The sequence below is a fragment of the Homarus americanus genome, unplaced genomic scaffold (genome assembly GCF_018991925.1).
Source record: "Homarus americanus isolate GMGI-L3 unplaced genomic scaffold, GMGI_Hamer_2.0 scaffold17213, whole genome shotgun sequence".
NCBI lineage: Eukaryota > Metazoa > Arthropoda > Malacostraca > Decapoda > Nephropidae > Homarus > Homarus americanus.
In genome coordinates, this window is record NW_024727384.1 from 1 (window position 1) to 65,720 (window position 65,720).

General features: G+C 45.2%; 1 protein-coding gene across 1 annotated transcript; it reads left to right on the plus strand.

Annotated features, from left to right (window-relative positions):
* Positions 1-5,226: 5,226 nt before the first annotated feature.
* Positions 5,227-42,012, plus strand: LOC121865830 (irregular chiasm C-roughest protein-like; the record flags this gene model as incomplete). Its single annotated transcript, XM_042365383.1, has 7 exons — positions 5,227-5,453; positions 18,737-18,924; positions 20,695-20,823; positions 28,665-28,764; positions 37,213-37,392; positions 37,640-37,753; positions 41,766-42,012. Coding segments are annotated over 7 exons (1,130 nt in total), but the record flags the coding sequence as incomplete, so codon positions are not given.
* Positions 42,013-65,720: the final 23,708 nt, after the last annotated feature.

Genomic DNA, 65,720 nt, shown 5'->3' on the forward strand with positions numbered 1-65,720 from the left:
GCTCTTTATTGTGTTATTATTTAATTAAATTAAATTCTTAAAGGTTTACTTTATTTATTTTTATTCCCTTTTGATTTACTTCACTTTTTTTTTTGGTTACGCCTAGAGCCTGGATATTAAAGTGAATTAAGAGACGGCGTAACAACGTCCATAGATGTTGCACGTGTGGAGCATTTTTCCGGCTCTGGCAATTGTCTACCTCAGTATGAAGTCGGGCTAAATTGAGAGTATTGAGATCTTTTCGTGTGGTGCTCCACCAAGTGTTACAGTATGGAGTGCTCGTCTCCCAGGTTACAGGGTCGATTTAGCACTTTTCAGGTTTGTCTTAAGATTATACTTATACCTCTTCTGTTATTCGCCAGTGTTACTTTTACTAGGTGACTGTAAAGTAGCTTTAGCGATCTACTGTCGTCCATCCATGCGGGTAGCATGGCCAGACCAACGCAGTTGTTATGTATAATGGTAGCCTTGATGCTCCTACAGTTGGTGTCAGCGAGAATACTGGCATTTGTTCTCTTGTCTTCCCAACAAACTTTGAGGATGGAAAGTACACTACGTCGGTGAAAGTTTTCAAGTGCTTTGACGTGCCTCCTGTATGTTACCCATACCTCACTGCCATAAAGTATTACAGCAAGGTGGGTATGACCACTGCTCAATCTGCATGTAACTTTGTAGATAATTTCAGCTCCCTACAGCTGAAGACACGGGTACGGAGTCTGCCAAAGGCTTGGGGTGCACATCTGATCCGATGTTGAATCTCTTCATCAATTTCCGCAGTGATGGACAGGTGGGAGCCAAGGTACTGGAAGTGGGTAGCATTAGAGAAGGCAGTACCGTTAAATTAGATGGGTGGTGGTGTGGTTGAACCAGGGGCAGACAGAAAAAAATCTGAGTCTTACATGAAATCACCTCAAGATCGAAGTGTGCATACGCATCTGCGTAGGTGTTCAGGATCTCCTGTCAGTCGCGCTCAGTGTGAGCGATGAAGGAAAGGTCGTCTGCATGATTAGTGTGTAAGCGGTCAACACCTATGTTCCTGCCTCGAGTCGTTATATTGAAAATTCCCTACATCCGATACTGGATGTCCACCCTGCCAGCTAAGTTGGCACTGTCACGAGTATGTAAGCCAGCAAAGAAAATAAAACAAAAATAGATTTGTTTTACCCTGTTTGGGAGGAAAAGAGCTCAGACTGAGTGCCATTGTGCAGGACACTGTCGTTCATGCCATCGTGGTTGCCTCAAAATAGCAATGAATTTTGGTGGGCAGCCAAGACGAAGGAGGGTCTGCCAGAGGGCTTTCCTGTTGACTAAGTCGAGTGTCTTAGTAAGGTTAATGAAGACCATGTACAAGTCACGGCACTGTTCTCTGCACTTTTCCTGTATCTTGCGGGCAGCAAAGATCATGTGAGTGGTGCCACGTGATGGCCTAAAACCATATTGAGATTCTGGGGGGAAGGTTTCCGCCTCAGGAAGAAGCCTGTTAAAGAGGACTCGGGCGATAATCTCTCCAGCTATGGACAGCAGTGAGATACCACGGTAGTTGCCACAGTCTGACCAGTTTCCCTTGTTCTTATAAATATTAAGATCTTTGGAGATTTCCTCCTTCTCCCATATATTCCTTAGGAGAGAGTGGAGACGGCTGTTAAGCAGAGGTGCTCCTGCTTTATACACCTCGGCTGGAAATTCATCAGGCCCTGTGGCTTTCTTATTTTTCATCGGCAGTAGCTACCTCATCCGTGGATAGAGGATATCTGAAGTAGGTCAGCTCTGGGTGCTGAGGAACCTGCTGGGTAGTCAGGACATCTACATCGGTGTTTCAATTGAGCAGCAAATGGTAGTGTTCTTTACAGTGCTGACAAATGCCTTCTTTTTTTTAATTAAGTATTTACCGTCGAATGAGCGAAGGGGGGGCTAAGCCATGAGTTGTTAGGCCATATATTGCTTTAGCGGAACTGAAAAATTTGCACATCTGGTATTGATCAATATTTTTTTTGCATTTCACACCCTATATTTTTCCATAAATCGTTCATTAGTTTGCGTAGTTTTGCTGGACTGCTGGCTTCTTCTCGTGGAAGGGAACAGCTTTGGTCTGAGACTTAGGGTTGTTCTGCCCATCAGTGAGAGCAGCTCATTTGCTATTGATGAGTACTTTGATTTCCAGATAGTTTTCATCAAACGAACCCTGGTGTTTTCTTTGGATCTGGCTGAGGGTCTCGTTGCATATTTTGTGATGACAGCTTTGATGGGATTTTTCTTGTTTATTTTTGGGTTTTTCATCAGCAACCTCATTGAGCTGCTTTCTGATAGCATGTGCCACCACTGGATCTTCCAGTCACTTGTTGCCTTGGCCGTTTTGGGGCGACGTGAAGGGAGAGTTTGGCTCTGACGAGCCGATAAAATCTATGTCAACGTGGTCTAAGCTGCATATGGCGAAGGTGATGAGGACGTCTCGGTGATATCTTTCTCTGACAATGATGCAGTAAATGATGTGCCAATGTTTGGATCGTGGGTGTTGCCAAGAACCCTGGAACTTCTCTGCCTACCCAAACAAGGCGTTGGTGATAGTGGGGTTGTGTTCAGCACACTTGCTGAGGAGCTGTAGGATATTGGTATTACAATAGCCTCCTCCGTTTCTGTTGATGGTTCTTTGCCAGATGTCAGCGTGTCTGCCAACTCTGATATTGAAGTCAGCTAGGAGCACAACCTTATCTTCTCTGGGGATTGAGGTTAATACTCTGTCAAGGTCGACATAAAAGGTCTCCTTCATGTCACTAGTCAGTAAAGGCTAGTGCTACTTGTGAAAAGGGCTGTGCCCTTCTGAGGGCAGAGTTAGAGAGGACCAAGGAAGAAAACTTGAAACTAAAGGAAGAGACAGCGAGGATGAAGGAGGAAACGAGACAAGGAAAGCCTGTGTCTGACGAAAACTCAGGCGAATAGAAGGTTGTGAGGAGAGGGACGACCTTACTGGTGGTGAAAAAACCCACCAAGGATACGACAACAACAGCTAAGTGTACCAACCCTTTCAGTCCTTTGATAGACGAATTGGACATTAGTATAGGCAGGGACAAGGCTGACAAGGAAGGTAAGAAAACCTTAATTGTTGGCGACTCCCACGTACGGTACCTGGAAAGAGTTTTTTGTGGTATAAGATAAAAATAGGATGAGGGTGTGTTTGCCAGGAGCTGAGTTGAGCCATATAGTTGACAGGATGGACAATATCTTGTCTGGTAATGGGAACAAATCCAATGATATTGGCTGGTGTAGGAGTGAGGAGCGTATTAAGTCGAAAGGAGGGATCCCTATCATATGTGGTGTCCTGCCTAGAAGGCGAATTGGCAATGAATGGTTGTCAAGGGCAGTTGGTGTCAACGCCAGTGTTGACAGATATTGCAAGTCAATATCAGTCCCATTCATTGACAACTGGGACAACTTTTACAGCAGAAGGAACCTTTATGCTAGGGATGGGGTGTATCTTGCACGGACGGCACTAATGGCTGCTATACCGATGTTATACCTAGCCAGCTCTTTTGCCACAAGGGCGGTTCTTCTTTTAGGATGCTCAGTTGTACCAGTATCCAGAAGGGTCCTGCCATTCCATGCACTGACCATAAGAGGTTGCACTGTTTGTTTTTGTTTTGATATGTGATTATGATTGTGTTTTCGACTGCATAAAGATGACCTTACTGGGTGTGGTTGTCCAGTCAAGTTGGTTCTTTAAGCAGGCTATGTTTAAGGCACCTTTCCTATCCTCCTCCCCATGTGGGGTGAGCAGAGTGGCTCCTCGAAAGGGTTGCTCAGTCGCACTGTTGCCTAGATCCCAGTGCATTAACGACCATCTGATCTGTTCCGCCCATGTGAGTAGAGACTCCCGGCAGTCATCATTGCCTGTCCCCATCGCCACTCGTCCGTCGGCATAGGACTTTTGGGGGTATAGGGGTTTTGATGATGAGGAGTATGATAAGCTGGATGATGGCTGTGCGTGAGTTGATTTATGTGGTGAGGCAGGAGCGCAGGCTGCAACCACACATCTTGGCTCTCCCTTTTCCTGATTCAGTGGTGTAAGTGTTGTAACGACTTAGGAGAGCGAGAGTTGGAATGGACTGCCGATAGCCCAGTTTGTTGGGTTTCGCCTTAGTAGCCTATCCATCACGCATTGCCTTTGTCCTCCGGAGTCGTCGTTGGGTTCCCATGTTGGTCACCTCTTCCTCCTATACCGCCGTTGGGGCCTTGTGGAGCTCTGTAAGTACAGTATGTCTACTGCAGATTTTTCGTTCAGGGTTTACTCCCGTAGCCTTATACCTTCCAAGGTTAATCTGCAAGGCAGCGGGGCAATGGTTGGTAGGCGCCAGGCTGTGTCCGCATGCCAGTGGGCCTTTGCTCCGTCCCTCTGGGGCTAACTGCTGCTCGAGATCCCATTCTGGTCTAGCCTGGGCCCACGGGGCACCCAGGTATCGTGTTTTGCCACAAGGAGGCACAGCAGGAATCTTGGTGAAGAGGCTGTGTCCTGGTAGGAAAAGACCTGTGCAAGCTGCTTCCTGTTCGCCACGATGGCTACCCAGCGGCGGTAGCTGAAAGTGAGAGGAAACAAGCAGTGCTTGCACCTTAACACTAACATAATGCTGTCATACTAGACGCATTACACCACCCTGTGCACACACACACACACCACACACACACACACACACACACACACACCCACACACTGATCTCGCCAGATTATGGATACATGATCCCATTCTAACCGCACAAGAACGACTGAGCCAAATATTACATATCTTACCTTATCTCCCGCCCACAGTTAACTATCTCTCACTTTGTCTCTCCCGCCCACAGTTTACTATCTCTTCCGCCCACAGTCAAATATATCCCGTCCGCAGTTAACTATCTCTCCCGCCCATAGTTATCTTCCCCGCCCACGGTTAACTATCTCCCCAGCCCACAGTTAACTATCTCCCCCGCCCACAGTTAACTATCTCTCGCCCTATCTCTCCCGCCCATAGTTAACTATCTCTCACCCTATCTGTCCCGCCCACAGTTAACTATCTCTCCCGCCCACAGTTAACTATCTCTCCCTATCTCTCCCGCCCACAATTAACTATCTCACCCTATCTCTCCCGCCCACAGTTAACTATCTCATCCTATCTCTCCCGACCACAGTTAACTATATCTCCCGCCCACAGTTAACTATCTCTCCCGCCCACAGTTAACTATCTCTCCCGCCCACAGGAGACTTCAGCCTCAGGATCCAGCCAGTATTGCTGGACGATGACGCGTTATACCAGTGCCAAGTTAGTGCCAGTGACGGGGTGCCAGGCATCAGGTCTCACACGGCGCGCCTCACCGTCTATGTGCCCCCTGACCACCCCAGGGTTAAGCCCCCCGTGTTGAGGACCACCGCGGGGATGACCGTCACGCTGGAGTGTGAGAGTAGTGGAGGACGACCCCAGCCTGAGGTGAGTGATGAGCACGAGGTTGAGGTTCTTCTCTCTCTCTCTCTCTGTGTCTGTCTGTCTGTGTGTCTGTCTGTCTGTTTCTTTCTCTCTCTGTATGTGTCATGTGTCACTTTTTCTCTCACTGTCTCTTTGTGTCTGTCTTTCTCTCTTTGTTACTCAAGCTTTCTCACTGTCTATCTGTCAATGTCTGTCTGTCTGTCTGTCTGTCAAACCGTGACACGAGTACACTATTTATACCAGGTTATAAGTCACACACCCGAGGCTGCCTGCTGAGAGCGTTGTGCAATTATGAATTTATTTAATTTTTGTTTTAGTAAGTAAACGAGGATATTGTATTTCATGTGTAGACGAAGTGAAGGGAAAAATGTGGTAATTTGGTGCAGAACAAATTAAACACACACACACACACACCTACACACACACACACACACACACACACACACACACACACACACACACACAGACACACACACACACACCCACACACACACACACACACACACACATACACACACACACACACACACACACACACACACACACACACACCCACACACACACACAGACACACAGACACACACACACACACCCACACACAGACACACACACACACCTACACACACACACACACACCACACACACACACACACACACACACACACACACACACAGACACACACACACACCTACACACACAAACACACACACACACACACACACACACACACACACACACACACACACACACACCTACACACACACACACATACGCCTACACACACACACTGCTACAAATTTAATTGCAGTACTCAGAAAAAAGGATCTTATTTGAAATATGATATACAGCTGTGGCAGACAACGTACAGAATTAATATTTACAGATATATAAAATTGTCAGCTTAGTTACCTGACCCGTCTTTCGTGCAGGGAACAGGTTATAGTGCAAGGAAATCCCCTAGGCCACCCGCACCTCCCTACCAAATTTCAGCTCTATCCTCAAAACTGTGGAAATGCTTAAAGAACACACACATGCACACACACTCCTACTACTTACTACTTTGTTGTCACTCGGAATCGAGTATGACGATCATCCAGCTATGATACAATGATATGAGGTATTAGGGATGTCACCTAGGTTAGTGAGTTTTGAGGTGACTAAAGAGCCCGATACGGGACCCGCAGCGTCGTTCACATTCGTTGCGCATGTGGAGGGCTCAATCTACTGCGGGAGGGGCGGTGGCAGCGTCTTTCCGGCGTTAGCGCTTGTCTGCCTCGGTCAGCAGTCGAGCTAACTTGACAGTATTGACACCTTCTCGTGTGGTGCTCCTCCAAGAGTTACGATGTGGAGTAATCGACTCCCAGGTGAAGGAGTCGATTTGGCACTTTTTCAGGTTTATCTTAAGACTATCCTTGTATCTTTTCAATTGCCCGCCGGCGTTACGTTTACTATTCGTTAGGTGACTGTAAAGTAGCTGGTTTGGTAGTCTACTGTCGTCCTTGTGAGTAACATGGCCAGTCCAGCGTAGTTGTTCATGGTTATTGGTAGCCTCGATGCTCCTACAGTTGGTATCAGCAAGAACACACACACACACACACACACACACACACACACACACACACACACACACACACACATACACATACAGAGAGCTAGAATTTTATGGTGTGGGGTGAGACGGAGGGAGACTGTGAGATTAAACGTTGTCATTGTGTCCTTTGTCAGTAAGTCAATCAGAAAAGGCATTCATAGAGCTACCATACGCAGCTAAAGAAGTAAGATATGCATGTAACTTAAGCGTTAAGGTGTCGGGTATTGAAAGTTTGTAGATGTATGGGTGTAAATTATGTGTATATTTTAAATAATACTTGTTAAAATTGTCCTATCATGCTACACAGGTACCCTCACTGCACCTCCCGGCCCTATCATGCTACAGGTATCCTCACTGCACCTCCCGGCCCTATCATGCTACAGGTACCCTCACTGCACCTCCCGGCCCTATCATGCTACAGGTACCCTCACTGCACCTCCCGGCCCTATCATGCTACAGGTACCCTCACTGCACCTCCCGGCCCTATCATGCTACAGGTACCCCACTGCATATCATGTTATTGCCCCTACTGCACCTCCTGGCCCTATCATAACAGGTGTCCCATTGCACCCCCGGCCCTACATAACAGGTACCCTCACTGCACCCCCCGGCCCTATCATGTAACAGGTGGCCCATTGCACCCTCCGGCCCTATCATGCCACAGGTACCCTCACTGCACCCCCGGCCCTATCATGTAACAGATTAAAAACAGAAAAACAGTGTTAACTCTTAATTCCCCACTGCAGATTTTAGAACTTAAATCCGTTCCAGGGCTTGATAATTGTTCATTAGATTTTTATTCTACGATAACCAACCTGAGGTCTGTCTGTCGTGACCTGACTGAACGATAAAATGATATTCCACCGAGGGATGAGTTTATTCCCCCCTACACACAGCCGCACTAACACAGCTATGGCCAAAACAATAAAGAAATTGATGTGAAATGAAGAGTAAGTGGAATTGAGAAAGGAGAGAGAGAGAGAGATAAGAGATAAACACACACACATACATATATACACACACACACACACACACACACGAGAAAATTTCATTACAAAAAATATTGAAAAAGAATATGATGTGCAGGAAAGAGAGAGTCATAGAGAGAAAGAATAAAATTTAATTGAAAACCGAAAATTCACCTCGCGAAATAAGCCATTACAATTGACCTGATTCACGCCTATCATATTGTGTGTGTGTGTGCGCGCGCTGTGTGTGTGTGTGTGTGTGTGTGTGTGTGTGTGTGTGTGTGTGTGTGTGTGTGTGTGTGTGTGTGTGTGTGTGTGTTTTACCAGTCACCTACAATGTCATCAACTTTACATGTCTCCCCAACACTTCTACTGCTGCGGTCAATCAGTTCTTTACACGTACAGACAAGTCGAAGCCTCACTATCATGCCCTGTATTTCAGTACATCAAACGAAGCTGTATTATATGACTCCTAACATTAACGATACGAGGTGCTTGTACAGAAAGAGAGAGAGAGAGAGACTCGGTTTCTGACAAGGAGTGACATATTATACAAGGATAACGGCGTATCCATGGTTTTGTTTGGCCGCAGTGGGGGAAAAATGAACCCCTCGGGAGAAATATATCCATCAGTCAGGTCAGGAAAGGCGAGAATTAATCAGGTCAACTAAACAAACACACAGCCAAACACCCGCATTCATATTTATTAGTTTTCAATATACGTAACATTAAAAGTAATTGACATTTACCATGTTCATGAAACCTGCAGTAATATAAAGCTGAAAAAAAATATTACACTAAAATAAATGGACTTTTTTGTGGCAATGTGTCAAGGTTTGGTAGGTCAGTCGCCATTATTCCTAGTTGGGGTAAGTCTCTGGTGCTGGATATAACAAACTCACTGTCTATGACGGCCACTGCGATAGTTATTAGATATTAATGATGAAAGCTTTAATACTTAGCCGTCAGTGCAGATTTATTTCATGTTGCAATAAAAAATATATGATGTACCATGAATTTACAGTGTATAATGGCCGGTAATGTAAAATATCTGTGAAAAGCGTAAATACTCACATGTATATTTGAAGGGAATATTTACAGTAATGCCGACTCTCTGATCACACCAACAACACTCTGGCCTAAACGGTGCCTGATAATGTAAACCGCCTGTAACGTAGTGTTGGTTTATAACACTCGCTCTATAGACGAGTAATAACACAACATTATTATTATAGCGTCATGTATATTATAGAAAAAAACATATAAACAGGAATAATAAGCTGGAGCCGTGTTATTAAGCACTGGGCACTACCCTCTACCGTCCTGCTGGTAACCTGTTGATTGTTCACAGTATTCTGAACACGTCTGAACATTTCCAGAATAATCAAGGAAGCAATTAGTGTGTTTGTAGTGACGGGGAGAGACACAACCCGCTGGCAAGGTTTACATTCCTAAGGAGATGTGTATAATATATTCACCCTTAAGAGGTACGGTACATAGTCTTCCACAGTGGTAATTAATTTACAGTTAAGACCCGAGGCACCTTAATGTGTACAGCGTGTGTTTATACAAAGAGGAATTGGTTATACAACTTAATATCCATGGTTTGGTAGTAATAACATCTGAAGATAATTTACAACTTCTTACTAATACGGTAACATTTGATGATAATTTACAACCTCTTAAGTTAAAACATTTACAAAAAGTTTAGAATTCAGGAAAAGTTTTAATCCAGATCCCGTGCCTTCAGATGACACATGATCATTAAGAATGGTTAATACTTCACGGTGAGTACGAATACAATCTAAATACCATTTGTAAGTCAACAGAATCCCTACAAGCACGACACTGGTTCAGAGGCCCGGGGTTGTTGTAGTGGGGGACTGTGATACGTAGGATATATATATAGTTGTATCGGAAGTGTGTGGGGCCCTGGGGAGGTATGTGAGGCCCCGGGGAGGTGTGTGGGGCCCTGGGGAGGTGTGTGGGCCCTGGAGGAGGTGTGTGGGGCCATGGGGAGGTGTGTGGCGTCTTGGGGAGGTATGTGGCGTCCTAGGGAGGTGTGTGGGGCCCCGGGGAGGTATGTGGTTCCCTGAGGAAGGTGTGTGGCGCCCTGGGGAGGTGTGTGGTTCACTGGGAAAGGTGTGTGGCACCCTGGGAGAGGTGTGTGGCGCCCTGGGAGAGGTGTGCGGTTCCCTGGGAAAGGTGTGTGTGGTGTACTGGGGGGTGGCGGTTCCTGGGGAGGTGTGGGGCCTGGGGAGGTGTGTGGGCCCTGGCAGGGTGTGGTTCCCTGGGAAAGCTGTGTGGGGCCCTGGGGAGGTGTGGAGCCCTGGGGAGGTGTGTGGTTCCCTGGGAATGGTGTGTGGGGGCCCTGGGGAGGTGTGTGGCGCCCTGGGAGAGGTGTGTGGCACCCTGGGGGTGTGTGGTTCCCTGGGGAGGTGTGTGACGCCCTGGGAAGTGTGTGGCACCCTGGGGAGGTGTGTGGCGCCCTGAGAGAGTGTGTGGGGCCCTGGAGGAGGTGTGTGGGCCCTGGGAGGTGTGTGGCCCTGGGGAAAGGTGTGTGGCGCCCTGGGGAGAGGTGTGTGTGGCGCCCCTGGGGAGGTGTGCGGCCTGGGGCCCTGTAGGTGTGTGGCACCCTGGGAGAGGTGTGCGGTTTCCTGGGGGGGTGTGTGTGGGGCCCTGGGGAGAGGTGTGTGGTTCCCTGGGGAAAGGTGTGTGGTTCCCTCCCTGGGGAGGTGTGTGGCACCCTGGGGAGGTGTGTGGGTTCCTGGGGAGGTGGTGGGGCCCTGGGTGGTGTGTGGCACCCTGGGGAGAGGTGGGGGGTGTGTGGGGCCCTGGGGGAGGTGTGGCGCCCTGAGGTGTGTGGGCCCTGGGGTGTGTGGTTCCTGGGGGGTGTGGAGGTGGGGAGGTGTGTGTGCCCCTGGGGAGGTGTGTGGTTCCCTGGGAAAGGTGTGTGGGGCCCTGGGAAGGTGTGTGGCGCCCTGGGAGAGTGTGTGGCACCCTGGGGAGTGTGTGGTTCCTGGGGGTGTGTGACGCCCTGGGAAGTGTGGCACCCTCGGGGAGGTGTGTGGCACCCTGGGGAAGTGTGGTGCCCCTGGGGAGGTGTGTGGCGCCCTGGGGGGAGGTGTGTGGTTCCTGCGCCCGGGGAGGTAACGGCAGGGGGCCGTCGCCTGTGCCCCTGATGAGGCCAATAATCCTCAGAGAGTCGTGGCTGTCGAGGAGCTCTTTAATATGCTCGGCAGTTCTGAAGCCTCGGGAAGGAATCTGGTCACACAGACAAGATTAGATTGAGTAATTAGGATAGGTCCCCTTAAAGGTGCAAGGAGACCACTAGATTCTCCATAAAGGTGCAGGATGATAGCCCAAGGAGACCACTAGATTCTCCATAAAGGTGTAGGATGATAGCCCAAGGAGACCACTAGATTCTCCATAAAGGTGCAGGATGATAGCCCAAGGAGACCACTAGATCCTCCATAAAGGTGTAGGATGATAGCCCAAGGAGACCACTAGATTCTCCATAAAGGTGTAGGATGATAGCCCAAGGAGACCACTAGATCCTCCATAAAGGTGTAGGATGATAGTCCAAGGAGGAAGACTCAGAAATCCTGGAAGATTCTTGAGTTTTGTTGTAATTCCTAACCTAACCTAACCTAACCTTACCTAATATGGACAAAAATCCAGCCATAGGAGTAAGACAAGAGGAAACAGTGAATCTCCATATAGCGGACTTCTCTCTCCATATAGCGGACTTCTCTCTCCATGTAGCGGACTTCTCTCTCCATGTAGCGGACTTCTCTCTCCATATAGCAGACTTCTCTCTCCATGTAGCGGACTTCTCTCTCCATGTAGCTGACTTCTCTCTCCAGAAGCGGACTTTCTCCATATATAGCAGACTTCTCTCTCCATATAGCGGACTTCTCCATATGTAGTTGACTTCTCCATATAGCGGACCTTCTCTCTCCATATAGCGGACTTCTCTCTCCATGAAGTGGACTTTCTCCATATAGCGGACTTCTTCTCTCCATATAGCAGACTTCTCTCTCTCCATGGAAGTGACTTCTCTCTCCATGTAGCTGACTTTCTCTCCATATAGCGGACTTTCTCCACAGTAGCGGACTTCTTTCTCCATGTAGCGGACTTCTCTTCTCCATATATGGACTTTCTCTCATATAGGCAGACTTCTCTCCATGTAGCGGACTTCTCTCTCCATGTAGCTGACTTCTCTCTCCATATAGCGGACTTCTCTCTCCATATAGCGGACTTCTCTCTCCATGTAGCGGACTTCTCTCTCCATATAGCGGACTTCTCTCTCCATATAGCGGAATTCTCTCTCCATATAGCGGACTTCTCTCTCCATATAGCGGACTTCTCTCTCCATATAATCCGTTAGTCGGGGGTTTCACAAATAACGGATCCTACATATAACGAAGTGTCCTCTGCCTAGTTCGTTAAATTGAGGTTTCATATCTAACGGACCCTTGATATAACGGATTTTCCTCTGTATAGTTCGTTAGATGTTTCATATCTAACGGACCCTTGATATAACGGATTTTCCTTTGTATAGTTCGTTAAAAGAGGTTTCACTGTAATGTAGGAAGGTGAGAGGGAGGAGAGGGGTAATGTAGGAAGGTGAGAGGGAGGAGAGGGGTAATGTAGGAAGGTGAGAGGGAGGAGAGGGGTAATGTAGGAAGGTGAAAGGGAGGAGAGGGGTAATGTAGGAAGGTGAGAGGGAGGAGAGTCTCGAAGGACCTCACGCAGGAGATGCAGACAGGTAGTGTCCTACAGGGATAATGGTCTCTATGGACGTGAGAAGAGTGTGTCCTATAATCATTAGTGGTAGTTATAGTCCCTAGTGGAGGGTTAGAACAGTATAGTCCCTAGTGGAGGGTTATAGTGCAGTTATAGTCCCTAGTGGAGGGTTGTAGTGAGTTATAGCCCTAGTGGAGGGTTATAGTGGATATTGTCCCTAGTGAGGGTTATAGTGGTTATAGTCCCTAGTGTGGTTATAGGTTATTGTCCCTAGTGGAGGGTGAAGTATAGTCCCTAGTGGAGGGTTATAGTGGAGTTATAGTCCCTAGTGGAGGGTTGTAGGAGTTATAGTCCCTAGTGGAGGGTTATAGTGGTTATTGTCCCTAGTGAGGTTATAGGGTTATAGTCCCTAGTGGAGGGTTATAGTGGTTATTGTCCTAGTGGAGGGTCATAGTGGTTATTGTCCCTAGTGAGGGTTATAGTGGTTATTGTCCCTAGTGGAGGGTCATAGTGGTTATGTCCCTAGTGGAATGGTCATAGTTCAGTTATAGTCCCTAGTGGAGGTTAGGGAGTTATAGTCCCTAGTGGAGGGTCATAGTGCAGTTATAGTCCCTAGTGGAGGTTATAGTGCAGTTATATTCTAGGTGAGGGTCATAGTGTTATAGTCCCTAGTGGAGGGTCATAGTGCAGTTATAGTCCCTAGTGGAGGGTTATAGTGGTTATAGTCCCTAGTGGAGGGTTATAGTGAGTTATAGTCCCTAGTGGAGGGTCATAGTGGTTATTGTCCCTAGTGAGGTCATATGCAGTTATAGTCCCTAGTGGAGGGTATAGGTTTATAGTCCCTAGTGGAGGGTTATAGTGGTTATTGTCCCTAGTGGAGGGTTATAGCATATAGTCCCTAGTGGAGGTTATAGCGGTTATAGTCCCAGTGGAGGGTTATAGCGGTTATAGTCCCTAGTGGAGGTTATAGTGGTTATTTTCCTAGTGGAGGGTTATAGTGGTTATTGTCCCTAGTGGAGGGTTATAGCGGTTATAGTCCCTAGTGGAGGTTTTAGTGGTTATAGTCCCTAGTGGAAGGTTATAGTGTTATAGTCCCTAGTGGAGGGTTATAGTGGTTATAGTCCCTAGTGGAGGGTTTTAGTGGTTATTGTCCCTAGTGGAGGGTTATAGTGTTATTGTCCCTAGTGGAGGTTATAGTGGTTATAGTCCCTAGTGGAGGGTTATAGTGTTATTGTCCTAGTGGAGGGTTATAGTGGTTATTGTCCCTAGTGGAGGTTATAGGGGTTATAGTCCCTAGTGGAGGGTTATAGTGGTTATTGTCCCTAGTGGAGGGTTGTAATGGAGTTATAGTCCCTAGTGGAGGGTTATAGTGAGTTATTGTCCTTGAGGTTATAGTGGTTATTGTCCCTAGTGGAGGGTTATAGCGGTTATAGTCCTAGTGGAGGTTATAGTGGTTATTGTCCCTAGTGGAGGGTTATAGCGGTTATAGTCCCTAGTGGAGGGTTATAGTGGTTATTGTCCTAGTGGAGGGCATAGTGGAGTTATAGTCCCTAGTGGAGGGTTATAGGAGTTATTGTCCCTAGTGGAGGGTTGTAGTGAGTTGTCCCTAGTGGAGGGTTGTATGGAGTTATAGTCCTAGTGGAGGTTATAGTGGTTGTCCCTAGTGGAGGGTTATAGTGCAGTTATAGTCCCTAGTGGAGGTTATAGCGGTTATAGTCCCTAGTGGAGGTTATGGTTATTGTCCTAGTGGAGGGTTATAGCATATAGTCCCTAGTGGAGGGTTATAGTGGTTATTGTCCCTAGTGAGGGTCATAGTTATAGTCCCTAGTGGAGGGTTATAGCAGTTATTGTCCCTAGTGGAGGGTCAGGCAGTTATAGTCCCTAGTGGAGGGTTATAGTGCAGTTATTGTCCCTAGTGGAGGGTTGTAGGAGTTATTGTCCCTAGTGGAGGTTATAGTGGTTATTGTCCCTAGTGGAGGGTCATAGTGCAGTTATAGTCCCTAGTGGAGGGTTAAGTGGAGTTATTGTCCTAGTGGAGGGGTAGTGGAGTTATTGTCCCTAGTGGAGGGTTATAGTGGTTATTGTCCCTAGTGGAGGGTTATAGTGCAGTTATAGTCCCTAGTGGAGGGTTATAGTGGAGTTATTGTCCCTAGTGGAGGGTTGTAGTGGAGTTATTGTCCCTAGTGGAGGGTTATAGTGGTTATTGTCCCTAGTGGAGGGTTATAGTGGTTATAGTCCTAGTGGAGGGTTATAGTGTGGTTGGTCCCTAGTGGAGGGTCATAGTGGTTATTGTCCCTAGTGGAGGGTTATAGTGGTTATTGTCCCTAGTGGAGGTCATAGTGCAGTTATAGTCCCTAGTGGAGGGTTGTAGTGGTTATTGTCCTAGTGGAGGGTCATAGTGCAGTTATAGTCCCTAGTGGAGGGTTATAGTGCAGTTATAGTCCCTAGTGGAGGGTTACAGGAGTTATTGTCTCAGTGGAGGGTTGTAGGAGTTATTGTCCTAGTGGAGGGTTGTAGTGGAGTTATTGTCCCTAGTGGAGGGTTGTAGTGGAGTTATTGTCCCTAGTGGAGGGTTATAGTGGTTATTGTCCCAGTGGAGGTCATAGTGCAGTTATAGTCCCTAGTGAAGGTTACAGTGGAGTTATTGTCCCTAGTGGAGGGTTGTAGTGGAGTTATTGTCCCTAGTGGAGGGTTGTAGTGGAGTTATTGTCCCTAGTGGAGGTTATAGTGGAGTTATAGTTCCTAGTGGAGGGTTATAGTGGTTTTGTCCCTAGTGGAGGGTTATAGTGGTTATTGTCCCTAGTGGAGGGTCATAGTGCAGTTATAGTCCTAGTGGAGGTTATAGTGGTTATTGTCCTAGTGGATGGTCATAGTTCAGTTATAGTCCCTAGTGGAGGGTTATAGTGGAGTTATAGTTCCTAGTGGAAGGTTATAGTGGTTATTGTCCCTAGTGGATGGTCATAGTGCAGTTATAGTTCCTTGAGTGGAGGGTTATAGTGGTTATAGTCCCTAGTGGAGGGTTATAGGTTATTGTCCTAGTGGAGGTCATAGCAGTTATAGTTCCTAGTGGAGGTTATAGTGGTTATTGTCCCTAGTGGATGGTCATAGTTCAGTTATAGTTCCTAGTGGAGGTTATAGTGCAGTTATAGTCCCTAGTGGAAGGTAGTGCAGTTATAGTCCCAGTGGAGGGTTATAGTGGAGTTATTGTCCCTAGTGAGGGTTATAGTGGTTATAGTCCCTAGTGGAGGGTTGTAGTGGAGTTATTGTCCCTAGTGGAGGGTTATAGTGGTTATAGTCCCTAGTGGAGGTTATAGTGGTTATTGTCCCTAGTGAGGGGCTAGTGCAGTTATAGTTCCTAGTGGAGGGTTATAGTGGTTATTGTCCCTAGTGGAGGTCATAGTGCAGTTATAGTTCCTAGTGGAGGGTTATAGTGCAGTTATAGTCCCTAGTGGAGGGTCATAGTGCAGTTATAGTCCTAGTGAGGGTTATAGGTTATAGTCCCTAGTGGAGGGTTATAGTGGTTATTGTCCCTAGTGAGAGGTCATAGTGCAGTTATAGTTCCTAGTGGAGGGTTATAGTGGTTATTGTCCCTAGTGGAGGGTCATAGTGCAGTTATAGTTCCTAGTGGAGGGTTATAGTGCAGTTATAGTCCCTAGTGGAGGGTTATAGTGGTTATAGTCCCTAGTGGAGGGTCATAGTGCAGTTATAGTCCCTAGTGGAGGTTATAGTGCAGTTATAGTCCCTAGTGAGGGTTATAGTGCAGTTATAGTCCTAGTGGAGGTTATAGTGGAGTTATATCCCTAGTGGAGGTTATAGTGAGTTATAGTCCCTGTGGAGGTCATAGTGCAGTTATAGTCCCTAGTGGAGGGTTATAGTGGAGTTATAGTCCCTAGTGGAGGTCATAGTGAGTTATAGTCCCTAGTGGAGGGTTATAGTGGTTATAGTCCCTAGTGGAGGTTATAGTGGTTATAGTCCCTAGTGGAGGGTTATAGTGGAGTTATAGTCCCTAGTGGAGGGTTATAGTGGAGTTGTAGAAGGAAGAGATAAATGCAGGAGAAACGTAGAGAAAATGTTGATAAAAACAAAAGGAAAGAGACGAAATAGTGACATAAAAGAGAATAAAGTGTAACAGGAGTAGACGAGAGAAAGAGACCCGGAGAGAGAGAAGAGAAGAGGAATTGACAGAGAAATAAGTAAAAAAAAATAGAATAAGATACATGAAGAATTAAAAAGAAGAAAAAAATAGAACATGAAGAGAAAATAAATATGAAAATTTATGAAAATTTAACAACTAAAAAAAATGAATTAAAGAAAAAGAAAAGAAGAGGAAAAATATATGAAAAAACAAGTAAACGGATATAAATACCACAACAATGGGATGAAAGAGAAGTAGAGGAAGGAAAATAAAGAGGAGGAATAGGAGAGACAGATAAAGTTGGGGTCAGAAGAGAGGATGATGGATGGAACGAAAAAGAATGGGAGTAACAAGTGTGATAAGAATTATGGATGGCTGAGGGAGAGGGGAAGTGAGAGATGGGTGAGAGGGGAGGCGAGAGGGGAGGCGAGAGATGGGTGAGAGGGGAAGTGAGAAATGGATGAGAGGGGAAGTGAGAGGGAGGCGAGAGATGAGGAGAGGGGAGCAGAGTGGAGAGGGGAAGGCAGAGGGGAGGCGAGATGAGGGAGAGATGAGTGAGAGGGAAGTGAGAGGGGAGGCGAGAGATGAGGAGAGATGGGTGAGAGGGGAGGCGAGAGATGGGTGAGAGGGGAAATGAGAGATGGGTGAGAGGGGAAGTGAGAAATGGATGAGAGGGGAAGTGAGAGATGGGTGAGAGGGGTTGATGGTAGGTCAGATAAAAAGAAGTGTGTGGAATCATATTTACAGGTGGGGAAGAAAAAAGAGAGAGAGAGAGAGAGAGAGAGAGAGAGAGATTAAGAATAAACTAATATCTAGGGTGAGAGTGATGACCAAATGAGAATAGGAAGTAGAGGTAAGCCAATAAAAGCAGGAATAAGTGGGGTGAGAGGGAGAGAGGGAGAGGAGAAGGTCGAGGATAAAAAGACTTCCGCAAATAGATTGGAAAGTTACAAGATTTGGGGAGAGACAGATTAAGTGATAAGAGGGGAGATGAAGAGGGGATAAAATGGGTGTGACATAGGGTGTGATGATTGAAGGGGAAAAGGACTAGAAGATAGGAGAGAGAGATCTGGGACGGTCATGAAGGCAGCACAGTACTGAGGTGTTATGTGCCAGCCGAAAATATTGAACAGCTGGTGGCATCCTGTTATGTTTAGAACACAAGCAACTTTATTCGCTGTTTCTCGAGTTTTCTGTCTGTTTTATCTGTTTTTCTCTTTTTTCTGTCTGTCACTCTCTGTTTTTCTCTCTTCTGTCTGTGTTCACTCTATATTATTCTCATTCTTTTTCTCTATTTTATCTTGTACTTTTCTGTCTATGTTCGGTTTTTTTCTTCTCTTTTCTGTCAATCTATTTCTCTTTATATTTGTTTGTCAATATCTTTCTTATTTTTCTGTCTCCTGGTGCTGTATTACTTCTGATCGTTGGAAAGAAACTAAGAGAAAACAATTGGAAAAGTTTGGAGGGAATGGCAGTCAGTCTGATAGGTCTTAACGCCCAGGTAAACGTCATTATGTTATGTCAGGAGACTTTATAGTATCAATGATAATGACTAAATAACTCTTAGGTGTATTGCACAGAATATTACAAGGAATTAGGTCAAATAAGTAGGAATTTGACCTGTTTTTGTGTCAGGTAAAAATAATAAGAAGAACATTACTAACGTAGTTTTAATAACTTTGATCATCTTGTTAATTATTTGTCAGTTTTAGGTAAAAGGAAATGAAAACGCGGCATTAACGCAGCAATGTTTTGTTGGTCACTCTTATTTATACTTGTATAAGAATAGGTTACGTCTTAATTGTCCTTAATAACAAGCTACTCCTTCACGGCCTCCTGCAGATCCAGTGGGTGGACGACAGCCGGCGGGAGACCATCAGGACCGGGTCTCTCCTGGCGACAGAGACCATGTCTGACGGGAAGCGCGTCACGGTCCGCTCTCGCCTCTCCTTCACCCCCCGCCGCTCTCATCACAATTCTTCCCTCACCTGCCTCACCTCCAACCAGGCCCTCAGCTCACCCCTCTCCAGGTGGGTATAACTGGCCCTCAGTTCACCCCTCACCAGGTGGGTATAACTGGCCCTCAGCTCACCCCTCTCCGGGTGGGCATTACTGGCCCTCAGCTCACCCCCTCCAGGTAGGTATAACTGGCCCTCAGCTCACCCCTCTCCAGGTGGCATTACTGGCCCTCAGCTCACCCCTCTCCAGGTGGGTATTACTGGCCCTCAGCTCACCCTCTCCAGGTGGGTACACGGCCTCAGCTCACCCCTCCAGGTGGGTATAACTGGCCCTCAGCTCACCCCTCCAGGTGGGTATTACTGGCCTCAGCTCACCTCCAGGTGGGTATTACTGGCCCTCAGCTCACCCCTCTCCAGGTGGGTATAACTGGCCCTCAGCTCACCCCTCTCCAGGTGGGTATAACTGACCTCAGCTCACCCCTCTCCAGGTGGGTATAACTGGCTCTCAGATCACCCCTCCAGGTGGGTAACTGACCCTCAGCTCACCCTCTCCAGGTGGGTATAACTGACCCTCAGCTCACCCCTCCAGGTGGGTATAACTGACCCTCAGCTCACCCTCTCCAGGTGGGTATAACTGGCCCTCAGCTCACCCCTTCCAGGTGGGTATAAATGGCCCCTCAGCCACCCCCTCCAGGTGGGTATAACTGGCCCTCAGCTCACCCCTCTCCAGGTGGATATAACTGGCCCTCAGCTCACCCCTCTCCAGGTGAGTATAACTGACCCTCATCTACCACCTCCACCCCAGCTAGGTCATTGGTTAGGACAGGTCAGCCGTGATGGTCAGCCAGTGTAATGTAGGAACTTAACCTTTTGGACACACTTTATACCCACATATTACATTATAACCCAGTGCTATGTGGGGTCCTCTACACCCATGATGACCTAAAGTGTAAGTATTTGTCACCTACACATGAGAGAGAGAGAGAGAGAGAGAGAGAGAGAGAGAGACAGAGATGTGTAACAAGGCCTGTTATAGGCTGTTATCCCCACACATGTTATTATATGCTCCAACCACGTCAATGTACACAGGCGGTAGTGTGTGTGTGTGTCTGTCTGTTGTTCCTATTTTGTATTTCATGAGTTACTGCTTTGTTCTCCACCCTCCTTTATCTCATTACTTCCAATTCTCTCGCCCCCTCGCTCTTCATTTTCCTCATTTCCTATTCATCTACTCTTATTTTTTTGTCATTCCTTATTCACTTCTTCCATTCAATATATTCAAATTTTACTCCGAAATTCTTCTTGTTATTCATTATCCTTCTCCGTGTCTATTCTTCTCATCGTTATTATGTCATTGTTTTTTTCCACCAATTATCACCGTGTGTCCCATATTCACGTCGACCATTCTTCGGCACAGCATTCCTTATTTATTTATTTATTTTTCCCTTTCAGTTCTCTCTCTTCTTTCTATCTCCTTCCTCCTTGACTCACCCTTCTCATTAATTCTCCTTTCGCTTTGATATTTATTCACATTCATCAATTCTCCTTAGTTGTTGGTCTTCTTCTTCTCGTCTTTCTTAGTACTCTTCCTCAAGCACCTCTCACTTTTCTTTTCTCTCTCCATTCACCTCTCACCTTCGTCCTTCATGTCACCCTTTCGTCCCTCTCCACTTGTCTTCTTCCTCTTCTTCTTTCCCTTTTACCAGCCCTCTCACCCACTTCTCAAAATCGCCTTTTCTCTTATCCACATCTTTACTCTCTCTCTCACCTTCATCCCGCTCATCTCCTTCCTCTCCTTAACTAACACTTCTTAACCCTCTCCTCTCACCCCTCTCCCCGCAGTTCGATCCAGCTGAGTGTTCTCTTCCCGCCGGAGGTCTGTCTACACGTCCGCCCCCAGCAGTTGGTCGAAGGTGACGACGCCAACTTCGTCTGTAGCGCCCAGGCCAACCCCAGCGTCATAACCTACAGGTGAGTCCTCGTCTACAGGTGCAATTATCACCAACAGGTAAGTCATCTACTACAAGTAAAAACCAGAGTCATCACCCACAGGTAGGGTCAGAGGTCGAGTCATCATCCACAGGTAAGGTCAGAGGTCAAGTCATCACACACAGGTAAGGTCAGAGGTCAAGTCATCATCCACAGGTAAGGTCAGAGGTCAAGTCATCATCCACAGGTAAGGTCAAGGCAAGTCATCATCCACAGGTAGTCAACCAGGACAGAGGTCAAGTCATCACACACAGGTAAGGTCAGAGGTCAAGTCATCACACAGGGACAGAGGTCAAGTCATCACTCAGGTAAGGAGAGAGGTCGTCATCACCCACAGGTAAGGTCAAAGGTCAAGTCATCACCAAGTTAGGACAGAGGTCAAGTCATCACTCAGGTAAGGAGAGAGGTCAAGTCATCACCCACAGGTAAGGTCAAAGGTCAAGTCATCACCCACAGGCACAGGTAGTTAACGCTCACTGAGGTATGATTTGATTTCGTGTTCAATCTTGTTTTATAACTGATAACTCACACAGGTTAGGCTTCACTGTGTGTGTGTGTGTGTGTGTGTGTGTGTGTGTGTGTGTGTGTGTGTGTGTGTGTGTGTGTGTGTTTATTGTACCTGTGTATTTGTCAGTGCATGAGTGAGTGTATATGTATTTGTGTAAGAGTTTATTTGTGTTACGGGTGTATTTGTGTACGAGTGTACAGTATATATAACAAACAGTATTTTGGAACAGTTGGTGAAGCGGAATATTCAATGTTGAATGGGTTTTTTATCGTGTGTGTGTGTGTGTGTGTGTGTGTGTGTGTGTGTGTGTGTGTGTGTGTGTGTGTGTAAAAGATTAGATACACAAAGGCAGTAGAGAGATCACACAGTTACAGTGAGATGAAATTTAAAAAGAGAATCTCCTACGAAGTGGAAACCTTTGATAGATTCTCATAGAAGTATATATTTTTTTTTTTTTTTACGGGGATTAGCCCACCAGGCACAGGTCGAACGACCCACAACGGGGCCTGGGCAAAAAAAATAAGAACAAAGAAATTAAAATAGGAAGAAAAAGGTTATATATGTACTGTGTTAATCTACACCACGAAGATGCCGGCAAACCAGCTTTATAAAGTCATCAGATTGTATAGGTATGGAGACACAGAAGGCAGAGCATTCCACAGTTTGGCTGTGTGAGGAAAGAAGGAGGTACTATAACGGGTTATTCTAGTGTGACCGACACAGGATGCCAAATCCACCGAACATTGCCCGTTAAAGTACCTGAAAAGAGAGAGAAGCAACATTGCGGCGAAGAGAAAGGGAAGAAAGATTGTCAACTAAAGGAGGAGTTAATAAGACGAAATGCCTTTGATTCCACCCTATCTAACAGTTGACAGAAGAAGAAGAGCCACCCCAGATATGAGAGCAGTACTCCAAGTTAGGACGAATGAATCCCTTATATACTTGAAGCAACTGCTCAGGAGTGAAGTAACTACGGCATCTGTATAGCATTCCCAGCTTTCGGGAGGCAGCTTTAACTCTTTTAAGGATGTGTGATTTCCATGACATATTGGAGGAAATGGTGAGGCCTAGCATATCTATTTTAGAATTTGGCAGAATGATAGCGTCCTGAAATGAACACAAGAAGAACTGTCAAATACCATCTTTTTTATTTGGCAATTATCTTCTACCCCACTGCCCACACCCTCAAACTACCCCCCCCCCAACACTCCAAACCTTCAAATTCTCCCACTGTTCCTCTCATTCTCACTCTCCCTCCCACACTCTCCACAACCCCTCCACACACTCCACCACCCCTCCCCACACCTCCACCACCCTCCCCACACTCCACCACCCCTCCCCACACCTCCACCACCCCTCCCACACTCCACCACCCCTCCCACCTCTCCACCACCCCTCCCACTTCCACCACCCTCCCACACACTCCACCACCCCCTCCCCACACACTCCACCACCCCTCCCACACACTCCACCACCCCACACACTCCACCACCCCTCCCACACACTTCACCACCCCTCCCACACATCAGTCTCCTTCACTGGTTGCTTTCCCTCACTCATCCCCATTTCTAATTTCCCAGACCCACGTGTCACTTCCCAGACCCACGTGTCACTTTCCAAACCCACGTGTCACTTCCCAGACTTCTCTCTCTCATTCAATACTTAACCTCCATTTTAAGGTGAATGATGTCCTATGGGCACTGTATAATGTTGTCTCCAGCGGTGAGCAGCTGCCTTCACATGGTGTGTATTCATCTGCCTGACATCCGTGGTGGCGGTGAAGAGGTTCCATAACTTGGCCGCCCTGACGGTGAAGGTCCTGGTGCTGGCTGGTACGTGACCCAGGTACCGTCCTCGTGTTCCGCTGTATAGGATTGAGATGTAGTCGAGGAGTGGGACGACTACTCCGCAGATAAACACTGTTTAATTTAACTGCCGTAGCAGCAGGGGAGCAAGATATTACCATCACCCGCTGCTCTGTCTACAGCAACCACGAGGGTATCTAATCCGTCGTCCAAGACTTATTACCATTCCTTTGAGAGGGGGAGGAGGTCATCAGTGGATCGTGATGGGCGGAAACCAAACTGTTTGTTGGACAGTAGAGAGTACCTGTCAAGGTGGCCACAAATTTCATCAGGAATCACTCTTTCAAGTAGTTTGCTTACTGTAGAAAGCAAGAAAATGGGGTGGTAGTTTTAGGAACCCGACCTTGACTTCCTTTTGTAGACCGGAACTACCCTCGTCTGCCTCCAGACGGTGGGCCGGGTGTTCTCTTGTATACAGTCAGTGAAGACGTGTGTTAGTTCGGCGACACACTTGTGTAGAACATGAGGACTCGCCTCGTCAGGACCAACTGCCTTTCTAACATTGATGTGTTGTAACAGATTCTTTATTTTCTCTTGGCTGATTTGTACTCGTATGTGATTTAGTTGACTTTCACACAGAGGCAGCTGAGGTGGGGTTCTGTCAGGACGGGGAAGTCACTGAACATTCTCCCTAAAAGTTCTGCCTTTTGGGGGTTACTAGAGGCAACTGTTCCATCTAGTTTATAATGAGATGGAACTCTTATCTTGCTTCATAATTCCATGTTTATCTTTCACCAAGTTTTGCTCCCTACTCCAGGGTGTTGCGAGTGTCTGTTTCATGGCCCATTTGGTGGTAGTCGCCATCTGTTTGTATGTTCTCCGTTAGAGGCTCTTGTTGTACCGAGTGGGGTTACGTTTGCACCTTTTCCACGATCTGTATTTCTCGTCACCTACCGGAACCAACGCTGGTGTCCGGGTCTAATCTGATATTCTCGCTTAGGAACATAAACGATCTTGGCAATTAAGGCTACAGTTGTTGTTTTTTTTGAGGCATTACCGAGAAGAATGTTGTCCCAATCCGTGGAGATTAGGTCCCTGCTCATCAATGTCCAATGTGCTCACTCACAGCCCTGTTCTCTCTATTAAATACATGACAGGAATATAGCAGGTGACTCTCTCGCAGAAGAACGAGTATAAAGCAGTAGGTGATCGCTCCGGTGCAGATCAAGCGGGCTTCAGCTCCCTTTAGCCTCCTGTTGCTAAATTGACTGGGGCTGTGAGGTGCTCTGGCAGGATTTACAAATATTCCAGATTATGTTACACGTCTCTACTCTTCATCTCAATATATCACAACCTATCTTTCTACTCCAATAATAGTCTTTACTGCTGAATGGTCCAAATATAAAGGAGGAAAGGGAAGGGTATTGGTTTAGTATCCAGACGCGAGAGTTAGTGTGTTGGATGTGTTATTTATTTACACGTGAGAATAGAGAAGTGTTCCTGGTTCTATTTTAACATAGGGAGTGAGGGGGTTGAGATTGGTCGTCTACACTGATTGATGATGTTAGGAAAAACGGAGACCAAGCTTATTATTTTATTATTATTTTTATATACATTGTGTTTAGTCAGGTTTTTTTTTTATATTTTTTATATGTAAATTTTTTGTGTTTAATAATTTGTTTACCTTTTTTACTTTTTTATAATGAAAAGGTAAATATATAAATAGTTTTATGATAATTTTACAGCTCCCATCATGCATATCACACTGGGACTAGAATATGGTTTAAAAATATATTTAGCTTCATAAATCGGACAAGCAAGTAAAGAAAAACAAATAAACAACTGATGACCATTGAGTATCTTTCCTTTCACACACACACTGTAGGAGGCAGCTGGAGGCACGGAAAGTTGGAGAGGTGTGTGTGTGTGTGTGTGTGATGAGTTGTTACAAATGTGAAAGAAATAATGAGCTGTGGCAGAATCATAGTGGAAGGCTGTTTACCTGGGAGACACCTGGTGATGATACAAGGATGAAGTCACACTAGCCCTAAGACCTGTAGCCTGGAGACATTGCTGACGGCGAGATACCAAACTCACCCGTCTGTGGAAGTTATTCTACGAGCTGTCCAACAACCTTAAGACTTCTTGGTATTTATGAAGATCCTGAGGAAAAAAGCCCATTGCTCAGGTCTTTCGTGTTATAAGTCTAATTTCACACAGATCAGGGAAATTTTGTGAGAATGGGCCAAGAGGCTTCCCGCCAAAACACTAGAATTCCTCGGACAAGACTAACTTTAGCTTTAAGAAAGGCTGTGGTAACTTAAAAACCATTGTTGCCCTGAGAGTACTGTGTGGGAAAAATTTAGAACATAACCAAGAACCAAATGTGTCTTTTGTGGACTTTGAGAGAGCATCTTACTATAGACGCATTGCAGGTGGAAGCTGTCTTAAGTACTGAGACGTTAGTGGTGTGGGCTAGAGAATAGCTTTTGATCAAGTCCTTATTTTAGGGAGAAGATGTTGTTGTTGTTGTTAAGGGTGAAGGAGTTGTAGCAGAACTTGGGGTAATTTGGAGTAGTGGATAATACAGGTGTTGTTTGTCACCTGTACTGTTGTCTGTTTACGTGTAGAGGCGATAGTGGTGGAGCTGCAACAGGACGTGGAGGGAGGAGGAGCCAAGGTTAAGTTACTTTTGTGAAGGTTATAAAGTGTCTGGCCGAGAAGTTGCTGTTGTGAGTGAGAATACTGTGCTGTTGGAACAATGATAACAGCAGCTGATCAGTGTGCCATGATTATCACTATGAAGGATAAATAACAGAACAGGTACACCAAGTAACTCAGGTACTTATGAAAATCTTGGCACAACACGAGTGCTGTAGTAAAAAACAAGTTCGAGCAAAGATTAGTCTGGCTAACCCGCTTTTACACCACGGATATTGTTTAGAGGAAAGATCTTATGTAAAGGTGGAGGCTGGTGTAGTGGGGGGGTCTATGGGAGTGACTACGGCTGGATCTTGAGGCAGGAGGTAAAATTGCTCGATACTTTTGACGGGTGAGTATGGAGGAAGATGAGGATGAGGAAGATAGTGTTATGGACAGAGGAAGACCAGTGAGGGAGATAGTGTTATGGACAGAGGAAGACCAGTGAGGAAGATAGTGTTATGGACGGAGAGGAAGACCAATGAGGAAGATAGTGTTATGGACGGTGAGGAAGATCTACAGTCAGATGGATGGCAGATGAAGCTGACTGAGACTATCAGAAGTGGGCGGAAAATTTACTCTGACATGTTGTAGACTGACCAAACTTGTTGATGTTCACAGCCAAAAATAATTATGGACAATTCAAGAGGAAGACGGGAGGTGAGGGGTACCACCGGACCCAACAATAACATCTACACCCTTCATCAACTACTGTAGCTATACGGACCATCTTCAGTAAAGGCCACACACACACATCAGGACGAGAGTAATTAATATGCCTCATAGTAAACAGCTCGTTAACAACAGCCATAACAAAACTATGGCAAGTGGAGAAATAATGATAATTATTGTTAAAATTACTGAAGAAAATGTTAACCAATCTTAGCATCAGATCCTGTGGTTAATGATATAATATATATATATATATATATATATATATATATATATATATATATATATATATATATATATATATATATATATATATATATATATATATATATATATATATATATATAGTTAGATAGTTTAGTGAGATGGGGTAATGCAGCTTCTGGCCAGTAAAATATATAGCGTAGGGTTACCAGCAGTAAATCTATATGGACGCTAATCTTGAATGCAAATACGATACACAGAGAAAGCTTTATGTGCCAGCAGTATTTACTCGACAACTCTGCCATATTTCTGCCCCGGTTTATATATTCAAACCCCGAGATTAATAAATATCTCTTTGTGTGCCAGTAGATATAATATAATTTTCCCCGCCTAACAAAATCCTTCGAATGTTCTCATAAATTTCTAGTCCGGCATTCAGCACTCCGGGATATACCGTATAGGTACCAGAAAGGCATAAATTCGTCGAAAACAAGTGAGCATCGCCGCAGCTCATCCTGGATTCAATTCTTGTTTCACCGATGCATCACAATCCTATCCATGATATGGACTTAGGGAGACATGGAATCCTTGTTTACTTATTGAGCGAGCGCCACCAGCGACCCTGGCGGGGTAACAGCGAACTCTCGCGATTCTGACTGATGGCGACCGAATATTTATAGCCTCTGAGTTTGCCAGAGTTTGCTGAAGGGAGAATAAAAGTCACATTTTAACTAAAGGTAACTATGTAAGGCCTGAAATACGGTCTTAGGGCTCCCAACTTTAGACTGTGATAACTCGTGTAAACTGTGAGGAAGTGATGGCCGGGATATACAGTGATAAACTCCTCACAGGATAACGTAGGAACTCGTGGGTTGCAAAGTACTTCTCTGTCCAGCGTTCGTACGGGAGAGAGAGAGAGAGAGAGAGAGAGAGCTACTAAACAACAATATTGATTTTTGTGAGAGGGGCAAAACACAGTATATACCTGGAACTGAACCTCAATACATATTAAAAAAAACACTAGTTAGGATTGGTTAAAATAGGTCATGTTTGGGTTGTGTTGGGTTAGATTTGGTAAGAGTTAACATAGATTAAGTTTGGTTAGGAGTGAAGAAGGTTAAATTAGTTTGGGATTAAGACTGAAGGAAGTTATGTTTCGATTAAAGTAAGGTAAGTTGGGTTAGATTAAGTTAAGGTAGATTATGTTCGGGTTGCAGTCAAGTTAAGTTAGGTTAAGGTTAATGTTGAGGGTTAGTTAGGAATTATTAGAAAGAGATTAGGTAAATATTGGTGTGTAAGGAAAAGTGGCAGTTTAAATTTGTCTTTGGTTAGGTTAGGTTTGTGTGTTACATGTATAATGTTCGTATATTTGCTAAAAGTTGTTTGTGTTTGCAGGGGCTATATTAATGTATATTTGTTTGTCTTTCAGGTTTACTTGTGTGTTTGTGTGTGCTTGCATGGGTGTACACGTGAACTTTTGCTTGTTTGTTACAGGTTTGTTTGGTGTTTATCTTCAGTGTTTGTGTGTCTTTGTGCTTGTAAAGGTGAAATAGTGAACTTGTTTGTGTGTGCTTGCAGGGGTGTACACGTGTTTTGCTTGTTTGTTACAGGTTTGTTTGGTGTTTTTCTTCAGTGTTTGTGTGTCTTTGTGCTTGTAAGGTGAAATAGTGAACTTGTGTTTGTGTGTGCTTGCAGGGGTGTACTAGTGAACTTTTGCTTGTTTGTTACAGGTTTGTTTGTGTGTTTTCTTCAGTGTTTGTGTGTCTTTGTGCTTGTAAAGGTGAAATAGTGAACTTGTGTTTGTGTGTGCTTGCAGGGGTGTACTAGTGAACTTTTGCTTGTTTGTTTCAGGTTTGTTTGTGTGTTTATCTTCAGTGTTTGTTTATCTTCAGTGTTTGTAAAGGTGAAATAGTGAACTTGTGTTTGTGTTCCAGATGGTATCACAACAGTCAGGAGCTTCAGAACGAGACATCGAGGACAATGAAACTGCACAAGATCTCTAGAAACCTTCACCAAGATGCTATCTCCTGTGAGGTGAGTCCTGGTGTGGTGGTGATGTGTGGTGGTGAAGGGTTACTGTGGTGGTGATGGTGGTGAAGGGTTACTGTGGTGGTGGTGGTGGTGAAGGGTTAATGTGGTGGTGGTGGTGGTGAAGGGTTACTGTGGTGGTGGTAGTGAAGGGTTACTGTGGTGGTGAGTTGTGAGTGGTGAAGGGTTACTGGGTGGTGATGAAGAGGAGAGAGGGAGAAGGTTGAGGGATATGGAAGAGGCATAGGGAGAGTGAAGGAGGAAGAGGAGGAGAGAGGAATAAATTAAGAAAAATGGCGGAGGTAGAAGGGAGAGAGAGGAAGGAATTGGAGGAAGAGGATGAGAGAGGGAGGAAGAGAATGGGAGAAAAAGAGGCAGAATAGAAACGGGCGGAGGAAGGAAATGTAAATTGAAGAGGAGGAGGAAGGAAGGACGGACGAAGGGAGTGGGTAGAGATGAAGAAGAGGAGAGAGGGAAACATGAGTCGTGTGTGTGTGTGTGTATGTGTGTGTGTGTGTGTGTGTAAACGACTAGTCCATCACATTGTCTGGTCCTGTTATTATGCTGGTCACACAAGTGGCTCTCGTGACAGAACAAGTAGTCATAGGTGTTGTTGCTATAAACTGTCTGGTCAATGTGTATCTTTCACTTCCTCTAGGTCAAAGATTATAATTATCACTAGTAGGTTATCTAAGGTCACAGGCCCAGTCTTTTGGTAACCTCACTACTAAACATACAAAGGCTTATGGCTGGTTAGTATTTACAGAACACTTTTAGTCTTTGAGTATACATTCGTTTTCTTTCAGGTCGTCACTCGTTTGGTATATACCCACAGTACAGTTTGTGTTGTGGTGACCAGATGTTGAGCTTTTGCAAGTTTAACATAATTACTTCATGTTATTTAGATATTATACATACATAACCTGATCTACCTGTGTTTGATAATATAGAACAATAGGTTACTCGTACATCACATTTAATACCTAGATGACACTGTAGTTATGCGTGTTACCAGTTCAGTGTGTTAATGTTTGTGTATAACTTGTGGCTGTATGATGAATAACAAGTTGTACATCTTTCCAAAAGTGATTATTATTTAGTTTCGTCAAAGTAGATTATATTCACCTTGAGAACATCTCCGACACTATAACGTCACGCTGGGTAGACGGTGTAGGTGGTTTAGTTAGAGTGAGTGGTGTGAGGTGGGGTCATTACTCGTCAGGGGTTTAACATCATAAAGTGGAGATATTCTTTCATGCCATCACCTGAAGATTAGACACCATACCTTATATTGTGAGACGATTAAACACCCTAACGTTAACCTAACCTAACCTAACCTAATCTAACCTAACCTAACCTAACCTACAGTAATCTAACCTAACCTAACCCTGTCATGTTAATTTGAACATGATATACTTGACTGTTTAGTTGTGCGAGTCAGGTGGAGAGAGAGAGAGAGAGAGAGAGAAATAAACGCGAGAAAGGAAGAGGAAATTAGGGAAGGAGCGGAGTAGAGAGAGAAAGGAGAGGAGAAAAGTGGAGATAATGAAGGAAGAGAGAGAGAGGGAAAGGAATGGAAGGAAGGCGTGAGAGGGAGAGGACTGGAGGCAGGTTTCCGGTAGCTGTCACCAACTTGCCGGGGGAACCGCTCCAAACTCCTGCTGAAGTGCCTCTCCCTGTCCCTCACTCTCCCTCTCCCTTCTCCACTCTCATCCCCCTCTTTCCTCTCCTCCTCCTCTCATGTCTCATTCCCTTCTCACCCCTCCCCTCTCTTACCAAGTCCTTCCTCCCTTCCTTCCTCTCACTCCCACCTTCCTTCCCATCCTTTCTTTCCCTCTCCCTCTCACCAATCCTTCCCCTCTCACCACTCATTCTTCCCTCCCCCTCATCCCTCCACACCTCTCACCCCTCCCCACCTCTCACCCCTCGCCCCCCACACCCCTCACACCCCTCTCCCTCCCCCCCACCCCTCACCCCTCCCCCTCTCACCCCTCACCTCTCCCCCCACCTCACCCCCTCGCCCCTCCCCACCTCTCACCCTCACCCTCCCACCCCTCCACCTCCACCCCTCCCCGCCCCTCACCCCTCCACCTCTCCCCTCCTCTGCCCCCCTCACACCCCTCCCACCTCTCCACCCCTCCCCACCTCTCCACCCCTCTCCCCTCCCCACCCCTCCCCCTCCCACCCCTCCCACCCTCCCCCCTCCCCACACCTCTCCACCCCTCCCTCGCCCCTCCCACCCCTCCCCCTCTCACCCCTCCCCACCTCTCACCCCTGCCCCTACACCCCTCCCCCCTCCCCCCTCCCCCACCCCTCCCACCCCTCCCCCCTCTCATCCCTCCCACCCCTAACACCCCTCCCCACCCCTCACCTCCCCACCCTCACCCCTCCCACCCCCCTCACCCCCCCCCTCACCTCTCCCCTCACCCCCCCTCACCAGTTATCATGACCTCCATACTGCGTCCCTGATGGAAGTACTATTTTTAATATCTCTTGTGTCATTATTGCCCAACTCTTCACTCTCCTCACACAGCTGTTTTATCACACAGCTGTTTTACTCTCCTCACACAGCTGTTTACTCTCCTCACACAGCTGTTTTACTCTCCTCACACAGCTGTTTTACTCTCCTCACACAGCTGTTTTACTCTCCTCACACAGCTGTTTTACTCTCCTCACACAGCTGTTTTACTCTCCTCACGCAGCTGTTTTACTCTCCTCACACAGCTGTTTTACTCTCCTCACACAGCTGTTTTACTCTCCTCACACAGCTGATTTACTCTCCTCACACAGCTGTTTTACTCTCCTCACACAGCTGTTTTACTCTCCTCACGCAGCTGTTTTACTCTCCTCACACAGCTGTTTTACTCTCCTCACACAGCTGTTTTTACTCTCCCCACGCAGCTGTTTTACTCTCCCTCACGCAGCTGTTTTACTCTCCTCACACAGTTGTTTTTACTCTCACACCTCAGCCTCAACACTCTAGCTGCCATACAGGTGTACAAACCTCACCTCTGTCTCTCATAAAGTCGTAGGTCCTCAGTTCCCCCTGCCCCAGTAATTCTAGCAATTCCCCACCAGTACCAATTTCCAGTACCCCCAGTACCTCCAGTGCCCCTCCCCCCAGTCCCCCTCCTCCAGTGCCCCCCAGTACCCACCTCAGTAATTCATTGCCCCCAGTACCCCCATTGCCCACCCAGTACCCCCAGTGCCCCTCCCCTGTGCCCCCAGTACCCCCTTCAGCAATTCTGATGTTCCCCCCCCTCCCCAGTGCCCCCAGTACCCCTAGTGGCCCCCAGTGCCCCCTTTCTGCACACAAGTGTATAGTCCCTTGACGAGTTATTAATGCTCAGGTAACTCTGAATATATTTTCCTTCCTCTCGTAAAACTGAAGAAACTCTGAGCCTTAGGCCTCACAACCTGTGTGTGTGTGTGTGTGTGTGTGTGTGTGTGTGTGTGTGTGTCAGCCAGCCAGCCAGCCAGCCACCCTCAGAATTATGCTGAAAATTGGGTTCGATGACGTCTCTTTGTTACAGGTAGACCAACTAGCCAGATATCAAGGGTATCGTCAGTGGATGTCAATTTAACGACCACACTGAATGGTAGAAATGACATCATCAAAATGGCCTCCATGCTAACCCTCTAAGATTCACCGAGTCTTTGGTTGGCGACCATTTGCGTCATTGAGTTAGTGTGACTGTCAGTATATGTGTTTTGAGGGCCGAGGATTAAGAATATGACAATAAAAGGGTAATCTGGACGTGTATTAATCACAAAAAGCTACAAATAAAGTCAATTGCTCATTCGGATCACACATATACATCGGTATACAGATCAATGTGGAGCTTTACATACAAATTCAGTCATTTCTTATATTCCCAGTCGCCGTTTATAGAATGTCAAATACTTTTTGGTACAATCAGACCAAGTATTAATGACCAAGTCACGTTGTAATAGTCATTATTTCTAGTATCTAAACTCCCAGTTCGTGTGATATCAATAATTTCCAGCTGGATTACAGCACCCCACAGCATCACACTCGCATGCTGGGATACATATCTGTTGAAATTTGAAACATTTACAGGAGGGCAGATTTTCCATCTCAGTTTTCGCTTTCCGGAATAAGTCGAGCCTTGTGTTGTTAAAGCCAGACCTGCAGTCAGGAGGAGAGTAAATATGGCAGACGAACTCATTCACATCCTCCAGCGAGTTAACACGCCCAACACCCTTCATGAGGTGAGGATGTTCACGGAATACCCTCCAACAAGTCATTGCCAAACCCAGCGAAGGAAGATGTTGTATCTGATCCATTCAGCGCATGGAACCCAACAAGTTATCCTTTACAGTGTTTGACAACTTCTTAACTACCTCATGCACTGGATAGCTACACCGATCCTGGACAGTTCCACTGATCATCCACACATTAGCCTCTCGAAAGAAGTGGAGAAGGAGGAGGAAGACGTCTGTATTTCTGCACATTACCAATATGAACAGATATCCTGACCTTGTAGCCTCGAGTCCATGGAGAATGATGAGGGCATCCGCTTATTTATATGTCATTGGTAATTGTCGTGTCATTTCTACGAACTTTATGGAATCCGGTGGTGTGCCCAGCAGCATGGGAAAAGATTCACTGAAGCCTCTGAGCGTGTAGCTTGGTGTCAGTTTCTTGCCTTTAGATGCTGTATACATAATATCCTGTGCAATACTGTGCATCCTTCTTTCCACGTCGTTATTGATAATTTTGTTGTTCACTCTTAGTCTCTAGTACCGCATCTCCTCCAAACAGAATGCTAAGAAACAGATGGATGCTGTCTGAGATCATTACTACTACATGATCATTATCCACCCCTTTCCAACCTGCATAATGCCCCTGTGTATCTCACAAGTCTGCACGTAGCTGCAAAGCTGTATGTACAATCTCACGCGGAGATGAAGTTATTGAAGTTGATTTTGCTGGTCCCTCATCTGATGTGACAGCAAGAATCAGAATCTTCTGGAGCAACCATATCCAGTGTGTGTGTGTGTGTGTGTGTGTGTGTGTGTGTGTGTGTGTGTGTGTGTGTGTGTGTGTGTGTGTGTGTGACAGCTATATTCTTCCTGTCACGTGGATACAATAGTAGAAAGTTAAGAGGTCGGACAGTACAGCACTTAGGGCGGATGATGCTCTTCACATCTTGGTAGAAGCTTTGTCTTCTGGACAAATACTTCGGTCAAATCGCTTCTCCACTTGTTGTTAGGCACATTCTTTGATTCTGGTTCTAAACGAGGGACTTATCATACACATGTCCGTGTGACAGTCCTTGAACTATATCAGCTCACAACTTATCCAAGTGAATGTCGCCAGTTGCATTTGCATAGTTACATCATAAGCCGCCTGATCCAAAACTTTTTACGACATGTTGAATGTTGACACATTTCTCATAGTCTTTTCTGTCGGGGTTCTGGCAGAACATGCAAAGTTCCCAGTTCATGACTGACAGGCCAGAGGACCTCGATTCCTTACGTGATGATTGGATTTTCTCGGCAGCTGAACCTCTGGCTTGTGGATTTTTCACTTTATATCTGACTCAATCGTTCAAGCCTGGTTTCTGTGGTGAAGGAGCCATAACAGGATTTGTATCAGGCAACTGTACGTTCAGACCAGTCATCATCAGTCACTCCCGCTAGTCTCTGCAATAAGCCTGGTGACTCAGTGTCTGTCAGCACTGTACATTGTTCTACTACTTGTCGAATTCGTTGCTTTCCTGCTCTGTACCGTTCCTCAATGCAGTTTCTCCTCAACGGGACTTCTCACAAAACAAGCATACATTTTCTGAAGGACTAGACATCTTCCATTTATGTCTCAATACAGCCACAGGTTCCTGTTTCACTTTTCTTCCACCTGTAAGGATGTAATGAATGAACACAAGACATATGACTGAACATAACACATGTGGCACAATAGACAATATCATACTTTAGATTGAGCACAAATATAAATTGCAATTGGCAAATCGTCATTTCTGAAGTTCTGATGGATACCGATATATGCTGAGCGATACCACGATATTTCCACATATGATTTACAGAATAACACCAGATATGTCATTATTATTACACCAAAAACACCGGCCGCTATTTTGTTTTGTCATTTTGAACATAAATATGGTAACAGACAAACGGACATCCACCCAGGTGGCGTTGCCCTATATGTGTGGAATATGTCTAGCTAGTTTGTTTACTTGTAACAGAGAGAGATGCCGTCTAATGGAACGCTAGCCCGTGTTGGCTTGCTGACTATCAGGTGTCACTGATAAGAATAGGAGGTAGTACTGCTTACACCGTCCTGGCCATGTGGGGAGGGTGGTGTGACGTACTTACTCCCGTGATTTGCCTACAGTGGCATTTCTTGTGTTCTATATTTTACAGATGACACCAACATTAAAACACAGAAACTTAGGTTAAAACAACACTGTATACACTCTGACGTCCTCTTCTGTTATGACCATTGAAACTGTACTTTATTATTTTTATGTAAGCATCTCTCAATAAATTTGGCTTTGTCTTCCAAAATTGACATTCGTGTTATTGTGTTGTGTTGTGTAACCGAGCAGTGAAGCATGTTTGTGTTTTAGTGAAAAGGACTCTTGCTTTATTTACCATGTGGGATACTGTGTGAAGATACTACACCCCGAAGTGGTTTACCCACCTCTTCATCACATCGTTTTTAACGTGAAGTGACACGAGCGTCAGGCAGTGAACCGCCACCCACACGCTGCAGCCCGTAAAGGTGCTCAAGAAAGATGAGAGAGTATTAGACAACAGATAATAACACTTCCCCGTAAACAGCATCAGTCTGCTCCCTCAAGCAGACTGAGAGGTGCAGAAAATAGTAGACTTGGTGACAAGAAGTACAGTACAGTATCTGCCCTGAACGGGATATTCTGTTAATCCTCGGTGCTCTTGTCATCTTATATACTACTCGTAACCGTAAAATTTCCAGGCCCTCCAGACTGTTCTTATGTACTACACACTCTGGTACTCTGGCCATATAGAAAGGACTTACTGTACTTCAACTCAACCTTGGGGTCTAGTGTCATTCATCACAGACAGGGTGAGATACTCTTACCTTCACCACCTTGTTATTATAAGGAAGTTTGTGAAATTATTTTTACGACGTCGGTGTGAAACTTGTAACACAAACTAGTGCTGTCTCGCATCAGTAAAGGTATCACTCAAGAATTGTCCTGAGGCCGACGAGATGTTCCTGTTCTGGCGATATATGAGAGGCCATGACGACGACAAAGATCCAGGTCGAACTAGAGCAGGGGTCACCAGACTACGGCCCGCGACGTCAGTTCATCAGGCCCGCCATGGTAGCTCCGCCTACGCTCTGACGTTACCATGGATTCCATGGCTTTCGTTCTGGCTTGCAAGTATTGAACAGAATGATTATGCGGCCCGCGCTCATCATTCTTTCAGTTATCCGGCCCACTGTGAAAAAAGTTTGGTGACCCCTGAACTAGATGTATCCATCCCACAAAAGGTGTTGGTTTGTGAAAGATGTCTGAGGATTTACCCGGGAGGGAAGGTGCTGGGAGACTGGTGAAGGTGACTGTCCGGCGACTCGCTGCTTTACCAAACCTTTCAAAGCTTAAGATAGCTGTAAGAATTATTCTTATACCCGAGAAGGGAGAAAGGGGGGTGGGGGGGGGGGGCTGGGACGATTTGCCGAGGGCCCCCGCCCACAGGGGAGCCCCCAGTTTGTGATGTAAGTTTCTTGTAATATTTCAAAACATTCATTGGTGCTTATATTTATTTATGCTTTTTAGTTTGAATAAACAGCTGTCATATACAGTACTGAGTGAAGATCAAGGGTGATACACGCACGTGATATCAGTGTTCACCAGTTAGGTAATTGATTTTCTTTATATAAAATATTTATGATGAAAGTCCTGAAATTCCAAATTTAATTCATATTCAATATCCATGAGGATCATTTAGTGCATTCCTTCGGTGATTAATATGGACGATAAAAGTGATTAAATGATAGACACTGTAATAGCAATTGATTTTCTGATGACACTATTAATATTAATAGTGTGTTATGAACATCATTATTTGAAAGTAGGAAACCTAATATAAAATTTCTGGAGTATCGATATAATAAGTAATATACAGGACCATGACAAAGAGGGTAGATTGCTTTGAGGGCCCATTGGAGGCCCACCCCTGGCCACTACTAGGCTCTGGGGGTATTGCGGAGGTGTACAACGAAATGTACACATAACACAAGCTTAAGAATTTATCCCTGTATCACACAGCCTCACCTACAGCTGTCCAACACGGTAACCACTTGTCCAAACACCTAACACGTGTAAGAGTTTCTTCCCTTCTCCAGTTATCAAGTAGAGTCGACACGTGTCCAAGATTTTAACAGGTGTAAAAATTCCCTTCCCCCCTTCTCTACGGCAGGTGTCGAATAAGGTGGGCACATCCAAGAAGACCCAGAGTGTGCACGTGCAGTATGGCCCCATGTTCCGTTCACTGCCCAGGGACGTAATGGCCGAGACGGGGAAGGAGGTGGCGCTTAAATGTGATGTGGACTCTAACCCGCCAGCCACTATAGTGTGGCACCAGGAGGGATCTGACACGGTACTGTCCTCCTCTCCACTCAGTGTTCTCTAAAACTGTTATGGTCAGGTGTACTTATACTTCTTGGAGATGTAATTGTGATGTTGTTTTTACTACTACTACTACTACTACTACTACTACTACTACTACTACTACTACTACTGCATTATCATTACTACTACCACTACTGTTATTATTAATATTATTATTATTATTATTATTATACAAACCCGATTCTTAGTACATATATAATTTTTAACCTCATCAGGCAGCTCTTATGACAACCTATCCTGAGGGGCCCGATTCACTCACTAACTCCTACACTGAGAGGAAGGACGTCACCCTGGCCAGAGTCCTCACCTCATCAGCCAGAGGAGATAATGTAGGAACCTTTATGAATCCATGGCTGTATCGGGTTCCTTAGTGTTTGTTAGTTAAATACATTCTCTTGTTAAGGAAGAAAATTAAGTGTATAGAATCTTAAAGGAATTCATCTTGATATAGTAGGTTATGGTTGCTACTTATGTGCATTCTCTATTGTGGGTTAATTTCAGTGTAATCAGTTAGACGCGTTATCACCTCCATAGTCACGGGAGAAATTCATGCATTACTGGAGTGACTGACTCGGCCTGCCCACTGAGTACACTTTATTTATAACATACAGAATATATTATCATGGATGTTCTTTTGAACTGTTTAATTAGACATTTTATAGGGGGTAAGACATAAACCTGTAGGACTAATAATAATAATGATAATAATATTAGTGATGATAATGATAATAATACCAACAACTACTACTAATGATAATAAACTTAATAAGGAAGTTATTTATAAACATATCCCTAGTTAAGTGATCCAAGGTACTGAGGGTAACCTGCTAACCACTGCACCACCGCCCATCACTACATATACTCACCAGAATATTGGATTAAGGGGTTGAATTATCTTATCATCTCACTATGTCTTCCTCTCAGTGTTTATGATCAAAGTTAAATTGGGTAATTGTTGAAACACACTAAATATACAGTGGGTGGTGGTGGTAGTGTTTCAGTGTGAGAGAGTGTGTGTGTGTGTGTGTGTGTGTGTGTGTGTGTGTGTGTGTGTGTGTAATAATAATAATAATAATAATTAACGGTTTATTGAAAGAGCTTGGCAGCCAGAAGGCTGAAAATATACAGTTACATATTTGGGGAATGGGTTACGAATTACAAATAATATACAAGTAACATAAGTGACTAAATAAGACATATAATAACTAGATGGGGAAAGTTCAAACTACAGTTCATTTCAACATAGTGACAGTGCAAGGAGTAGTGTTTACTGGGAGAATACATGATGTGTGTGTGTGTGTGTGTGTGTGTGTGTGTGTGTGTGTGTGTGTGTGTGTGTGTGTGTGTGTGTGTGTGTGTGTGTGTGTGTGTGTGTGTGAAAATAGAGCATGAAACACAAAAATTTGCAGATCATCACAAGATGCGCGAATTTTTCAATTCCATTAAAACATTTTATGGGCCAATCACTTGTGGCGCAGCCCCCCTCCGCTCATCCGACGCCAATTCCCTAATTAAAGACTATGAAGGCCTCCTTCAGCGCTGGAAAGAGCACTACCATTCACTGCTCAACCGAAACACCGATGTGGATGTCCTGATTACCCAGCATCCAGAGATGACCCACCTCAGCTATCCCCCATCCCTGGATGAGGTAGCTATTGCCATCAAACATATGAAAAATAACAAAGCCCCAGGGTCTGATGGAATCCCAGCCGAGGTGTATAAAGCAGGAGGACCTCTGCTTACCAGCCGTCTCCACTCTCTCTCCTGGAGAATATATGGGAAAAGGAGGAAATCCTCCAAGCTCTTAAAGACGCTTCCATCGTCAATATTTATAAGGACAAGGGAGACCGGTCAGACTGTGGCAACTACCGCGGGATCTCGCTGCTGTACATAGTTGGCAAGATTATCGCCCGAGTCCTCCAAAACAGACTTCTTCTTGAGGTGAAAAACTTCCTCCGAGAATCTCAATGTGGTTTTAAACCATCACGTGGCACCACTGACATGATCTTTGCTGCCTGCCAGATACAGGAAAAGTGCAGAGAACATTGTCGTGATCTGTACATGGCTTTCATTGATCTAACCAAGGCCTTCGACTCGGTCAACAGGGAAGCCCTCTGGTGGACCCTCAGCGGTTTTGGCTGCCCACCAAAATTCATCGCCATTGTGAGGCAGCTCCACGATGTCATGAACGGCAGTGTCCTGCACAACGGCACCCAGTCTGAGTTCTTCCCCATCCAAACAGGGGTTAAACAAGGGTGTGTACTGGCACCAACACTCTTCTATTTTCTCGGCTGCCTTCCTTACTCGTGCCAGTGCCAATTTAGCCAGCGGGGTGGACATCGAGTACCTGATGAAGGGCTTTTTCAACATAAAACGACTCCAGGCAAGAACAAAGGTGTCGGCAGTTTCCATTACTGAACTTAAGTATGCAGACGACCTCACCCATGTTGCTCACACTGAACACGACCTACAGGAGATCCTGAACACCTCCGCAGATGCATATGCATACTTCGACCTTGAGGTGAATGTATAAAAGACTCAGATTTTCTTCCAGCCTGCCCCTGGTTCACATACACCTCCACCATCCATCCAGCTTAACAGTACTACCCTCTAATGTTACCCACTTTTGGTATCTCTGCTCCCACCTGTTCACCGCCACAGACATTGATGAAGAGATTCAGCATCGGATCAGATGTGCATCTCAAGCCTTTGGCAGACACCGTACCCGTGTCTTTAGCTGTAGGGAGCTGAAATTATCCATAAAGTTACACGTATATCTAGCAGTGGTCCTCCCCACCCTGCTATATGGCAGCGAGACATGGATCATAAACAGGAGGCACCTCAAGGCACTTGAAAATTTTCACCAACGTAGTCTACGTTCCATCCACCGAGTTCCCTGGGAAGACAAGAGATGAAAATAAATGCCAGTATTCTTGCTGACACCAACTGTAAAAGCATCGAGGCGACCATTATCCATGAACAACTACGCTGGACTGGCCATGTTATCTGCATGGACAACAGTAGATTGCCAAAGCAGCTACTTTATAGTCACCTAACGAATAGTAAACATAATGCTGGCGGGCAACTGAAAAGGTATAAGGATAGTCTTAAGACAAACCTGAAAAGGTGCCAAAAGGGCCCCTTCACCTGGGATATGATCACTCCACACCGTAATGCTTGGAGAAGTCCACACGAGAAGCTGTCAATACTTTCGAGTTAGCCCGACTGCATAACGAGGCAGACAAGCGCCAACGCCGGAAGGACGCTGTCGCCGCCCCTCCCGCTGTAGATGTAGCCCCCCACATGTGCAACATCCGTGAACGACCTTGCCGGTCGCGTATCGGCCTCTTGAGTCACCTCAAGCCTCACCAGTGAAGGTGACATCCCTAATAACTCATATCATTGTATCACAGCTGGATGATCGTCATACTCGATTCCGAGTGACAGCAAAGTAGTAGTAGTAGTGTGTGTGTGTGTGTGTGTGGTGACGCTCTCCCGGTGAAGGTGAGAATGGTGGTAGTGGCGTGTTTTGGTTGTAATGGTGATTGTGGTGTGGTATGGGGTAGTGGTAGTTGTGGTGATGGTTGTGGTAGTTTATATACGCTCTATAATCACTAACCCACACTATAATCACTATTTCACACTATAATCACTAACACACACTGTAATCACTAACCCACGCTATAATCACTAACACACACTATAATCACTAACCCACACTATAATCACTAACACACACTATAATCACTAACACACACTATAATCACTAACCCACACTATAATCACTTAACACACTATAATCACTAACCACACTATAATCACTTAACACACACTATAATCACTAACACACTAATCACTAACACACTATATAATCCTTCAACACATACTAATCACTAACACACACTATAATCACTACACACTATAATCACTAACCCACACTATAATCACTAACCCACTATAATCACTAACCCACACTATAATCACTAACACACACTATAATCACTAACACATAATCTAACACACTATAATCACTAACACACACTATAATCACTAACCCACACTATAATCACTAACCCACACTATAATCACTAACACGCTATAATCACTAACACACACTATAATCACTAACCCACACTATAATCACTAACTCACACTAAAATCACTCCCACACTATAATCAATAACACACACTATAATCATTAACACACACTATAATCACTACCACACTATAATCACTAACCCACACTATAATCACTAACCCACACTATAATCACTAACCCACACTATAATCCCTAACCCACACTATAATCACTAACCCACGCTCATCTCTGCCCCCACACAGATCATCGGCTCAGGTAACGAGTTGGTGGTAAGTGTGAGCCGTCACGGCGGGGGTGTACAAGTGTGTGGCAGCGGTGAGAGGCTTCCCGGAGCTACAGGGCCAGCTCAGGGTCTTGGTGAAGGGGCCCCCGACCATCGTGAGCGCCGGGGAACAACAGGGCCGGATGGGGGACACCGTGACCCTGGAGTGTAGCACTGTTTCTATCCCAAGTCCTATCCGGATCACGGGCGTACAACGGGCGGAGTTGACCTGAGGTGGTATTGTATGTAGTGAGGGGATGGTTGGGTTTTTGATGGTTTAAGTTTCAGGTTTAGTTGTAGGTTTTTTTTTAGTTTTGTATTTTAGAGTTTATTTTAATTTTTTAGGTGGTTTTTTATTTTAATTTTGAGTTTTCTGTTTTATTTTTTAGGTTAAATTTCTGTTGCCGATTTTTTAGGGTTATTTTCAGTGTCATTTAACATTTGTGGTTTATATTGTTTTAGTTTAATTTTTTTTTTTATTTTTAGGTTTATTTTGGTTTAGTGTACGACCTTTCAGTTATATTTCGAATTTTTTGTTTTAATTTTTGGTTTATATTTAGTTTCAGATTGTTTTCCTGTTTTAGTTTTTGTTAGATAAGTTTTAAGTTTTAGTTTCATACACACATGTTACTATATTATACACGTATCATACACACGTTACTATATTATACACGTATCATACACACACGTTACTATATTATACACGTATCATACACACACGTTACTATATTATACACGTATCATACACACATGTTACTATATTATACACGTATCATACACACACGTCACTGTTATTATACCCGGTACACCTGCATCACACCTGTTGCAGGAGACAGGTGAAAAGGTCACCCTGACTCTCTTCAACTTTCCCTGATTAGAAAAAACTGGGGTCAAAACTTATCTCACCTGTCAGAGACTTTCTTCGTCAACAAGTTATCTTCTTCACACACACACACACACACACACACACACACACACACACACACACACACACACACACAAAACTTAAGAAATTTCAAGTTTTTCCCATCTCGACTGTGAGGTTGGCTACTCTGATGGGCCGCTGTTTATAAGTGTTGGTGAGAGCTGGATTGAAATTATTGTGAGATATGACGAGTGAACGGCGGCAGTGATGGTCGGTATTTGGTGATAGTGGTAGTGTGGGGGGGCGTTCACCATTCTTTCCTCTCACTTCCTTCCCCTTTCACCGCCCTCCCCTACCGCCCTCCCTTTCACCGCCCTCCCTTCTAACCCCCCTCTACATCCTTCCTCTCATCCTCCTCTCACCATCCTCCCTCTCACCATCCTCCCCTCTCCTATCTCCCCTCTCACCATCCTCCCCCTCTCCCATCCTCCCCTCTCACCATCACCATCCTCCCTCTCACCTTCCTCCCCTTCTCACCATCCTCCCCTCTCACCGTCCTCCCCTCCCCATCCTCCCCTCTCACCATCCTCCCCTCTCACCATCCTCCCCTCTCCCATCCTCCCCTCTCCCTATCCTCCCCTCACCAACCTCCCCCTCTCCTCCTCTCTCCATCCTCCCCTCTCACCATCCTCCCCTCTCACCATCCTCCCCTTCCCATCCTCCCCCCTCTCCCATCCTCCCCTCTCCCACCATCCCTCCCCTCTCCACCATCCTCCCCTCTCCTATCCTCCCTCTCTCACCAACCTCCCCTCTCATCTCCCCTCTCACCATCCTCCCCTCTCCACCATCCTCCCCCTCTCACCATCCCTCCCCCCCTCTCACCATCCCTCCCCCTCTCACCCTCCCTCCCCTCACCATCCTCCCCCTCTCCACCATCCTCCCCTCTCCCACCATCCTCCCCTCTCACCATCCCTCCCCTCTCCCTCCACCATCCTCCCCTCTCCCCTTCTCCCCTACCCTCTCCCCTCTCTCCCATCCTCCCCTCTCACCATCCCTCCCCTCTCACCATCCTCCCCTCTCCTCCTCCTCCCTTCTCCATCCTCCCCTCTCACCATCCTCCCCTCTCCTCCCCTCTCACCATCCCTCCCCTTCACCATCCTCCCCCTCTCACCATCCTACCCCTCTCACCATCCTCCCCCTTTCACCCATCCTCCCCCCTTTCACCATCCTCCCCCTCCCATACCATCCTCCTCTCACCTTCCCTCCCCTTCTCACCATCCTCCCCTCTCCACCATCCTCCCCCTCTCCTCCTCCCCTCTCACCATCCTCCCCCTCTCCACCATCCTCCCCTTCTTCCCTCCCCCTTTCACCATCTCCCCTCTCACCATCCCACCATCCTCCCCTCTCCTTCCTCCCCTCTCCCCATCCTCCCCTCTCACCATCCTCCCCTCTCCCACCATCCTCCCCTCCCTCACCATCCTCCCCCTCTCACCATCCCCCCCCCTCTCACCATCCTCCCCCCTCCCCCTCACCTCCCTCCCCCTCACCTCCCCCTCTCACCATCCTCCCCTCTCACCATCCTCCCCTCTCACCATCCTCCCCTCTCACCATCCCTCCCCTCTCAACATCCTCCCCTCTCACCATCCTCCCCCTCTCACCCATCCTCCCTTCTCCACCATCATCCCTCTCCACCATCCTCCCCTCTCACCATCCCTCCCCTCCCATCCTCCCCTCTCCTTCCTCCCCTCTCCCATCCTCCCCTCTCACCCATCGTCCCTCTCACCATCCTCCTCTCACCATCCTCCCCCTCTCACCATCCTCCCCCTCACCATCCTCCCCCTCTCACCATCCTCCCCTCTCCTCTCAGTAGCTTGCACTATCTTCAACTTGTGATATATATACAACAGGAGAATATGGCCATTTAATTAGATAAAAATAAGAATTTCGGCCGTTTATGATGGAGACAGCGCCGCTTAGCACGTGAGAACAGGCCCCAGTACAACTGGCCGCCCACCATCCGCCACACCCGCCGCCCAGTCCTGCCACCCATCACCCGTGACTACCACACACTACTTACTGCCTGTACCTAACATCCACCGCCCTTACGCACATGCACTGCCCACCCACCCACCACCCACCCACAAGCTTAGCAACTTGTAGTAAGTGCTGGGACGGAAAGTTTTAAAGGAGGCTAGATAGATTCATGGATGATAGAGTGGTAGTAACTCTCTACAGGAGCTGCCATGCACAGCCAACCGGCTATTGCAGACTCCTTATTTTCTAAAAAAAAAAAAAAACAACCACTCAGCCACACAGCCTACAGCCACCATAGCCGCCCACCCCCACCATAGCCGCCCACCCAGCCACAGCCGCCCACCCGCCTCCCGCTACTACACCCCACCCATCCGCGGGTATGAGATTACATTTGTATTGGTGTAATGACGCTAATGTTATTTGGATGGAGATAGGGTGAAGCAGTGTCTGGTGTCCTGCACCTTGAGAGAGAGAGACAGACAGACAGGCAGAGAGTATAGATAGACAGAAGAGAGAGAGAGAGCATCTCGTTAATGTGGACTTTCAAGTAGGAAGTCTATAAGTCCCCTAGACTAACTGATGCTAAGTAATGGTAATATATTGTGTGTGTGGTGATGGTAGTGGTGCGTGTGTGTATTGGTAGTGCTGGTGTGAAGAGAGAGAGAAGAGAGAAGCCTGGACCGGATCACTTATTAATGTTAATCAAATTCCTTTTAAAGTCTTTCTTTATTTTTTTTTACTCTAAGAAACGAAACGTAATTTATTCCCTGACTTGAGAAAATATTTACAAATCTATTCATATATATTTTTTACCCAACTGTTCTGGAGAAGTTTTGAATTATTAATGAAAAACCGTGTGTATTAAATTCCCTGTGAACGGATCTGAGAATTCAATCACCAGTTCGCTTAGTTAACTTTACAACAGTGGGATTTTGATATTAATTCCGAATTTAGTTTATAGATTAAATTAATACGATTAATTATTTAAATATATCCTCACTTACCAGCAGTAAATATCGTACGATCTTTTACAAATTGAGACTTAAGTAGGGGTTGTGTACGGAGTCTTACTGGCATAGTAAAATAGTAAACATGGGAGTATTTTTCGCCTGAGACTCCGGGTGTTGTGTTGACGCTAGGGAGTGCTGCTTCAGGTGTCTTGGTGTTGTGTTGGACAGGGATGTAAAAGGAAAAATATACCTCCCATCTTTATTATCTTTTCTTCTTGTTCTTCCTTTACTCATCTTCCTTCTGTTATCCTCCTCCTCCTTTCTATCTTTTTTCTTCCTCCTCCTTTTCTATCGCCCTCTTCTTCCTCCTTATCCTTTCCTTCTCTTCGTCTTTTCTACTCGTTGATTAGGTTGGCCATTCACACACACACACACACACACACACACACACACACACACACACACACACACACACACACACACACACACACACACACACACACAGCTTCTCTCCACCGTGTATATCCCGAGAGATAGAGCCGCTGTCTCTTAACAACACGTAAATTGACGATAATGGGAAATGACAGATTATAATTTAAGTTTAAACAAGATTGGCGGAAATCTATAAGACGGTATACAAGGATAAGTGGTTAGGTTAGGATTGAGTTAAGTGATGAATAAATGGTTAAAGCTCTCCCATTACTCACATCACCCTCCTCTCATATCAACCCATCACACTCCCCCTCTCCATCCTCCCCATCACCCATCTCACTCCACCATCACCCATCCACCTTCACCATCACCCATCACCTCCTATCACTCCACCTCTTATCACCTCTCCATCACCCATCCTCCTCCATCACCCATCACACTCCTCCATCCCCATCACCCTCCATCATCACCCATCACACTCCATCATCACCCATCACTCACCATCACCATCACATACTCCATCACCATCACCCTCCCACCATCTTATCCCACCCACCATCACCCTCCCATCTCCATCCTATCACCCATCATACTCCTCCATCACCCATCACCCTCCCACCATCACCCATCACCTCCACCATCCCATCTCTCCCACCATCACCATCCACCATCCCATCATACTCCTCCCCATCACCCATCACCTCCTCCCACCATCACCATCATACTCCTCCATCACCCATTAATTTTCTTTGACAAAAATAATCAGTTATGTCATGAGCAGAGTAATTTCCCTGAAAATATTTATAGTTTCCCTTAGCTGTGAGTTTTTCTTTGGTTTTCGTTTGTTTACATCAATATTATTATTTTTATTTTTTTTATTATCATCATCATCATCATTATTATTATTATTATTATTATTATTATTATTATTATTATTATTATTATTATTATTATTGTTGTTATTATTTTTTCTTCATTAATATTATTTACTATTTTATTATTGTCTGTTTATGTTGAAGTTGTCTACGAAGATCCACATTCTATCTACTTCAAGTGTCTTATTTCATCTCTATTATGTATGTTAACTCTCCTTAAAGGTTAACCTTTATATTTCCTTATTTTTATCATCTTTTCATTTTAATTTACACCTCTTCCCTCTCTCCCTCCTCCCTCTCTCCCCCCTCCTCTCTCTCCCCCCCTCCTTCCCCCTCTCCCTCCCCTCTCTCCCTCCCCCTCCTCTCCTCTCTCACCCCCTCCTTCCCTCTCTCACCCCCTCCCCTCCCCTCTCTCCCCCTCTCCCCCCTCATCCCCCTCCCTCCCCTCTCTCATCCCCTCCTCCCCTCTCTCCCCCTCCTCCCTCTCCCCCTCCCTCTCTCTCACCCCCTCCTTCCCTCTCTCACCCCTCCCTCTCTCACCCCCTCCCCCTCTCTCTCTCCTCCTCTCTCACCTCCTTTCCTCCCCCTCCTCCCCTCACCTCCTTCCTCTCCCCCCTCCTCCTCTCACCCCTCCTCCCTCTCTCACCTCCTTCCCTCTCTCACCCCCCTCCTCCCTCTCACCCCTCCTCCCCCCAACCTCCTTCCCTCTCTCCCCCTCCTCCCCTCTCTCACCCCCTCCTCCCCTCTCTCACCCCTCCCCTCCCTCCCCTCCTCCTCTCTCCCCCCTCCTCCCCTCTCTCACCCCTCCTCCCCTCTCCCCCCCTCCCTCCCTCTCTCACCCTCCTCCCCTCTCTCACCCCCTCCCCTCCCCTCTCTCCACCCCTCCCTCCCCTCTCTCACCCCTCCCTCCCTCTCTCACCCCTCCTCCCCTCTCCCCCCCCCCTCTCCCCCCCTCCCCCTCTCCCCTCCTCCCCTCTCTCCCCCCTCTCCCTCTCTCTCTCCCACCCCCTCCTCCCCTCTCTCCCCCCCTCCCTCCCCCTCCCCTCCCCCCTCTCCCTCCCCTCTCTCACCCCTCCTCCCCTCTCCCCTCTCCCCTCTCTCACCCCCTCCTCCCCTCTCTCACCCCAGGATGTGTTGGTTACTCTCTTTTATGTACCTCAACAAGCCTCACCCCCCTACCTCTCCTCATCTCCCCCCCGCCCCTCATCTCTCCTCACTTCCCCCTCTCAGCATCTCCCCCTCCTCTTCATCCTCCCCACACTTTCGACCACAACCCGCCCTCATCTCACCCCTCCCTCCTCTCCTCCCTCATCCCTCACCCCCCCCTCCCCACCTCACCCCCTACTGGCCGCCCCCTCATCTCACCCCTCCCCTCTCTCCTCACCTCCACATCCCCCACCTACCTGGACCCCTTTGGCGACCCTCAGGCGGGGAAGGGAGGAAGGGAAGAGCCGGGGAAGGGAGAGCAAAACTTTTGTCTCGTGTTTTGTGTACTTTTTTATTTTTATTTTCTGTTAACATAATATTTTCTGCCTCAAGTTAGCGGCTGTTGTGTGATCTGGTGAGCCTCCGTCTGCCCCAAGGGTTTAATATATTAATACAGTATATATTATATTTTTTTATGAATATTATTATGGAAATGTTTATGTTTTTATTCTGATACAAATTTATGAAGTATTATTATTTCTATTTACGTCAGTTATATACAAATATAGAAGATTTTTAATTTTTATATATTTTTTAAATGTTGAGTTTTTAAAATTATTCTTTACTGTGTATTTTTTTGTTTTATTATTTATTTTAATTGGTTTTTAATTTGCTTTTGAATATTTACGTCTTTTTATATAAGAATTTTATATCTGGCTTTTGTATAATTTAATTTGAATTTTTTTTTTTTGGATATTATATTTATTTTTTACAGATTTTTCATTATACATTTTACAGATCTTGTATTTATCTTATATGATGCAATGGGAATGTTATTTTTCATTATGCAGTGTCACAGTAATGCATTATACATCAGTTTATTCAGTTTATTCATTGTTAATTAGTATTTAGTGATGTAAAATGAATTAACGGTTGAATTTGTTCATTATCATAATATAAAATTATATTGTTCAGCTTGTTCAGTTTGTTAAATAATTTGGTAGTTTCAATTTATTCAATAATTTAACACTACTACCACCACTAACACTACTACCACCACCACCACCACCTACTACCACCACTATCAACAGTATCACCACCTACTACCACCACTAACAAAACTACCACCACAAACAACACTACCACCACCACCTACTACCACCACTACCACCACCTAACACTTCGTCTCCTACCCCGACAGCTGACCCGCGGTACGAGGTGGTGGAGGACGAGCAGGAGGAAGGATTAAGAAACATCCTGGTGATACATGATGCCGATACCCACGACTTCGGCGCCTACAACTGCTCCGTGGTGAATGAGTACGGTGTCGCCAGGAAGCAGATCAGGCTCAACAAGGAGAGTGAGTGTTGACCTCTTGTTTCTGACCAGGTTATTGTCTGTGATTTGTTTTGTTGGAGTTGTTTTGTAGATTATGACACAATGATGTATCGTAAGGATGTATATGTACTGTATTAGGTGGCCGGGTGGTTGGCGACTTTATTCAGCAGCTAGTGGGTTACTCCACCACCCTGGCAGGATGCTGGTCCACCCAAGGGTTGTTCCACCATCATTCAGCAGCTAGTGGGTTACTCCACCACCCTGGCAGGATGCTGGTCCACCCAAGGGTTGTTCCACCACCATTCAGCAGCTAGTGGGTTACTCCACCACCCTGGCAGGATGCTGGTCCACCCAAGGGTTGTTCCACCATCATTCAGCAGCTAGTGGGTTACTCCACCACCCTGGCAGGATGCTGGTCCGCAAGGAGTTTGTTCCACCATCATTCAGCAGCTAGTGAGTTGCTCACCACCCTGGCAGGTCTTGATCCGCAGGTTGTTCCACCATCATTCGGCAGCTAGTGGGTTACTCCACCACCCTGGCAGGATGCTGGTCCACCACCCAAGGGTTGTTCCACCATCATTCAGCAGCTAGTGGGTTACTCCACCACCTGGCAGGATGCTGGTCCACCCAAGGGTTGTTCCACCATCATTCAGCAGCTAGTGGGTTACTCCACCACCTGGCAGGATGCTGGTCCACCCAAGGGTTGTTCCACCATCATTCAGCAGCTGTGGGTTACTCCACCACCCTGGCAGGATGCTGGTCCACCCAAGGGTTGTTCCACCATCATTCAGCAGCTAGTGGGTTACTCCACCACTCTGGCAGGATGCTGGTCCACCCAAGGGTTGTTCCACCATCATTCAGCAGCTAGTGGGTTACTCCACCACCCTGGCAGGATGCTGGTCCACCCAAGGGTTGTTCCACCATCATTCAGCAGTGGGTTACTCCACCACCCTGGCAGGATGCTGGTCCACCCAAGGGTTGTTCACCATCATTCAGCAGCAGCTCTGGCAGGATGCTGGTCCACCCAAGGGTTGTCTCCACCATCATTCAGCAGCTAGTGGGTTACCACCCTGGCAGGATGCAGGTCCACCCAAGGGTTGTTCCACCATCATTCAGCAGCTATGGGTTACTCCACCACCCTGGCAGGATGCTGGTCCACCCAAGGGTTGTTCCACCATCATTCAGCAGCTAGTGGGTTACTCCACCACCCTGGCAGGATGCTGGTCCACCCAAGGGTTGTTCCACCATCATTCAGCAGCTAGTGGGTTACTCCACCACCTTGGCAGGATGCTGGTCCACCCAAGGGTTGTTCCACCATCATTCAGCAGCTAGTGGGTTAATCCACCACCTTGGCAGGACGCTGGTCCATTATCAACGCGCAAATTACTTTGCATTCATTTATTCCTTAGTGCGCAAGAGCTGATGTACAACGAGGAAACTAAGTCCTCAACTCTGGACGAGAACCAAACCTGTAATCATTTGCTGTCGAGGCGAACGTCCCATCCCCCCCCCTCTTCCTCTCTCTCTCTGTTTGTGTCTCTGTCTTTATTTGTCTATACGGTATACCTAAAGCACAAAACACACACAAATTGTGTGTACATATATATATATATATATATATATATATATATATATATATATATATATATATATATATATATATATATATATATATATATATATACTCATTTTTAGTCCATATAACACGCGGACTTTGAACATATAATCACAGTCTAGAACTGCTTTTAGTGTCTTTGTGGCATGGTCGGTAGTGTTCCCTGGTCCCACACAGTAGGTCGAGGGTTCGAGTCCTGGCTGGTGAGGTCGTTGATTATATATATGAGCGGGAGGGTGAACCATTACCACACACACCGAAAAATAGGTTGACGTAATATGTGTCATGTCATTCAGTAAAAGAATATTGTAATCCCACAGCTGACCAAACAAAAAAATAAAGTAATTCGGCAGCTGTCATACCAACCAGAAAAAAAAAACATATTTGGGAATTACCGTAAAAGTGGAGGTAACTTGAACTAACATCGGGGTAACAGGAGCCGTGAAGCCTCGGCCAGTACACAAATACTAATGTTATGACGAAAATGTGTGTTGGATCCACCGAGTATTACCCGGGAGTTGTCGGCTGCAAAACTCTCCTCTACTCCTAGATTTAACTTTTCCCTGACATCATGACAGTATATTAGAGAAGTAAGATCCACGCAGATGAGGGTATGTCGTGCTCTGAGTGGTCCCTGCCAGTACAGGGTTATTTATTTACTTTTTACTTATTTTTTAACGGGATTAGTTCACCCGGGCACAGGTCACTGACCCACATCGGGGCCTGGGAAGCGAAAAAACAAATATTAAATGATAAATAATAATAACAATAATAATAATAATAAATGAACCATGAATAAATAGATAAAGATAAAGAAATAAAACAGATCAATAGTGAGAAACAATATATTTATGTTGTGTTGTCAATAGTAAGAGAAACAATTGAGACCCTGCAGTTGTGTATAAATGAGGCAGAAAGTCAGATGAGCAACCTGGGACTTGGTCACATATGGCAGCAGGGTCTACCATCAGACAACACATTATGCTTCCAATATCTTCCCAGGCGGTAGTACCTCCCTGTTTGGTAGCTGCGTACCACCTACTACCTGTAGGTTAGATATAGGTTAGCTTACGTTAGATTAGGTTAGGTTCGGTTAGTTTAGGTCAGATTTATGTTAGGTAGGGTAGGTTAATTAAAGTTCAGATTTAGGTTAGGTTAGTTGGGGTCAGATTTAGGTTAGTTTAGGTCAAATTTAAGTTAGCTTATTTAGGTTAGCTTAGGTCAGATTTAGGATACATTAGATTAGATTTACGTAACTTTAAATAAACTGAAGTTGAATTATGATCGGTATACACTAAAGGTAAATTCGGTTGGATTAGGTTAACTTATCTTATCGTGTATAGGAAGAGAACAATGTTAAAATGTATTTCTGCTCTTGGTTAACTAAGGTGTTAGAGCTTGGATATTTTAGTTAGATCAAACACGAGATATCAATTAAGATACTCTACAGTCACTCACAAAACTATCTATACTCGGGGTGATCGATGAATTCCAGAATGAACACTGTGACGCTTGTTGTCTCGGTAGGGTTGTCAAAATCTTTCGTCCGTTGTGTTATATTTTTTCAACACAGTTTTGTATTGATAGTTTTTTGAGTGACTGTATAATGTATATTTCTTTTGTTTAGTAATGAGAATCGGAGGAGAACTTTTGATGCCACAGTAATAAGAACAGGTTATAACACAGCCCAACTACACACACACACACACTTGACGAGGGTGAAACAGAAATATTTGTACCTCATGCAGGAAAATATGTATTTCTATCAGTCAGGTCAGAAAGGACAGGTATTTAGGCTAATTCACCGCCGTCGATACACTGTTCATTGAACATATTTTTAAGGTGAACTGACTGACTGGTCGCTGTGACACAAACTCAAGCTGTTAATGTTTTTCTTTTATAATATTTTAGTTGTGTAAAAGTCGACATTCAGGCCGATGCACTATCTGTACTTATTTCAGTAAGGGATGGATCATGTAATATGTTCATAAGTGAACTAATTATTTTGTATGTTTAGTAATTTCACGATTATTTTATGACTGATGTTCCTGTTAAGAATATACATTCAGAACAACGAGTGGAGAAAATAACAAATTTTCAGTGATAATAATACAAAATTTATGGTAGGTGTAGTGAGGATCTTGACGGCCCCCTTCTCCAGGCTCTAACTCTCTCTCCCCATGATCACACTTGAACAACTCCTGCCTTATCTTCCCCTGTTCCACAAGTCTCTCTGGTGGCCGTCAACTCTCTCTCCTTTACTCCGTCTACTTGTAAATTTAACCCAAATACTGTCTTCTTTTTGTACAATCCCCTACACTTTTACCTGGTACAGTGGCTGGTGCATTTTGTGAGATGTGGCAACTCTTTGGATGCTTATCTAGCATCCTTAGTCTGGCTGCTAGTGTGAGGTTCTTTAGGGGCCATTCCGGGAGTTTTTATACAATTTAAAGAAACATAGAGACAACACACCAGCCACTGTACCAGGTATAAGTGCAGGCGACTGTACGTGGTCTCAAGGAACACATTTATGCGATATACTGTTTGATGAGTGGGTAGTTTTTGTATTAAGATAATAAAGTTATAATTAAGAAATATAGGTACAAGATTTACTCTGTGTTTCAGAGAGTACAGTAGTGTAGCTGGTTGTGAAGACGCCTCCATAAGTACTGTCAACACTTACCACAGGGTCAGTGTCCACACTTCATGACGAGGAAGACTCAACAATATTATTAAACAAGTCTTCCACCACTGTACTCTCCTACACACTCGTCTCACACAGAAGGACACCTGTACTGTACACTCAAATTTAAGTCACCTGAGTTAAGTTTATTAATACTAAGCGTTATACCACATTATGATTGTACCAATAGATTAGTATATCATGGAAGATTACCCGTACTAGTGAGTGATGGTAAATGGTTGTGATGTGAACATGGTAGTATAGAACGCCTCTTGTGCAGTACTTGAGTGCGATAGCTAATGACATACTACTGATAGATACACTGGTCTGTATGTATATAAACACATCGATATAAATAGTTATCATTTACTTCACTCCAAAATATAATGTAAGAAAGTTCATATGTACGAGGCAATAGTTACATGTTAATGTTTTTCGTCACACATCACTGGCAGGAGTGTTAGGCAGTGGTGACTCGTGGCTTATACTGTACCACCAGGTTTACACTGTGTCTAATGGTTACAACGCTCACAGTTTTCTTCTTTGAGTAAAATATCGACGGAAAAGTGTCACTCATAAGGCCGGTCTTGCACACAGTAGAGATTTCTTCATTTTACTGACAGCACAACTTGTTATAGTTCATTATGGGTCATTATGTGTGTGTGTGGGGGGGGGGGTGACATGTGGCGCAGTAGAGAACATGTTTAAGTATGCTACTGAGAGACCTTCTTACTCAGTAGATCTTTAGAATACCCACGCTTGCCTGTTTACATTTTCAGTGTGTAACCGTGTTAAACAAAGTGAATCATCAGCATCCACAGTGACAATAAGAGTGATTCACTGGCGCTTCGTCTGATTGGGTTCATCAGCTTCTTGAAGAAATTTTAAAACAAACAGAAATGGTATTAAATATATTGCAACAATACGTAACTCAATTTGTGTAATGCTTAAAGTTCCAGATGCCTTGAAGGTGCAGCCAGTTCAGGACAGTTTGATTAGTAAGCCATGCGTGCAATGGATTTAGAAAATGGAATGAAACTAGAATAATTTTAATTGAAAAGTCATTAAAAGTTCAAAGAAATTTACATATTATTTTTTATGATTTTGTAAAAGCACTTGATGGCATAAAACTCAATAATCTTATAGATGTCTTGAAAAAAATATTATAGGTTAAAACAAAAATAGGTAAAGCAAAAACAGCATTTAATAATCACATAGGAATCAGTGAACTTAATATCAGACAAACACCGCTGAGATACAACATTATGACACCAACGTCTTATCTCTCCCTGTCACCTACCTTCAAGTACGAGTGAGTTGGCTGTTTGTTCGGTTAGTTAGGTGAGGTTAGGTTAAGGCTAGTTAGGTTAGATTAAGGCCAGTTAGGTTAGGTTAAGGCTAGTTAGGTTAGGTTAAGGCTAGTTAGGTTAGGTTAAGGCTAGTTAGGTTAGGTTAAGGCTAGTTAGGTTAGGTTAAGGCTAGTTAGGTTAGGTTAAGGCCAGTTAAGTTAGGTTAAGACCAGTTAGGTTAGGCTTAGGTTAGTTAGGTTAGGTTAAAGGCGCTAGTTAGGTTAGGTTAAGGCTGGTAGGTTAGGTTAAGGCTAGTGAGAGGTTAGGTTAAAGGCTAGTTAGGTTAGGTTAAAGGCTAGTTAGGTTGAGTTAAGGCTAGTTAGGTTAGGTTAAGGCTAGTTAGGTTAGGTTAAAAGGCTGAATTCAGGGTTAGGTTAAGGCTAGTTAGGTTAGATTAAGGCCAGTTAGGTTAGGTTAAGGCTAGTTAGGTTAGGTTAAGGCTAGTTAGGTTAGGTTAAGGCTAGTTAGGTTAGGTTAAGGCTAGTTAGGTTAGGTTAAGGCTAGTTAGGTTAGGTTAAGGCCAGTTAAGTTAGGTTAAGACCAGTTAGGTTAGGCTTAGGTTAGTTAGGTTAGGTTAAAGTTAAGGTTTAGGTTAGGTAAAGTTATAAGCAAGTTAGACGAAAGGTAAACCATAGGTGGGGAGACGTGTACCTGTTGTGTTGCTTCTCTTATGATACACTCCACGTTTGTCTTGCTCTAGTGATACCTGTACTGTAGATGTATGCTGTATACCTGTACTGTAGAGACACAGACAGACGGAAGACCTGATATAATCCGCGATAATCTATGAGAGGAGAAACAGGAGAACACACAACACAGAGATACTGATGATAAAGAGAGTAAGAAGAACAAAGTAAAATAAAGACAATAAACATCAACAACAACGATGATTTAAAAAACAAAAACAAATTCTGAATCATGAAACTTTTCTTTATTGGAGAAAAAACAAATTGGATAAGATAAAAGAGATGGAACTTGTTGGTACTGAGGATAGGGAGAGTGAGGCAACCGGGTGATGAACCAAGTGAGAGGAGGAGGAGGAGGAGGAGGAGGAAGAAGAAGAAGAAGAAGAAGAAGAAGAAGAAGAAGAAGAAGAAAAAGAAGAGTACAGTATTCAGCCGGGATGGTATGACAAATTGAGAGGTGGAGGAAGAGAAATAAGAGAACGAGGTTAGGTTAGGTTAGGTTAGATCAGGTCAAGTCAAGTGGTGTTATGTTAGATATGGTTAAGGTCTAGTCCACATAGTGATATCGGGTGTGAATATGAGAGAGAGACGTAGAGAGAGAGCCGGGGGAGAGGATGAGAGAGGGGAGGGGGTGGGGAGAAGAGAGAGGAGAGGGGGAAGAGGATGGGAGAGGCGGGGGATGAAGAGATTGACAGAGAATAGATGACCAAAGTTTGATAGAAAGAGAGTGAAGCATGACACAGACCCAGGAGGGTGTCAGAGAGAGAGAGAGAGAGAGAGAGAGAGAGAGAGAGAGAGAGAGAGAGAGAGAGAGAGAGAGAGAGAGAGAGAGAGTTTAGGAATGAAGAGGGAGGAAGGAAGAGTAGAAGAAGAGAGTAAACGAGCGAGGAAGATGAGGAGAGAGTATCAAAGAAGGTGAGGGGAGAGTGAGAAGGGAGAGGAAAGTGAGAGTGACGAAATAGTGAGAAGAGAGTAAGGAGTGAAAGTGAGGGTAAGGGGAGGGTAAGAGTAAAAGGAGAATGAGAGTGTAGTGACAGTGATGGGAGAGAGGGTAGAGTGAGGGGTCAGGCCAGAGTGAAAGTGAGGGGAGACTAACAGAGTGTACAGACGTTAACTGTACCATTATGCAAATGAAGGGAAAAACACGAAGGATGAAGAGAATTTTGTCTAATGAAAGTTGGGGAGAAAGTGTGGTAGAGAGAGTGAATGGTGACAGATGTGTGCTAGAGGGGTGTGAGATGTGACGGGAGGGGGCGGAAGAAGTGTGGCACAGAACGCAAATGGTGTCGCTTGTTTGTGGTGATATGTGTGTGGTACAGGTAAAGGCTGAAGAGAGAGAGAGAGAGAGAGAGAGAGAGAGAGAGAGAGAGAGAGAGATCTTTAGTGCTTATGTTGAGTGTGTGTGTTCCCATACTCCAAGGGAGAAAAACAGTAGCCAGAGGTCGAAACGGAAGGACAGTAGCCAGGAGTCGAGCAGGACAGTAGCCAGGGTCGAGCAGGACAGTAGCCAGGGTCAGGCAGGACGGTAGCCAGCAGGGTCGAGCAGGACAGTAGCCAGGGTCGAGCAGGACGGCCAGGGTCGAGCAGGGACATTAGCCAGAGTCGAGCAGGACAGTAGTCAGGGTCAAGCAGGACAGTAGCCAGGGTCGAGCAGGACGGTAGCCAGGTCGAGCAGGACGTAGTCAGGGTCGAGCAGGACAGTAGCCAGGGTCGAGCAGGACGGGGTTGGGACGGGGTTAGGGCGGATCTTGGTAGCCAGGGTCGAGCAGGACGGTAGCCAGGGGTCGAGCAGGACATTAGCCAGAGTCGAGAGCAGGACAGTGAGTCCAGGGTCAAGCAGGACAGTAGCCGGGGGTCGAGGCAGGACAGTAGCCAGGGGTCGAGAGCAGGACAGTAGTCGAAGTCGAGAGCAGGACAGTAGCCAGGAGGTCAAGCAGGGACGTAGCCAGGGTCGAGAGCAGGACAGAAGTAGCCAGGGGTCAAGAAGCAGGACAGTAGCCAGGAGTCAAGCAGGACAGTAGCAAAGTTCGAGCAAGGACAGTAGCAAGGGTCAAGCTTGGGACAGTAGCCAGGGGTCAGAAAAACCAGGACAGTAGCCAGGGTCGAGCAGGACAGTAGCCAGGGGTCAAAACGGGACAGTATTAGCCAGGGTCAGAAGAAGCAGGACAGTAGCCAGGGTCCGAGAGCAGGACAGTAGCCAAGTCGAGCAGGACAGTAGCCAGGGGTCAAGCAGGACAGTGAAGTCCGGGGTCAAGCAGGACAGTAGTCAGGGGTCAAGCAGGACAGTAGCCCAGGGTCAGGGAGGCAGGACAGTAGCCAGGGTCAAGCAGGACAGTAGCCAGGGTCAGCAGGACAGTAGCCAGGGTCAGAGCAGGACAGTGTGCTTAGGGTCGAGCAGGACAGTAGCCGGTCAAAGCAGGACAGTAGTCGGGGGTCCAAGCAGGACAGTAGTCAGGGTCAAGCAGGACGTGTTGGCAGCCAGGGTCCAAGCAGGACAGTAGCCAGGGTCCAAGGACATTAGCCAGAGTCAAGCAGGACAGTAGCCAGGGGTCAAGCAAGGACAGTAGTCGGGGTCAAGCAGGACAATAATAATAATAATAATAATAGCCAGAGGTCAAGCAGGACGGTAGTCCAGGGTCCAGAAGCAGGACAGTAGTCCAAGGGTAAAACAGGACAGTAGTCAGGGTCAAGCAGGACAGTATTCAGGGGTCAAGCAGGACAGTAGCCAGGGTCAAGACAGGACAGTAGTCGGGGTCAAGCAGGACAATGATAATAATAATAATAGCCAAGGTCAAAAAACCCAGGACGGTAGATGGGAGTCAAGCAGGACAGTAGTCAGAGTCAAGCAGGACAGTAGTGGGGGTCGGAGCAAGGACAGTAGTCGAGGGTCCAAGCAGGACAATAATAATAATAATACTAATAGCCAGGGTCAAGCAGGACGGTAGTCAGGGAGTCAAACGGGACAGTAGTCAGAGTCAAGCAGGGACAGTAGTCAGGGGTCGAGCGGGACAGTAGTCAGAGTCAAGCAGGACCCGGTAGTCAGGGTCGAGAACAGGACAGTAGTCGGGGGTCAAGCAGGACAATACTACTACTAATAATAATAGCCAGGGTCAAGAGCAGGACGGTAGTCAGGGGTCCAGGCAGGACCCAGTAGTCAAGAGTCAAAGAAGCAGGACAGTAGTCAGGGGTCAAAAGCAGGACAGTAGTCAGGGTCAAGCAGGACAGTAGTCAGGGTCAAGCGGGGACAGTAGTCAGAGTCAAGCAGGACAGTAGTCAGGGGTCAAGCAGGACAGTAGTCAGAGAGTCAAGCAAGACAGTAATCAGGGTCAAGCAGGACAGTAGTCGGGGGTCAAGCAGGACAGTATTCAGGGTCAAGCAGGACAGTAGCCAGGGGTCGAACAAGGACAGTTGCCAGGGTCAAGCAGGACAGTAGCCAAGAGTCAAACGGGACAGTAGCCAGGGTCAAGAAGCAGGACAGTAGTCGGGGTCAAGCAGGACGGTAGTCGGGGTCAACAGGACAATAATAATAATATGTAAATAGCCAGGGTCAAAAGCAGGACAATAGTCAAGTCAAGCAGGACAGTAGCCAGGGGTCAGCGAGCAGGACGGTAGTCAGGGTCGAGCAGGCCAGTAGTTAAGGTCGAGCAGGACGGTAGTCAGGGTCGGGAGGCAGGACAGTAGCCAGGGTCGAGCAGGACAGTAGTCAGGGTCAGGCAGGACAGTAGTTAAGGTCGGAGCAGGACGGTAGCCAGGGTCGAGCAGGACAGTAGCAGGGTCAGGCAGGACAGTACTTGAGGTCGAGCAGGACAGTAGTCAGGGTCGAGCAGGACAGCCAGAGGTCGAGCAGGACGTAACCAGGTCGAGAGCAGGACGGTAGTCGGGGTCAAAGCAGGACAGTAGCCAGGGTCAGGCAGGACAGTAGTCAGGGTCAGGCAGGACGGTAGTCAGGGTCGAGCAGGACAGTGAGTCAGGGTCGGAGGAAGGCAGGACAGTAGTCAGGGTCGAGCAGGACAGTAGCCAGGGTCGAGCAGGACCTGAATTCAGGGGCAACATGCAGGAGGAGGTGCACGGAGAGAACACTCATTTACATGTGCGTTAAGTGCCCAGAAGTGGCCGGGTAGCACCAGGAATCTCTAACTCAATTGTGTCTTGTCTCAAGTTCCTCCTCTCATGGTGCCCGGGGGAGGGAGAACTGTGATGAGAGCCTCAGGACTTGAGCAGGAGGCTTAGAGTAGGTCTTGCCAGCCGTCACGTTTGTTCTCACACTTATAAACCTCTCCTACTGATACTTTGTTCCTATCATGAGTAACATAAGCAATTATCACTTGTCTCGGAGATCATGTCGGTGTTGATTCGGGTTAAAGTGACGTTGGTAAAGTGTCTTGCCAAGTATTCGAGCATTTTTCACCGGCAAAAGCCACAGGGTGACATTTTTTGCTAAAATGAACATTTATCATCCCATCTTAAGAAATTGCTGTTAGAATTATATCCTGTATGTCGAGAGAAATAGTTTGTGTGCGTGTTAATTTGTCATGCGTGGTACTGTTTGGTTCTGAAGCTGCTGGGTTGAGCTTCTAGGCTGTAGGAGTAAATATTAGAAGTAATCGCTTGTGTTGAAGGTGACGGTGCTAGGACGATGCTCTGCTGTAAATGATATGACAATGGGATTAATAAATTAGGACGATTCTGAGTTCAAAACCGTGAAAAAAGACTTTGCTAGCACAGTCAGCAGTGCTTGGCGTTGTCCTCCACCCACGAAAGAGAGTTGTACGGACAATGACGGCGAAAAAACAGATCCACACAAACGAAAAATTTGCTATATTGGAAATTTTTAAAATTCGAGGATAATATTAACACTTACTGCTGTGCCTCTTTTGTTTACAAATCTATCAATAACCTTGACAATAATTACTTCCAGTTCGGAATAATCAGAGATACAACTTAAGGCACCCAGAGGAGTACTGTAAGACCACCCCCATGCTCTCTCTCCAGTCCCGAACCTCCATAAATATCCCGGTACGTTGAAGGTGTGGAACAACTTACCCCCACCCATCCCAGCAAAGACTACGCTCCCTTCCTTAAATCATCTCTAAAAAAGTATCTATTGTCGAAGTATTAATATTTCTTGTAACACCTACTATATTTACAGTACCTGCTTTTATTGTACCATCAAAACCGTTTTATCGGAAATTATCATGTAAATAAATAATTAATTACCATTGCAATAAACATAATTGCCAATTAGACATAATCCTGAAAACTCTGTCCTCTTGTTCAACCTTATTACTGTACAACCCAGGTTGTACTGCTCCCCCAATATACTTGTTTTGAAATTCCACTCTTATATATATATATATATATATATATATATATATATATATATATATATATATATATATATATATATATATATATATATATATATATATATATATATATATATATATATATATATATATATAATGTGTGTGTGTGTGTGTGTATGTATATGTGTGTGTACATGTATGTATAAATAAATAAGTAAACAAAATAATAATACAAAAAATAATAAATAATAAATAATAATAATAAATATTGAAGTGATAACCGTGGTAACACTATGAGATGTTCTTATTACCACCATGCTATTGTACTATTCCAGATGTTACTTAATGTTACATAATACTTCGTTGAGATAAATGTATAGTATATATCAGGTGCCTCAAAGAGAGCTCAGGTTCTCAACTGGCTCAGCCGTGTTAATATTGTTATTATTATCCACTCTGTATCTGTGTTTTTCTGGTTTAATAAACTGTTGCAATTCAATTCAATTCAATTCAACCACGTTACCTATACGGAAACAACGCCAGACGAAGGTTTGCCCGCTGTCAGAACCACACACATCAGTATTGTATGACATAACCTTATTACAAAGTGTTGGTAGACGAACAGTGAAGCAGGCGATAACATGCATGGAGGAAGGTGGTAGAGGTGTGGGTGGTGAGGGGTGGACACTGTCACGGACGTCTCACCTCTCACCTGAGCTGTGTTGTCGGGGGCAGGTAGCATGTGATGAGGCAGTGTATCATATGTCAACACCAGATAACTTGTCATAAATCATTTGACCGCAGAAGTGCTGTGTGAAACCAAGACGCGTGGAGTTGCCTTAAAGTGTTTTGTTCTCTACACTGTCCTGTGACTTTGACGTTTAACTTGTACTAACACTTTCGCCTCTGACTTTTTTGTCTCATTAATAATGTACTGTATGGTTGGATCCTGTGGTAAGATAGCGACGGTTGAGTGGATGCAGTTCTCGCCGATTGTTTTGAGGGTCGCTAGTTCGTACCTTGGTTTATTCAGCTGTGACTGTGTATCAAACATTACAGCTGGGGAAGAGAACACGTTTGAGTTCAGCGCCGTCTATGCTTCTACCATGTGTATCGAAGGTTTATTATTGGGTATGTTGTACCTGCCTGTCAGGCCAATGGGATATATCCCAAATTTAACTGTGGTGTTTCAAGGCCTTCATTTTTTTTTTGTCGATGTAAGAAACTCACACAAGGACAAATAAGTATCTAAATGTGCAGTGCATCTGTCGTCGGCAGTGGTTAAGAATGTATCCTGGATAATAGAAGAGTAATGGCTGAACTATCAGGCGTTAATAATAGTTTAATTTCAGGGTAAATCCCTGTGTTGCATTCAGTAAAAGTTGTTTTAAGCAAAACTTGTTATATATTTCATACTTGGATCATGTCTATATGTTTGTTAGTGTGTCCTTGTGTTGGCCCCTGACCGCCCAACACTGGCGCTCCCAGGTTAGGTTTTTAAAGGTCCTCCTGGAAACCCATCGACTCTACTAATGTTCCGTCTGAGGTCAAATCAGGAAGCAGGTTGTTCCAAAATATAATCACAAAAATTAGCCGAAACCCGGATGCAACAGACAACACTTCTGTAACTAATAATCAAATTTGTAAAATTAGGAAAATTATGACATGAATACAACAAATAACACCCAGATCGTTAACCGGTCGTTAAAGTGAGAAGACTAACGATGAAATGACCAGCTGTACTGCGGTAATTGACCTGGGTGTTACTGTGAGTGGGCGGATGGTTCGAGTTGGTGATCCGTGGGCGGCGACGACTGGTGGAGTTGTGTGCCTCTTGTGGTCAGCGTCAAGGCCTCGGTCACTACAGCTCATGTTTACATTACGTTAACCACATCCACAATCTTTTCCTACAGGATTTGTCTCTTTTATGGAACTGTTGCTAGCTACAGAAATCGGCTTCTTATTTCGTGTGTGTGTGTGTGTGTGTGTGTACATCTCTATGAATGTATTTAGCATGTGAATCTGGCATATTTTTGTATGTAACATGTACAGGTGTATGTACTGTATGTATGTATGTATGTATGTATATATATATATGTAGTGTATGTACACCCAATGAAAAATTATTCGGCACCCTTACGGCGTGATACAATATGACACGGGTGCCGATTAATTTTTTAGTAGGTGTGCAGTATGTATGCGAGTAGGTTTATATTCATTGTTTACCACCTCAATATCATTCATATATTACCAAGAACTACCATAGGCCCCATTAAGACACAAGCACGAGAAAGAAAGACAAATTAATCCACCAGTCAGATCAGGAAGGAGAGAGTTTGGGATGACTTAACACACACACCAGTGGGATTACTTAAGTCCTTGGTTGTCTTGCAGTTCACTTGGTCAACAACACTTCTTCTCGTATCAAAACTTTCACTATTTAGGCACGCATATCTTTGTCCTCTGTCGATAAACAAACACAAACTGTATCTTATTTTCTGTTACAGTAGGAAGGCAAATGGTGTAAACGCTAGACCCGATTACACCGCCTTCACTACAGACAATAATTTATGAGGGATATAGAGCTTGTTTCTATATCAACTTGTAGCTAGATTCTATAGACAAGTGTAGCTGTACTGTCAGTGATTTCTGTTCGCTTGTAGCTCAGCTTTTAAGACGTGGGTTAGTGTGTTAGCTTAGCACAGAGGGAGAGTGGATATTACACTAACCCTTTGACGCACCAGCCGTTCTCTGATCTCTGGTGTGTGTGTGTGTGTGTGTGTGTGTGTGTGTGTGTGTGTGTGTGTGTGTGTGTGTGTGCGCGCGCGTGTGAACCCGTAACTTAAGAGTATCTTCAGTTTCTAATCTATGTATTTACTTTTTGACATGTAGTAGCATTATATATGTAATTACCTTGTGTAATAAGCTTAAGGCTTATATAAGTATACAACGTATTATCCTTAATGGGATTACTTCTTTAATTCCCTGTGATAAGAATCTTACGCTAATGAGAGTGGCTTTCGTAGGCCTGACGGTCTGTTAGAGGCGGTGCGGATACAGTACACTTGAGTGCTCAGTCTCGGTACATACACAGGCATTGTGGTTGATACTGCCCTCGATTGTCATTCTTCCCCGACTATATAATTAAAAACTCATTCCCAGCTGGGTGGAGTAATTAGTTTAAGATAGGTTAGGTTAAATTAGGTTAGGTTAGGTTAGGTTAGGTTAAGTTAGGTTAAGTTAGATCAGGTTGAGACAGTTTAAGCTAAGTTAATTTAGTTTAAGTTAGGTTAGTTTAAGTTCTGTTAGGTTAAGTTGGATTAAGTTAAGCTATACATCTATTATGACTTTGTGGAATAATCAGTGTTATTTCAGACGAACAATCTTGAGAGGTATTCAGTGAGGGAATCATTAATATTTGCTGTATAGTCTGATACCTGTACATTTTTACCTATGTCAAATTTGGCTTTACTTGAGGCTAATGATACAAGTGTCTTTCTCTTGGTAATGTACATTTATTTATATTTTTTAATATTTCACAAATCAAATTATGTTTACTTTTTCACATATAATACCATTTTGTTCTGAAGAATCGTTGACTCCAGTATGAAGGATAATTTACATACCATCATGAACTACATAAATTAATAATTCCATACGGCTTTAATCTCTTCCCTGTCACAAAAAAATAAAAAATAGCATCGTTAGACACCAAAAAAATCCACCAGCTTCTCTTCAATCTCCTCCCGTAATAGATTATATCCGGGTTATCCAAATGACATCGTTCTTGGACGAGGAATAAATCATCTTTATCCATCACTTTTAGTCTCCGGTGTAATCAATATACATCTTGGTAGTGAAGGTAATAACGCTGATTGGACGCCGAGCTTTGAGCCAAGAAGCATAACCTACCACCAGGGACTTACTTGGATAAGGTGTGTTGTCATGGTGTTTTGGTCAAATGTTCAGAGGTACGACTCCCTGCCTATTCATATCACTATTACTAATCACCTTTAAGTTATTGAACATTTATTTTGATAATTGAAGTTATAAATCACTGATAATATATTTCTGATTTTTACTTAAGTAGGATATTCATGGGATACAACTTCACTTATTGTATATTCTGAGTTGAAGTTCAGTGTCTGCCGTGTGAGGTAGCTTAGGTGAAGCTTTTTAACTCTTGGTAATGTTTTTGAGTATTTGACCTGGTGATTCATTGACTGTAAAGGTGAACTACATATGAAAATACTTCAGATTTTTTTTATTGAAAGCTTTTAAAATTTTCCGAAGCAATGAACCGATTATATGATCACAGGAGATGCCAGATAATACCAAGTATCCAGGAAATTTTGACCTCAACTGTACAATTCCATGACTCTAGGAAGGTCTTATTATATATCAATACATGAACACAGCAGCTGAACACTTCCATGACTCTGATAAAATTCCAAACATATCACCTTTATAACGTGATCAGCTCTACCACACCCACCCCAACCATTTGGTTTGTGTTGTTAAAGGTGTGGCTTGTGTAGTTAAGGGTGTGGTTGTGTAGTTAAGGGTGTGGGTTGTGGTGGCAGAGACTGTCGTTGTGTAGATAAGGGTGTGGCTTGTGGTGGTTGAGATTGTAGTGGTTTAGATTAGGGTATGGCT